Here is a 72089-nt window from a genome sequence, read left to right as displayed (position 1 = left end):
AACATTTCCATCCTCCCATTGTAAGCCGTGATGATGCTGAGTTAACCACAAAGCCTGACGCCTTTCCAACTTTATAAGCACGCTCCATGTGTGTCATGTGGGGCATGCGAAGAAATAGTGCGACAGGATATATCCTCTTCTCAGGATTGCCGCTTCTTTCACAATAAATCGTTTATTTAGGATAAATTCTTGCAGGTCGACAAACGTTGGTGCAGACATGATGTCTTCGATGTGAGTCAGTCGAGAGGTATTACGATACTCTTTAGACATCTCACATTATCTTGATTATGTATCCTCCTCCTCCTCTCTCACACGCGTATTTTTGTAAACATTTTTAGGTCATTTTGCGCACAACGTTGGTCGACGGGTTGTACTGGATCACGCGATCGTGCATGATGAGACAATATGCTGTGGTATTATTAGATATATTCTCATTACACTCAAACTCTAATCTCACATCCACCGTTGCGCTCTTGACCTATTCGTTTTGTCGAGAACAATCGATAATCACAAACGGACCGTAACGTAGAAATAACGAGACGGCGAGGCTCGGCTCGAGATATTCGTATCCGTAATAATTTTTGCAGAAACGTGCATACGTGTCATACAGAATCGACCATCTGTTTTTATCGAAATCCAGATTCATATCGTCGTACGGATAACATTCCGAGTTCAGATAGAGTTTCACGTTGGGTAATTTACAGTTGTTGAATCGACTTATATCCTCGAACATGATGTTTTTCCGCCCTGTCTGCAGAGCAAAAATTACATATCGCGGTTTCTCCAGTTGAGTCGCGGTCTTAATGTGGCTCACGAATGCTTAGTCGTACGCTGCAATAGTGGAAATTCGTATAGATCCCACGAGCGGAAACCCATGCTGAAGTAACGTCCGCTTTCCAGAGCGCGCAGCATCGACAGCTTCTTAATCTTGTTCAACAACACGTGTGGCATTCGCCATTGTATCTTGAATATGTTGATTACAGGCTCCAGTGCAGAATTTCCAAACAGACAATTATTGTCGTTGCGCGCTCGTATTAGGATCAACTCATGACGTGCATTAATAACCACGCGTCTGTAATCCTCGCAAAATCTCAGCAACATGTGCAGCGGCACACAAAAATTAAAGTATCCATTCACAGTAGTCGGGTTATCCCAGCCTGCATTTCGCATAATCACGCTTCTATCGGATAACATTGTTACATAGTTTTTCAGCAGATTTGTTATTCCCACATTTCTGTTGCGATCAATCTCCACACTATCGAGCTCATAGCGAATTTCATCAAACATGAATGCGACGCAATTATTTCCCAGCGCCACATTGGATCCCTCAACTGGATGATTTATCCGCAGTTCTCCCTCGATGTAGAGGAAACTCTCATATGGCAACGTATATAAATCCTGTTGTTGTATGGGTATTCTTATCTCTTTGCTGTGTCCAAATGTTGTGTTGGCAAACGGGTTGTATGTGTGAGTCTCAATCTTGACGATGCGATCGTCAAAGACTGGCTCCTCGATGTTGAGAATCTCAGTCATTGTTCAGATGGCACGCACCGCAAATCAGTAATGTTCCGTATGAAGACCGGCAGGTAAATGATCTGCGCCGGCGTTTCCGATATTTAATATCCTGGTGGTACCCTCGGTGAAAATTCGTGTATTGTGTAAACGAGTTTATCGTTGCTCTGTATGCACCTGCGGTCACGTTACACTCTATGCGGATAATGTTTACGTTGATAATATTAATCGCCATGTCCGATTCGTACCATTTTCGCGGTTGCAATATACGATTCGAGAATCTCAGCAGCGATCCAATGTTGTTGGGCATGCTAAAGTTTACTTTGTAGGCACACTTGATCTCGCTTCTTATCGTATTGTAATTAGCGCGGAGCACGATTGGGTAATCTTCATCGTCGACACCTTTATCACTAACAGCATTATGTTTTCGGGAAAGTGCGCGTTTCAAAAATTTATGTATCGCTTGCAGCTCGTACAATCCCTCGGGAATCGTAATTTTCGCGTCGTCTTTGCCGTAGTAAAATTTATTATTTGAGGAATTCACATTCGATATAGTGTGATAAGTTTCAAAATCTGTCAGACCGAGCTCGTAGTCCGCGTCGCTCAAATCTATGGGCGGAAAGTAGGTTGCCGCGAGGACGCTACTCTTCCCAGTCAATGTTAGTGTTAGCGACATGTTGACAAAACTGAGTTAAATAGCGCAATGTCAGTCTTTAAATTCGCGGCGATAATTCAACCTCTCGGAGAAACTGCAAGCATAATTGTCCACAGATACTCTGATCATACGTTTGATAAAAGGTGTAATTGTATTCCAATTTCGGCACATTTAAATATCGCACCAATTCCTCGGGTGGTCGAAGATTGCCAAAAACTGTCGAAATAGATTGCACGATTTCCCCTTTTTGCATACGCCACCCAATGAATGCCAGGACCGTCTGTGCTGTCCAGATTGACGATACCGCTCTCATTTTCTCGCGCGCCATTTATCGGTAAATTATTGCGCATAAATACACCTCTAAAGTACGGAATGTGCATACGTTTTGCAAGTTGTAGCAATTGCACATTTGTAATTACACCTTTCGGCATTTTAAACGTTTTTTTGACGTTTTTTTCCTCGCTCCTTATCCATATTTGTAAGGGGCGAGATACAGTCCGCGGCCTTCCATGGCGCGATTGTGGCGTAGTATCTCTTGCAATTGACGTTGCGCGGCTTTTCTGTCATCCACCGCTTTTGCTACGCCAGCCGCTCCGCCAACCAGAGATCCGAGCGCGCCCAGCATTGGTAAAATCGGCAAAAATCCGCCTCGTTTCGCTGCCAAAAGTATCCTCTTCTTCGTTTTCTTTTTTGTTCTCGTCTTTAAGCTCATGCCAAGCTTCGTCTTGGCTTTTATCGCTGCCCAGACAACTGCGGCCGCGGCTTTCTCACCGAGATTCGAGTCTTTTGCGACGATGCGAGTTTTCGCTTTCTCGGCGAGTACCTTATTCGCCACGTGTCTCTCGGTGAGTTCGCTGCTCCGAGAGTACGCTATATCGTGTTCACGGCACGCCGCGTCCAATGGGTTGACACCTTGATCACTTCTAGCCAATCGCTTTTTCAAACGAGTTCCCGGATTGCAAAATTGATAGCCGGAGATATGAAGCTCGACCGGAAGTGCGTTTATAGCACGATTTAATAGACCTGTGCCTATTTTCGTTGACATTCGCTGCAATCTCTAGACATTACTGAGCAAAGTGCGAGTCCGCGCAGCTATAAATAGGCGGACGTTGGAGGTCAAATCGGGAGTGAGAAAATGAAATTTGTGCGACAACCTCTGACGATACGAGTGATGAATTACAACGACAGAGTACGCTGCAGCATGAACGAAGGTGTGCGCAAACACGGTACGATGCTACCGACAACTATACGCGCGATCGTTTGCGGCCCCTCAAACTGCGGTAAAACCAACGTGTTGATAAGCCTGCTGGAAAGTCCGCACGGCGTGCAATTCGAGAACGTGTACGTGTACTCGAAATTGCTGCAACAACCGAAATATCGCTATTTGGAGGATTTATTGACACCGATTGACGAAATCGGCTACTTTACATTCTCCAATAACAGTAACGTCATTCCACCAAGCGAGGCATGTCCAAATTCAATTTTTGTCTTTAATGACGTGGCATGTGACAAGCAAGATACGATAAGAGAGTACTTCTCAATGGGGCGCCACTCAAACATCGACTGCTTCTATCTCTGTCAGACATACGCGAGAATATCGAAACATCTTATACGCGACAACGCGAACCTGCTAATCCTGTTTAAACAGGACGCCACCAATTTGAAGCACGTGTACAACAATCACGTGAATATCGACATGTCGTATGAGGATTTCAGTGAGTTATGTCGTACTTGTTGGCAGCAAAAGTATGGATTTCTAGTGATAGACAAGGACAGCTCGCTTACGAACGGGCGATACAGAAAAGGATTTAACGAGTTCGCGATACCGCAGAGCCATTAGTTGTCGCCAACAATCCTCCCGCGGAGGAACGTCGAGAAAGGATGAAAACTCTAGAGAGTGCTATCGACATGGTTGATAATATTTGCGAGCGTAAAAAGGTTGCCATGGATATGTCGAATCGATCCGCAAGAAACATCGCGCTCTGAAGACCGGAAAGATCGATGACAATATTGTTATCAAGACTCACTTTAAACCTATTATCGAGCCGCTACAACAGATTGTCGACAACGCGACAATTTTGGTGAAAAACGAGCCTAACACAGACGACGGCGGTGTGAAGATCGAGACACGGTATGAGGGGGAGACACCGAAAAAGAGAAAACATAAAACCATCAAGCGATATAAAGAGGAGGAGGAGGAGACATTGAAAAAGAGAAAATATGTGCAAGATATTTCGAAGCCATTGGACGCTTTATTGCCGACAACATCTACACCAAAAAGCGCACAACTTGTGATACCCAAAACACTCGTAGACAAAAATGTTTTCGAAACCACGCGTAACCCGCCCAAAATATTCCTTCGACACTGGTTAAGATCGTCGGAAAGTCAACAAATGATGCGAAAGTATTGAGGGCCATTAGAACAAGAGTACATGGACGCTCTCCTCGGTGCTGATGAGAAGAAAGAAATTGATAATGTATACGGAGTCTATTTCGGCGAGAATAAAATGCGCATTGGAAACAAGCGATTCGCGATTGACAAAGATGACAACATAATCATAGGCGACACGCGGTACATTGGAACGCCCGGATTGTACGAGTTGATCTTCAAGAAAAGATCTGATTACCAAGAGGACGATGTTCGGTGAATGGCGAATATATTTATGCGAAATATTCACGAGTCTAATGATTAAGTTTAATTTAATTTTTCCCGTTTGAAACAATGAATATTCGTTATTCTTAATATTTAGTTTATTGAGTTTCGTTTTGTACTAATATACGACGGTCGGTAATTAATGAGCGCATAGATAAAAAGCTCTCTTGACCGCTAGTACGATAGCGCCAATCAAAAATTATCGCGCCACAGCGCAACGGTGTGTGTGTCTTGTGCGTGCAGGATTTATTCGAGAAGTAGCGTCCAGCGTGTGCACACGTGCGAGTCGTTCTTTCTTTTGTGTAGCGATCATTGCGTGATCTGCTATTATACGTTTCTCTTATACCTTTCTTATATATCAGTGCATAATCTGATATTATACGTTTTTTATACGTCTCTTATACGTTTCTTATACAGGGTGTTAAAAAAGTGTCGCATACGCTCAGTACTATTCGATAGAGAATGAAAATCTAAGAATAAATGTCTAATACTATTTTTTGATCTGATGAATAATTTCACCGCAATTAATTATTGTAATCAGTCAATCAGCGCGGAGTTACAAGAGTAAGTCAGGGGCGGGCGCGCGAAGTTAGCTGCGGCGCGACGGCAACCGCGCTCACGTATGGTACGCAGTTTTATTTTTTCATAGCACAAACAATATTCCATTTAATATAAAAAGATTAAATAATTAATTGTCTTATAAAATATAAATGAAATAAACAAAATTAAACAATCATATATAGTAGGCCAACTAAACGAGCAAATAAATAAGATGTAAAAAATTTTTTTATTAATAGTTAAATCATTAAATTAACATTCCGTTACAGAATCGATATAAATTGTAAACGTTTCGACTGCACTACAGTCTTTATCAATACATAAAAATTAAATATTAAAATATAAAGTTAGATGTTAAAAATACAAAGTTAGTTAAATATTAAAATATAAAATTGAATTAATTTAGAATTAATTTATCATAATTTAGAAAAAACATTGGTAATAAATAAATACATCACGCTCTCTATTTTGACATTTGGTATTCAGACTTCGCAACACACACTTGAAATATCGGGGAAAAGGACTTGTTAAAACGATAATGTAAGTTGAAAGATTTTTTAATTTTTTCTGACATTGATTTAATTCGCGTATTATATCCGTAGCATGCTCAAATGTCGCATAACTTGGCATCTCAGACCAATCGCCTTGCATATCTATTGGTCAACAGCGAAGAATCGTTTCAATTTTATATTTTAATATTTAACTAACTTTGTATTTTTAACATCTAACTTTATATTTTAATATTTAATTTTTATGTATTGATAAAGACTGTAGTGCAGTCGAAACGTTTACAATTTATATCGATTCTGTAACGGAATGTTAATTTAATGATTTAACTATTAATAAAAAAATTTTTTACATCTTATTTATTTGCTCGTTTAGTTGGCCTACTATATATGATTGTTTAATTTTGTTTAATTTATACGAGCCTTTCATTAATTAATTTTAAATGAAATAAATTTATGTTGATACATAAAAATAATTCGGTGAATTAAAATTATGTCGAGACATAAAAATAATTCGATGAATTAAAATTATTTCGAAACATAATAAAAATTTTGGATTATTATTATGTGGCGATATAATTCTAACTTAAAGAATTTTCATTATGCGGCAACATAATAATAATTCGATGAATTAAAGTTATATCGCGACATAAAGATATTTCGGTAAAATAAAATTACATCGAAATATAATAAAAGTTCGATAAACTAAAATTATGTTTGGGTAAAAAAGTAATTCTCTATTCTTATTATGTATCGACATAATTTTAATTCATCAAAATTTTATTATGTAGCAACACATAATTCCATGAATTAAAATTATACCGCGACATAAAAATAATTCGGTGAATTAAAATTATGTCCAGACATAATAAGAATTCGGAATTATTATTATGTCGCGATATAATTTTAACTTAATGAATTTTTATTATGTGGCGACATAATAATAATTCCATGAATTAAAATTATGTCGAGAAATAAAAATAATTCGATAAATTAAAATTATTTCAAAACAACAAAAATTCTGGATTATTATTATGTGGCGATAGAATTTTTACTTATCGAATTTTTATTTTGTGGCGTCATAATAATAATTCCATGGTTTAAAATTATATCAAGACACAGATATTTCGGTGAATTAAAATTACATCGAAACATAATAGATATATTTTATATTTATTTTTTTTTTTATATTTTTATATTTTCGGACCTATATTTTTCGCGCCTATTTCTCCATATGTAAGTTTTGAGATTAATTTATATATGGAACTTTGTGATCTCAAACCAAGAGGTACAGTTCCGAATAATTAATTTTTCGTGCTTTGGCTCTGTGTTGGCCGATTTAGAAAAAAAAAAAACATCATATTTATATTCTTTATATTGAGAGCCGATAAAAATATTTATTTTTGATAATATAAATATAATAAATATAATAAATATAATAAATATATTAAATATAATTTATTTACAACAGTATTCGATAATGTCCTCACGGCAAGGTGTCGGTCGAATCAGGTACGACATACCGCTTGTCGTCGTAGGGACTTAGAGCAATTTTTGTCTCGCTGATGGTATACATTTTATGCAATTTCGACCTTATACATGACTGCTGACGCGTCAATTCAATCTCTTCATTAAGACAGCGCGTATAATCATCGAATGTTATACTACGCGCTACAACGTTACTTTTGACGCCTTTTACCTTTTTAGTGTCCTTTTTACCATCCACCCGCAAAGCATACATTTTTGCTCTAAGCCCGACGAATTCGGTTATTATCGCGCCGTTATTCTCATTTTTCATCAGACCCGGTATCTTTTTATTCGCAAGCGGTACACCGTACGCATTATTCGCAGCGTAATCGCTGGTATCGAATCGAGCGATATCGCGTTTCAAATTTTCATAGACATCCTGACATTTAATTTGATATATTAAACTGTCCGTGTCGGTATACATTACTCTATAATTGTCACGATAGAGCGGTGACATGTATTCTGTGGTGGAATTCATAAAGACATACTTTTGATATGTCGAGTATGCACATGCCGACGTAGATTGGTTTGTAGAATTTAACTTCGAGTTTGCGTAATTCTATGGCAACTAATTTTTCAGAAAATATGCTTGTACTATGAAAATTTGGTTTCGCGATCATTGCCTCCGCACCGTACCGTCCGTCCCATTTTGTTAATAATTTTACATCCACATGATTGCGCACATTTTCCATCGTCTTGCCGAATACCGCATTATTCATCAATTTATATAAAATTTTTTCAAAATTGTTTTTCGCTTGTGTTCTAAACTGTGTGTTGAGTTCGATGTATTTTTGAAGCCACGCTGACTGCGTGAATTGTAGTATGCGGTATATTTTTGTTATGCGTAGCCCGTGGCGCGTGCACTGCTGCAGATTACAATAGTGTATTACATAGCGTTTCTTATCGTAAAGCGTTGCGAGGAGTTTATACTCCCGCTTGCCGGGCGGCTTATCGCGCGTCGGGCAAAACGGTAGGTCAATGTGCGCGTCATGAAGATGCTGCGGATATTCTAAATCTATTTCGAGAACATAGCCTATAGGCGAATTGAACGCGATAGATGATATATCAAAATTCGATACATCATCGACCCACCAAAAATCAGCATATGGCAATGGTTGACACATTGCCCATCCGTACAAATAATTTACATCAAAATACATGAGGTAAGATGAGGGTTTCGATGGGTCGTACGATTGCATGTGTGACGACCCGATTAGCCGTCACTAGTCGCCCGCGCTCGTGTAAACGGCCCCTTTCGGGGCCACCACACGAATACGTTGGGAATCCGCCTTTTCGCCCCCACCCGTCACTCGACCCCCTCCAAGCTAGTCTTAGAGTGGGGTGGCCGACGGGTATAAAGAGCGGCGCAGCCGAGACTTCGACACCAGTCCCGTCCTGGTCCCTCGAGCGTACTCAGGGATCACTCCTCAACTCCCACACTCCAAATCACCCCGGCCGACGAGCGTTCTCGTCGTGCAGGCCGAGCGTTCTCGGTCACCGGGTCCTGTCCGTAAATCACCCCGGCCGACGAGCGTTCTCGTTGTGCAGGCCGAGCGTTCTCGGTCACCGGGTCCTGTCCGTAACTCACCCCGGCCGACGAGCGTTCTCGTCGTGCAGGCCGAGCGTTCTCGGTCACCGGGTCCTGTCCGTAACTCACCCCGGCCGACGAGCGTTCTCGTCGTGCAGGCCGAGCGTCCTCGGTCACCGGGTCCTGTCCGTAAATCACCCCGGCCGACGAGCGTTCTCGTCGTGCAGGCCGAGCGTTCTCGGTCACCGGGTCCTGTCCGTAACTCACCCCGGCCGACGAGCGTTCTCGTCGTGCAGGCCGAGCGTTCTCGGTCACCGGGTCCTGTCCGTAACTCACCCCGGCCGACGAGCGTTCTCGTCGTGCAGGCCGAGCGTCCTCGGTCACCGGGTCCTGTCCGTAAATCACCCCGGCCGACGAGCGTTCTCGTCGTGCAGGCCGAGCGTTCTCGGTCACCGGGTCCTGTCCGTAAATCACCCCGGCCGACGAGCGTTCTCGTCGTGCAGGCCGAGCGTCCTCGGTCACCGGGTCCTGTCCGTAAATCACCCCGGCCGACGAGCGTTCTCGTCGTGCAGGCCGAGCGTCCTCGGTCACCGGGTCCTACCTGAAAGTCACCGGCGCCCGACGGAGCTCGCCCTTCTCAGGGCGCCCGTACGCGTGTCCGCGTTGGAAACTCTAGCAATAAGTCGTGTCCGCGTCCGTATAATCTGGTCGCGTCTCGTCCGTAATATTTCTATCCGTCAATCCTAGCAATAAGTCGTGTCCGCGTCCGTATAATCTGGTCGCGTCTCGTCCGTAATATTTCTATCTGTCAATCCTAGCAATAAGTCGTGTACGCGTCTGTATCATCTGGTCGCGTTTCGTCCGATTATACTGTGCTGTGTATAATGGTCTGAATCACGGGAGAACCACAGGAAGGTGGCCCCGAATAAACTCTACTTTTACCAGAGCAACCGTGTGTCATTGTAAATCTGAGTCTCCCCTCTTCCCGAATCCTGGCACCGACGAGCCGATCCGTGGCGTCGGGAAAGGTGCTTCGTTACATGGCGCCCGAACAGGGACCTGACTCGACCGTCTGAGACTCCGGTTTGCAATCCACATGCTTGGGTGGATCTACCGCCTAGATAAAGAGGAAGCCGTCCGATACCTCGCCACCCGCGATCTAGACCCAGAAGGGAGATTAATCGACCTCCGCCGCCGCATAAGAGACCACGTAATGGCCAATCAGTCAAACACCGGAGCGGCCGAAACGCTCCACGCACCGCTTAGCCGCGAAGAACGTTACCGGAGTGCACGCGGAACCCCCGAACCACCAGAAGCCGACCCGGCTAAGGCCCTCAACCAGATACGCAAATGGGGATGCCATTTTGATGGTAAGGACCCCCTCGCTTTCCTCGAGCATCTGGAGGAACTCAGTGTGGCCTATGGTCTGGAAGACCACAATCTTCTCACCGGTCTGTCCGAGCTGTTAAAGGGCGACGCCCTTCTGTGGTGGCGAAACACCAGAGAACAGTGGTCCACATGGGCCGGGTTCCGAAAGGATTTCTTGGCCCAGTATCTATCACCCGGGTACAAACGACAATTACGACGGGAAATACAAGGCCGGCGACAGAAGCCAGGAGAGGCGTTTACGCGATACGCTACCGCCGTACAGACAATGATGCGTCGGGCTGGCGGCTACACTAGCCAGGAACGGCTCGAGCAATTATACGAAAACGCCGACCCGGAACTCCAGCTATACGTTCGATTGGACGAACTGCACTCCGTTTCCGCGCTATGCAGTCGTGCCGCCGAGTGGGAGGAAATCCACCGGCGTCGCCAAGAACAACGCCGCGAAACATTACGGTCCACCGAGGCGAATCTTGCCGCCACTACCTATGACCGTGCAAGTTGCTGTTGGCGATGCAAACAGCGAGGGCACACACGACTCGACTGTCGCCGCCCAGCACGGAAGTTCTGCTCGCAGTGCGGGAAGGATGGCGTCCTAACGCGAGACTGCCACCCTCCGACGGAAAACGACCGGCGGGTCGGAAACGAGGCGGCCATCGTCCGACCCGCGTCCAGATAGAGTACACACCGCGGCCGCATTTACCAGTCCAGATTCACCGATTCAACACCTGGGCACTTCTCGATTCCGGATCCGAAGTGTCGTTTGTGAACGCCGCCATGGCCAAACGCTTGTCTGATCGCGGCCTCCAGATCCAGCCGTCCGAAGAACCGGTCAACTTAGCCGACGGCTCCAAGGCACCCACCTCCGGTTCGATCCGCTTCGCCATCCGAGTCGGTCCTCGCTCTGTCCGCCACCGCTTCCAGGTCCTGGATAACCTCAGCAGCGAGGTACTAATCGGAGTCGACCTATGGGCTCGGTTACGCATTACGCTGCCGCCTCCCCCACCCAACCGACCAGGGAGGACGGCTCCGGTCCAGGTGGCGTCTGTCTACGGCAAACTGTCCGCCGGAATCTCCCCACGCTCACCAGAGGAAGACCAGCGTTTCCGGCAGTTCTTGGATACCGAACTCCGGTTATTTGAGTCCGTGCAGGGGCCCACCGATCGCACCAAACACCAGATCAGATTGCGGCCTGGAGCCCCAATAAAGCAGAGATACCGACCCCGTAATCCGGCCATGCAGGCCGTCATTGATAGCGAGGTGAATAAAATGTTGGAAGCCGGAGTGATCGAACCGTCCAACAGCGCCTGGAGTTCCCCCGTAGTCCTCGTCAAGAAGAAGGATGGAGGACACCGATTTTGTATCGATTTCCGCAAGTTGAATCAAGCCTCCGACAAAGATGCCTACCCACTGCCGCACATCCTCGCTACCCTCGATAAGCTCCGAGGGGCCCAGTACCTTTCAACACTAGACTTAAAGGACGGATATTGGCAGGTGCCACTAGATCCGGTCAGCCGTCCAGCCACCGCCTTTACAATTCCTGGGCGAGGACTCTACCAATTTAAAGTCATGCCTTTTGGGTTACATTCGGCACCGGCCACGTTCCAGCGGTTGCTGGATAGTGTCCTCGGCCCGGAACTCGAGCCACACGTATTGGTCTACCTCGACGACATCATCGTAGTCAGCTCGTCACTGGAGACCCATATGGAACATTTGGCCGAGGTCTTCAGACGGTTGAGACAAGCGCGCCTCCGCCTTAACCCACAGAAGTGCCACTTCTGTTGCAGCCGTCTCAAATATTTGGGGCATATAGTGGACAAAGACGGCATTCGAACTGACCCAGACAAGGTCAGCGCGGTAGCCGCGTGGACGACCCCGACAACCGTACGTCAAGTGCGCCAATTCCTCGGCGTCGCCTCCTGGTACCGCCGTTTTGTACCAGACTTCTCCACCACCGCCGCACCGTTGACACGCTTGACCCAAAAAAGAGCACGTTTTGCGTGGGGACCAGAAGAAGAAAAGGCTTTCGACGAGCTGAAGCGGGCGCTCACCACCGCACCAGTTCTTGCTTGTCCCGATTTCAGCCGACCATTCACCCTCCAGACCGACGCCAGCACGTGTGGCCTAGGTGCCGTGCTCACCCAAGAACTATCCGAAGGCGAACGCGTCATTGCCTACGCCAGCCGTACACTAAATAGCGCAGAAAGGAACTACAGCGCTACAGAGCTAGAATGTCTGGCGGTAGTGTGGGGAATCCGTCGAATGCGCGACTATCTGGAGGGTTATCACTTCACGGTTGTCACCGATCACCAGTCACTTCGATGGCTGCAGAGACTGGAAGCTCCCACCGGTCGCCTAGGGAGATGGGTATTCGAGCTTCAGCAGTACGACTATGACATCCGGTATCGTAAAGGAAAACTGAACATCGTGGCCGACGCTCTCTCTCGTCAACCCGAGGCCTGTGTCATACAAGCCGCTCCAGACTGTCAATGGTACCGCCGCCTTTATCACCAGGTACAACAACACCCGGCCGAACATGCGGACTACCGCATCCAGAACCGACAGTTGCATCGACACATCCTGCATGATCTCAACTTCCACGACTCGCCAAGCGAGGAGCAATGGAAACAGTGCGTCCCGAAGCCCCAGCGCGCGGAAATACTGCACCGACTGCATGACGACCCGACCGCCGGACACTTTGGCATTGCGAAGACCATCGCACGAGTAGCGCGCTTATATTATTGGCCAGGAATGTTCCGCGACGTCACTCGATACGTCCGTGACTGCCGAAACTGCGCCACCCACAAGGCCGCACAAACCTTGCCGGCCGGGAAACTTCGAGCCACCAACGTCACGCACCCGTGGCAACAGGTCTCCATTGATCTGGTCGGACCACTGCCACGATCGACCAGTGGCCATACCTGGCTGCTGACCATGCAGGATCGATTCTCCAAATGGATAGAGATGACGCCGCTCCGCCAAGCCACCGCCGCCAACGTCACACGAGAAGTAGCTGGACGTATTATATATCGTCACGGCTGCCCGGACACCATCGTCTCTGATAACGGGACTCAGTTGAGATCGCACCAGCTCGAGGGATTACTACGATCCTTCGGGATCAAGCATAGAACCGCCCCCGCCTACGCACCGCAGTGCAACCCGGTCGAGCGAGCCAACCGCACCATAAAGACCATGGTGGCGCAATATGTGGAAGGCCGACATCGCCGTTGGGATGAACACATTCCCCAGCTCCAGTTCGCTTTCAATACCGCACGGCAAGAATCCACGGGATACACCCCGGCCTTTCTGATGTACGGCCGGGAGTTACAATCACCGCATCCCGACGACCGCCGCCCGGCAACGACCAGCAACGCTCCTGAAACAGTTCGACGTCGACTCGAAGACGCCTACGAAATTGTCAGAATCAACCTGGCCCGCGCCTTCCAACATCAACAGCGAAACTACGATTTACGACGACGCGACTGGCGTCCACAAGTTGGAGACCGAGTATGGAAAAAGAAGCACCCGTTATCGAACAAAGAGCGCGGCTTTAATGCCAAACTAGCACCAAGATTTGGTGGCCCGTTGACGATCAGACGCATCATCTCCCCCGTCATCGTGGACCTGAAGGACGACCGAGGTCGATGGCATCGGCACGTCCACGTGAGGGACTTGAAATCCGCCTCCGAACCGCGTCCTGCGACCGAACCCTAGTCCGATACCCGAGCAACGCGCGCCGATTCACGCCGCCGGTCAACCGTTAGGCATGTTTGCGGTTTCGAATCAAAATACGTGGAGCGGCACTCTTCATGGTCCGCGTCTTGTCGAAAATCTTTGGCCGAATACCGGGAACGACATTCTTCATGGTCCGCGCTTTGCCACCCGGTCCCGAACCGAGAGCGGCACTCTTCATGGTCCGCGCTTTGCCACCCGGTCCCGCACCGGGAGCGGCACTCTCCATGGTCCGCGTCTTGTCGAAAATCTTTGGCCGAATACCGGGAACGACATTCTTCATGGTCCGCGCTTTGCCACCCGGTCCCGAACCGAGAGCGGCACTCTTCATGGTCCGCGCTTTGCCACCCGGTCCCGAACCGAGAGCGGCACTCTTCATGGTCCGCGCTTTGCCACCCGGTCCCGCACCGGGAGCGGCACTCTTCATGGTCCGCGTCCAGACCACCGAGGGGTATAAAGAACGGGCACCCTTGGGTCGGAACTCATCCCGTCACGATGGAAACACCAAACGACGAAGCAAACCAGCACTCAAAAACAAATCCGTCCGTTTCCGGACGAAATCTGCCCGTTTCCGGGCAAACCACCCGGCCAGTACCGGGAATAGGGACCCGCATCCAGCGGTCCGACGCCGAGCAGCGACGTCGGAACTTGGTGCTTTTGGAGGCACCTCCGCCTCCCCCGGGCAGACGCCGACCTATCCCGGTGAACACCCGGCATCGACGACCACCGGTCCTCTCCGACTCCCCGGCCTCCACCGTCGCCGGCGTCACCAGGCCCACGACGACACCGGCCAGCGCACGCCAGCCCGCTCGACCATCCGCGAACCGATCGGTTCCCTCAACCGGCACCAGCCGACACACGCCATCCGCTGTCGCACCGCCAGCCACCACGCGCCAGTCAGCGACGCCTGACGAAGCGGACCAGCCAGCGCATCGCGCCAACACAGGCCAACAGGTGCGATCCCTTGTCGCGCCACCAGCCAGGGAGCCACCCCAACCGGCACCACGCCGACCTCCAACTGGCCAGGCCCCACCAGTGCCAGCACCACGCCCGGGACCGCCACGACCCATCCAGGTCACTCTGGGGGATGGCCAAACCGTCGACATACCGTACCACGCCGCCACCATCTCACGGCGGTATAAGGTACGCACCCCGACGGGCCGGTGGATCATCAGATTCGACCGACGAGGAAGACCGCGAACGATCCGTCGAATAGCCACCCCCCCCCCTAGAAAAGGAGGGTGATGTGACGACCCGATTAGCCGTCACTAGTCGCCCGCGCTCGTGTAAACGGCCCCTTTCGGGGCCACCACACGAATACGTTGGGAATCCGCCTTTTCGCCCCCACCCGTCACTCGACCCCCTCCAAGCTAGTCTTAGAGTGGGGTGGCCGACGGGTATAAAGAGCGGCGCAGCCGAGACTTCGACACCAGTCCCGTCCTGGTCCCTCGAGCGTACTCAGGGATCACTCCTCAACTCCCACACTCCAAATCACCCCGGCCGACGAGCGTTCTCGTCGTGCAGGCCGAGCGTTCTCGGTCACCGGGTCCTGTCCGTAAATCACCCCGGCCGACGAGCGTTCTCGTTGTGCAGGCCGAGCGTTCTCGGTCACCGGGTCCTGTCCGTAACTCACCCCGGCCGACGAGCGTTCTCGTCGTGCAGGCCGAGCGTTCTCGGTCACCGGGTCCTGTCCGTAACTCACCCCGGCCGACGAGCGTTCTCGTCGTGCAGGCCGAGCGTCCTCGGTCACCGGGTCCTGTCCGTAAATCACCCCGGCCGACGAGCGTTCTCGTCGTGCAGGCCGAGCGTTCTCGGTCACCGGGTCCTGTCCGTAACTCACCCCGGCCGACGAGCGTTCTCGTCGTGCAGGCCGAGCGTTCTCGGTCACCGGGTCCTGTCCGTAACTCACCCCGGCCGACGAGCGTTCTCGTCGTGCAGGCCGAGCGTCCTCGGTCACCGGGTCCTGTCCGTAAATCACCCCGGCCGACGAGCGTTCTCGTCGTGCAGGCCGAGCGTTCTCGGTCACCGGGTCCTGTCCGTAACTCACCCCGGCCGACGAGCGTTCTCGTCGTGCAGGCCGAGCGTCCTCGGTCACCGGGTCCTGTCCGTAAATCACCCCGGCCGACGAGCGTTCTCGTCGTGCAGGCCGAGCGTCCTCGGTCACCGGGTCCTACCTGAAAGTCACCGGCGCCCGACGGAGCTCGCCCTTCTCAGGGCGCCCGTACGCGTGTCCGCGTTGGAAACTCTAGCAATAAGTCGTGTCCGCGTCCGTATAATCTGGTCGCGTCTCGTCCGTAATATTTCTATCCGTCAATCCTAGCAATAAGTCGTGTCCGCGTCCGTATAATCTGGTCGCGTCTCGTCCGTAATATTTCTATCTGTCAATCCTAGCAATAAGTCGTGTACGCGTCTGTATCATCTGGTCGCGTTTCGTCCGATTATACTGTGCTGTGTATAATGGTCTGAATCACGGGAGAACCACAGGAAGGTGGCCCCGAATAAACTCTACTTTTACCAGAGCAACCGTGTGTCATTGTAAATCTGAGTCTCCCCTCTTCCCGAATCCTGGCACCGACGAGCCGATCCGTGGCGTCGGGAAAGGTGCTTCGTTACACATGTACTTGTTATTAGCCTGTGAGTATCGACCTGAACATGGACTAAGGCCGCCGCGTATACTTTGTTCGACAAACATTACCATGTCTGTTAATAATTCAAATTTTATATTTGTATGTGTTAACATGGCGTCCCATGTATATTCGGGGAGAGTATAATAATACGCGGGATTGAGTCCATAACTTTTTATACAACTGTCGCAAAAATTTTCAAATATATCGGCCAATAACAAGACATCAATTTTTAAATATAAATCGCTATATTCGCCTAGCGTTCAAAGGGAGAATCGGCTCCAGACGGTGTGCGCGTAATCACTCTCGGATACAGTGTCGCCGGTCAGGGAGCTGTAAAATGAGTCGCACGGCGGTAAACATGTGTCTTGTAATCTGTCGATGTATTCATATGGAAAGACGCCTTTCCGTGTCAATAAATTGAACGTATCTGTTTCCAAAAATGACGCTAATTTGTCAAGACTAGCACTGAGAAACTTATACGAATCGATAAACCGTAATTTAATATAATTTTTCGAATTATTGTCTTGCGTCAATCTAACAGTTTTCGAGAATAATATATATTTTTCCTTTGTTATCGGTAGTAATTCGATTTCCCCTTCGAACGCTGTGGCTATGTCTTCGATAATGAAATGCGCGTCGTAACCTGATAAATTATGAAAGACTAAGAATACAAAATGATTCTTTGTAATTTAAGTTACAATTTGAGTGCGCGGGACCCCTGTACCGCCCGGTGAAGTGGCAATGATCGCGAACGTGTGTATCGTCTTCGTCAAACGGTTTCTCACAAATGTGACAATGCGTCGCGGTGTGAAATTTTAACCACTCGTCAGGCGTTAAATTTACCTTGGGGACATTGGTTGTTAAATTATTTTTTACGCGGATTGCTAAATTTTTAAGCTGTTCGGCGAACCATGCAACGCAATCGACACTGCGGTGGGAATTATACGCGGACAACGAACTGTCATACAAACACTGTACGTAATACGCGATGCTGAATACTTGATGGTGTTGATAATTTTTGGCATCTTCGGTCTTTGCCAAAACACACTTCAGATCGGCGTACACGATGAACGGAAGCCGCTCCTTTCTTGTGTAGTTGTGGAAGCTGAGCCACTTGTCCTTGTCGCTTGGCAACCGGATAGCCCAGTCGTTTAGTTTTCCGCAATCTTCCGTATGCGCCTGCAATTTATCCGCCGCTCCGAAATAGTATAAACATCTGAAAATATTAAAAATTTAAATTAAAATTATTTTTAATATAATTTACGTGTAATAAATATATACTTACCGATCGCATATATATTTTTGACCATTTTTTTTGCTCAGTTGTGAGCTCACGAGGCGAGACAGATTCTTTATCCACGCGAAATGCCCTACTCCGTGTTCGTGCTCCACATACATCAGATTGACGTGTCTATCTTTCTTTTTTTCCGAAAGACGTAGCGGGACGATGTTCTCGTTCTCGATGATGTACACGTTTACAGAGATGTGTTTACAAGTTCAAATTTATTAATTTGATTCACAGTCATTGGAAACTCAATGTTTTGGACAATCAGCACTGTGGTGTAATGTGGATAGGAAGATTTCCGATCCACATGTATATCAGCGGGGTACAGAGCGGCCACCACTGATCATGCGAAACACGCATTGTCCGTTGATCGCACATTAACAACCGCTTTCTTTACCACAATTTTTCGTGGTAATGTGATACGGTATTCCGCACGCATTGGATTGTACTTGTTGATATTCACTGTCAAATCGATTATCCGCAACAATGCCCAGCCGCTATCGCGTTCCTGGAACTCTTCTAGCGATGCTAGCGTGGGCTCAATTACGCGGTGCTCGTACCACTCGCGTACATCAGACGTGCAAAAAAGTTCAAAGTTTCTTGTGTTGATACTTTTATTGACGCGCTTGTCACCGGACACAAACTCACCGTTGAAAACAGTGTTTACTTTCACACTAATGTGTCTCTGCAGCACATTCTCCACGCTCTCGGCTACAATGTCTGCGGCATTTTCCAAAAATTGACGCCGTTCGATATAGTCTGCGTTAATTATCGCACCGTTAATTATTGCCGCCGCCGCCATTGAATCCAGGCATGGATTCACCGACATACCGTCTCTGCAAGCGCACCTTTGCACCCTCAAGTCGCGCTATTCTCGCCACCAGAGATTGCCTATGTCCAATCGAGATACGCAGACGCTTGGCACGGCTGCGTTCTTCCAGCTCTTCGATAAACTCTTCGCACTCTTGCAGCCATCCGAAATATTCACTCAAGGTGGCGACTTGGTGGAAACGCTCCAACAGGTTGCGCTCAACATTCTCCGCGTTCTCCATTTTTTTGTAAAAAAAAAATTCACTTTTTTACACTGTATTACTACTTATGATCACTAAATTTTTTTTTGTGCATTCCTAATGAGGAGAGCGTGCGCTCGAATAGTCACCGTACTATGACCCGGCAGCGGCATCGGTCCTCATTATATATCCCGATCAACTTTTTGTTCTTCAACGTACGAACGATTGTTAATTCGCAAGAAATATTTGCGATATCTACCCGCTGATAATTCTCCAAAATACATAGATAAAGCCGTCCGTTACCTTTCTGGTGTAAATATCACCCCGTCGCAAGCGGCGAAAACACGTCACAAGCAGTGAAGACATGTCGCGACGCGTACGCCCCCGATGACGCAAACTTTCGCCGCTGATATTTCTTAGAAATATACAGATAACGTATAGATCAGCAGCCACGTATGGAAACGCAACCCCCTTGATTGTCGGCGCTCGCCAAAGAAACAGCGGCAGCCCTTTTGTTCTTAATAATTCTTAGAATTTGATTAACCAGAATTTTTACCTTATCTTGTAATAAATATCTTACAAAGATGTCGCTTATCTTATCTTGTAATAGATATCTTACAAAGGTGCTGTTTATCTTATCTTGTAATAGATATCTTACAAAGATGCCGCTTATCTTATCTTGTAATAGATATCTTACAAAGATGCCGCTTATCTTATCTTGTAATAGACATCGCTGTAATAGATATATGTTTATCTTTTGTTTAAAAACATATCAAGTAACATGAGCTCCTATTTAACCTGAGCTGATAAGATAAGCTTATCTGCTGATAAGACCCCCTCCCCCGCGTGACGTCATCCCCTTCGCCGCCGATTCCCTCCCGCCTCTCACCCCCTCTCATTGCCCTTGGTCTAGAACTCTTTTAGTATATCTACTCCTAATACCTTTTTTCATATAAGGCGCGAAGAAAATATACTCAGTTTCGTCGATATTGGCCCTCAAGTTAAAGAGAAAAATAAAAAAGATGAGGTGTTAACTTCGAAGGAAGCCGTAATACCGTGTGGCGTTTATCGTAATAACATGGAAGAGCTTGTCTCCATGATTAATTTGTCATGCAAAGAAGTCGGTTCTCATTTTCGTTTGGAGCAAGAAAAATTTACAGGCGGTAGTATTTTGTTCCCCTTCGCGTGTCTTGCTGGTTGCAATCTGATTCATTATATGCATTTTTCCGATAGACTTCTCTAAATGCTCGGTTTAGTTGATTTTCTTTATAACGCTCCTAAGGGGAAAAGTCACTTTTGTTCTATGCTCACGACATCTAAACTTAATTCCAAAGAAAAATCTACTTCAATTTTTCTTAAACTCGGTTTTTTGACGAAAATGGAGTACATCGCGAAGAATTCTATAGTTACAAAGCGTGTAGTTTGGCGCGGGGTATTTCCGATAACTGTTCGTTTATTGTGATATTTGCGAGCCTTACATAACAAGCGATGTGCAAACTCCTCTTCTCCGAATAGTGCCTGTCACGGGGTGTGGGCGCGATTACGAATTTGGAACGAATCAAGTGAAACATTTCTCACCTCCGCATTATGGTATATCTTGGTGCGCCAAACAAATTTTCGAAGTATTGAGATCGATATAAAAGACGATGTTGGAAAAAAATACCATTTGAATCCGGCACGTTAACGGTGACTTTACATTTTAAACGTATTGATTAGATTTTTTAAAAATACTCGGTAAATATTTTTTCGATAAGAAAGAAGGGGTTTGTTCATTAATATGGATTATTATGCGGAGTATTATAACGAATTACAAAACGGTGGAACTCACGGCGGTGGAATTCCACGAATTTTTGTCGGTTCACCCTATCAACGCGGTCATAGAATAGGTAGTTTTCTCGGAGGAATGTTCAAACGTGTATTGCCTTATTTAACTAGAGGTCTAGGGGCAGTGGGTAAAAAAGCTTTGCGGGCCGGGGTTAATATAATCGAAGATGTTGAAAATAAAATGCCGTTAAAGGTAGCAGTCAAACATCGTTTTGAACAATCACGTAACAATCTTAAGAGAAAAGCTAGGGAAAAAATAAGTAGTCTAATGAAAGGTACGGGATATAAATCAGATGAAAAAATTCATGTAGCGCAGTTTTCTTTCGGTGGGCTTAAGACTCACGTCGCTAAATTCTCGCTAACCGCGTCGCGTAAACGGCGTAAGACAAGTAAGAAAAAAAGTTTATCGAAAGTCAAGTCGCGTGGGAAAAAAAGAACGAATACAAAAAAAACTAAAAATAATACAAAAAAAAATTGTTTGACTGTAAAAAGACTCAAGTCGTCCGCGAAACGGCGTAAAGCTGGTAGCGGTAAAAAACGCACAGTATACGATATATTTTCATAAGCGCCATTATTCTAAATACGTTTGTCTGTGACAATAACGTTCGTAGAGCGGGCGGAGATAGAAAAAAATGTCATTTCTTCACACACACTCGAGCGAGTGTTTAAAGAGCGAGCTCGATCTCTTCTCTTTACCGCCTACACAAATTAGCATCGAAAGTTCGCAATGGATTCATTACAAATCCGTGACCTCGCTTTCGAACGACTCCCCGCTAGAATTCGTCATCCCGGGTCACGGAGAAGAATATTTAGATCTCACACACACGTTACTAAGTTTTCGGGTACGCGTAGAAACCGAGCCGCTACCCGGTCTCGCCGCATGCCGCCGTCAACGTGGGCCCCGTAAATCATTTTCTTCATTCCATCTTCAATCAAATCGACGTGTATTTCAATCAAAAGCTTGTGTCGCCTCCAAACAACGCTTATGCGTATCGCGCGTACATCGAAGCGTTGTTAAATTATTCATCACCCGCAAAAACTTTACATCTAACCTTGTGCTTATGGGACGCGGATACACCTGGGCACATGGACGATACGGTAGGAGCGGAAGGCAATACCGCTATAACGAGACGAGCTCGTTACATACGCGGAGGGCGAGCGCTAAATCTTATAGGTCACCTCCATTGCGACGTTTTCAATCAGGACAAATTTTTAATTAATAGCGTCGAGGTGCGGTTGAGACTTGTGCGTTCAAAAGATACGTTTTGTTTCATAAAAAGTAATTGCACGTCAAAAATTTATATACTCTATGCAAGCCTATTGGTGAGAAGAGTGAAAATAAGCTCCGGAGTATTACTAGCGCATGCTAGAATGCTGAGCAAAGTTACAGCCAAGTATCCGCTTACGAGAGTTGAAATTAAAACATTCACGATTCACAGCGGGGTTGTGGGTGAATCGTTAAATAATGTAATACTGGGACAATTACACGAATAATAGTAGGTTTCGTCGATAATAAAGCGTTTAACGGTGACAGAAAATTGAATCCGTTTAATTTCCAAAATTACGGAATAAATTTCTTCTCGCTATACGTCGACGGTACACAAATACCCAGTAGACCATTACAACCGGTTTTCTCGTCTCGCGAACCGCTTTACATCGAAACTTATCATACGCTCTTCTCAGGGACGGGTATCCATTTTTTGAACGAGGGAAATTCCATAAGTAATGATGATTATTCTCAGGGATATACGTTATTCGCTTTTGATCTTACACCCGATCTGTCCGCTAATTGCGCCGGTCATTGGAATCTCGTGAGACACGGAAGTCTACGGTTAGAAGTGAGATTCGAGAAGGCATTCACCGAAACAATTAATTGTATCGTTTACGCCAAATTCGATAATGCCATAGAAATCGACACATTGCGTCAAGTTATCGTCGATTTTTCCGGTTAGCTTTTAACGCTCGTTTACTAGCATGTATTCATACACCGTAATGTAATACGCGATTAGAAAATTTTCCCTTTCCTCTTCTTTTGGAAATTTCGATGACGCTTTTCACGAAGTGGAAACTATGTAACGTGCTAGAATGAATTCAGTTTTGTACGAGACACGAACGAACGCTCACGTTTTGCTAAGAGCTTGTACCTCACCAACGAAAATCTCGCAATATGGACATAGTCGTCGACATACAAGGTTTCCGCGATGAAACCAATAAATTTATTGCGAAGGAAGTCGCCGTTGTCGCAATCGATGCTCCGATTGTCGAACATTGGATTATGATGCCACCATACGCGTTTGGAAAATTACCCGCAAAAGCAAGACGAGAAAACAATTAGCTCTCACGAAATTATCACGGTATCGAGTAGTTCGACGGCACAGTTAATCCAAAATATTTTACCTCACATCTCCGCGAAATTGCAAGACATGCACTCTGCATTTACATCAGAGGTAACGAAAAAGCAAACTACTTGAGGAATTTACTTTCCAGAGATATAAGTAATTTGGAGAGTACCTTGCCAGCATTTAAAAATCTACCGGATGAGAAAGATACCGTACAAAATTGCGGCCATTACGGGATTCGAAAATTCGGAACCTTCCATTGCGCGTTATACACTGTTTATAAATTAATGTTGGCTAAGTGCGCAAAATAATTGCGAGAACGTTTCGATCGCTACTGAAGCTACTTGTAGTTCTGACGAAAGTTGGGATATCACCTTCGACGACAACGACGATAAATACGAGGCTACCGTTTCTTGCGATGTAAATGAGAATATAACTAAAATACAAATAGAGGAGAAAAATCAAACGCGTAATCAAATAGAGAAGAAAAATCAGCAAAACAACAAACAGCAAATTGAAAAAGAAGAAGAAGAAGAGAGATTTGTGATTTCTGAATCGTCATCGACGTTGACGGATAGAAACAAGAACGAAACAATTTCCATCTCGACGCAAACTGACATTGAAAACTTCTCAAAACAACTCAAGATAGAAGAAAACACATTATCTAAAGAGGCAAAAGCTGGCATTGTTCAAATAATACTGTACAATCGTTCGTATTTGGGACAAAAAAATGAACTCTCGCGAAATTCTACAAGCATTGCGTCATCTCGATGCCAGACATGTTGGAGTCTATGCAGACGACAGAGTTCCGAGGGTGTAGACGAGGTTGACGGCTATCGTCCCTAACACCAACAATTACGATCGACCTGGAGAACATTGGATCGCCTTCTACCTCGATGAACACGGCACAGCCACTTACTTCGACAGCTACGGATTGCCCCCCTTGTATCCAGGATTTCTCATCCAACTTCGACGAAACTCCATCATCTATTGCTGGAATTTTCAGCAATTACAAGGAATTTTTTCTAAAACTTGCGGACATTACAGCTTTGTATTTTTATATTATATGTGCAACGGTTATAATCTTAATCAGTTTCTTGCTCTTTTTTCCGAAGATTGTGAATATAACGATTGTTTAATCATACACTTAGTTCGTAAAATTTTTGCTCACAAAAAACAAGCGAATCATAACAATATATAATATGAATTTTGGTATCAATAAATGAATTTTGTTCTGTAAAAATATTTGAAATATAAATCATTTGTACTTTTAAAACCATTGTTCGATTTTCTTTCACTTCTTCTTTCCAGAAATTTCCTCAATATGCATGTTCCTGTTCACCTTCATCAAGCCGCGCGTTATTTTTAAATAAAATTTTATTTACCATATTTTCAACCATAAGCATTCTTTCTAATCTACGATGACAATTATTTTTTACCGCGACACGAGTCAGTATGCTCGCCTAAACAAGTATTTGCCTGTTTTTTTTTTATTACCCTACGGCATCGTCAGCCACCACCTGCCACCGACAGTTGATCCCTGTTCGACCGTATGATGCTTTTCTTGGTCAAATTGTTTTTACCCCACCCCGTCCAATATCGGCTATTTGATTCGACGAACTATCCTTGCCAAACGTATACCCGAACCTACATACCGTCCTCTACGCAACTTTAGCTTAAATGGCTCATCTAATCCTTAGACTAGTAAGATCTCGTTTAGCTCAGCATACTAAAACTCTGCTCGGAAACGCGAAGGTCCCGGGTTCAAATCCAGAGAAAATCAGAAAAAATAAAAAAATTCTTATCCCTCTTCTCCCCCGCCTTTCGGGGCCAGTCGCCATTTTTTTCCTCTCAACACCCGTAGTCGGAAAAACCAGACGCTGGTGGTGGGGGAAAGATAAGCCATGCCCACGCCGCCAGAGGGGCCTGTGGTGGGGGTTTGTTTTGACGGGCCATACCTGCCACTATACGAGTACTATTATAGTGGTTCCTTTTAAAAAAATTGGAGTGACCTTGACCTGACCTTAAAAAAGTCAAGGTTAAGTCTACTTATGTGTCCTCTTCAAAATTATATATTAAAATGCATTATTTAAAATGGGACACTCTGTATAGAAAATTGTTCAATATATCTGTTTGAATAAATATATAGTGATTTTTTATCTGATGTACTTTACCGGAAATTGTATCGCTCTGTCTTCAACGAACTTCTCATCAATAAACGTAGCAAATTCTTGCTCTTCTATCTGCTCATCATTATTCGATGATGTAATGGACAAAGCCGGCTTAGCGTAATTACGCTTTATTAATTTCGGAATTACATCTACGGGTTTAACATTCATTCGAATGGCCTTCAAGTCAGAATAAAATTGCTTCAGTTTCTCTTCCGTCCATCTAGTTTCTCGTATACAAATGTCTATCGGTTTAGGCTTGTGTTTCATCACTTTCGGCTCTTTGATGGTTGGTAACCAGTTGAGGGTTGTACCTTTCTTTTCTCCTTTTAAACAATAATTTTGTACAGAATTACCCAGATAATAAGCATACCTCATTTCGACGTTTAATGACGTTAGTTTGCTACTTGGGATATGAGACGTTTTATTTAAAAATTTTGAATTGGAAATCGATGTCAAAGTGACGTCATTTTGACGTTTAATGACGTCAGTTTGTTACCTGGGATACTATACTCGTTTAAAGGACATGAAAGAAGAAATTTTTTGCGTAAACCAACTATTAATACGTTGACCATTCAGAAGTTATATTTAGGGTCAAAAGTTTGAAAAAGACCAATTTCAATAAATTGTTACTACATTTGGAAATTTTCGTTTTTTTAGTCCTTTTCATAAAGGATTCAGATTTGATCTTGTGGTCTTTTTTAAGTTTAAAAAATTCAAGCAACTTGTTAAATTCACGTCTTGGATTGCTTTATCGATAAGTATTTTGTAAACGCATCTTGTATATGAAAATTAGGATCACTACTATAGATGATTATATATACTCACGATCGGTAAAGCTTTCACTTAAAAATCGCTTCTGCAACATTTCGTGTCGTTTTTGAGAATATTCAATTATATCAGGTTTGCAAGATTGATTATCATGATACTTTTTATATAATTTTCGCAGATTTCGTTTAAGATTATGTCTAATAGTACTGACTTGGTCGTCTCGATGTTTCCCCAGTTTGTTATAGAGTCTATTGAAATGATTTTTTATTTTCTTTTTATTTTGCGACTCACGACTTTGCAAAACATTTTTCATCAGATTTAATCGCAAATCCATTATGAATTGGATTTCCTAAAATTATTATATGTGTATTATTACCCAAATAGCAAACTGATGTGATTATAAACATCAAAATGACGTCATTTTAACATCGAATAACGACATTAGACGTTAAAATGACGTACGCTTGCTATACTATGGGTATTTATATCGTTAAAAAGAAAAATAATAACTATAACATTAAGAGGAAGTCATTTTTCTATTTAAATTCTATTTAATTCTATTTAAAATACCTACCGCCTCACGAAATGCCCATTTATCTATTTCTAAAATTGTTATTATCGAATTTCGCAGCTTTATATTAGCCGGCGTATCCATTGGTGGAAGAATACTTTCCCAAGCTTTTTTCATCTGCATTCTATTGATAATATGTATTTCATGGATACCCGCAGGTAATCCATGCTTCCAAGTTAAATGATCCAATGTCAATATTTCAGGATTGTGACCTATTAGATAGAAATTAATTATAATTTTTATTAAAGTTTCCGGAACCATTTCTTCCCTAGCCAGAAACGAATGATCAAATTGACGTCGAATCGATGTCGATTCGACATCGATTTATCTAATCAACGTTGATTCAACGTTAATTCAACGATGAATCGACGTCAATTTGTCGTCGAATTAATGTCGATTTGATATCATTTATGGCTGAGTCGATTTTGTTTCTTTCTTGCATTTTATTTTTGCGCCATGTGTGATTTTGAATTTTTCAATAAATTATTCCACAAATTAAATACGTATAATGTTATATTCCAGAAAACAAGCGTCTTAATGTAGCAAATTGACGTCATTCTGACGTCTAATGACGTTATGTGATGTCAAAATGATGTACGTTTGCTATCTGAGTATAAGTATAGTAAATAACGGTATTATAATAGATATCAAAATGATGTCACTTTATCGACTAATGACATCATCGACGTCAAAATGACATACTTGCTATCTGGAATACGTCAAATGATGTGAATTTGCTAATTGGAATGTTGTTGACCTGAAACAATTTTATATGGTGGTTCCCAGGATTCGGTTTGAGCTTCACTTTCTCTATAAACCGTTTGCGTTCTTGCATTTTTGCGCGCCTCCGATTTAAGTGACACAGTATCACAATGTCGTCTTTGCGAATTTTCTTGTAAAATTCCGCTTAAAACCCTGTATTTCAAATAATGCGGAATGTCCGCAGTATATATCTCAGGTACTATCGGTCTCTGATAATGTTTACACATTCTATCTTCGTTCGTAATTTTTGTCTTACTTCGTATGGCCATGTTTTCTATAAATCCGAAAATTAATAATAAATATATAGAAATCTCTCGATATATGTATAAAATATTATTTTCTGTATATATATACATATACAGACAATAATATTTTGAATTAGAAGTAATATAGAATTATTTGTAAAACAAAAAAAAATATTTACTCAACATCCCAGATATCCCAGAAAAGATAAGGATGCTCAAGCAATGTATAAAAATAAAATGCTAGCAATTGATGTTGGTTATTTGCTAAGAATATAAATTAATGTTTGAATAGTTAAGTATAGTTAGCATAACGTTACCATTTTGTCGTAATCAAATGTTCTGCTAAAGAAGAGACATATTGAATAAGCATATTGTTAACAAAAAGTTAGCATATAATGTTTTCAATTTGCTAACAGATATAAATATGTTGCTATCATTATGTCAGCATTAATTGTCAACATTTATTTAATTCTAATGCCAGCATAATGTTTAAAACATGCAAATGTTTTATTTCCGACATCAAATGCTAGCAAACAACAGCATAATGGACGACGTAGATGCGTAGCAAGATGTTAACATCTTTATTAGCAACATGAAAGCAACTTGTGTTCACACTGGTTATCTGGGATTGAAAGAATAACTATATATATTTAATTTATATATTTAATATTTTATATATTTAATATATATATATATATATATATATATATATGTAATATTTTTTTAAAAAATTGTCGTTATCTTGAAATACCTTTTGTGAAGATTTAGAAGATATCTTCTAAAATAAAATATAAGAACAAATATATAATAATTTAATTTATTAGTTTATTAATATTTATTATATAATATTAATTTATTAATATTTAATAATTCAGAAAAAGAATGATATATGCACATATTATAAATTTATTGAAATTTTAAAATATTAAAAATATATTTTATTAATTTTAAAAACTATTTACCAGTGTAGCACTCTTATGAGCATTTAATAATCTGAAATGATAATTGCTGCAGCATATAATATAAGCATGATTTGCTAATGCATTATAAAAAATAAATTGTCACTTTTTATTAACCACTATGTGATACTATAGACAACACAAGTGCGCGCTACGCGCGCGCCATTAATTTTATATGCTTTGATTTAATATTATTTAGAACAACTGTCAAACTATTAACTTTCGCACAAACTATTAACCTTCGCAATGACAGGTGTTTTTGATATAAATATAACATATTATGCAAACCGGGACAACCAATCAGCAACGCGGAAAAGCGGCAACAATACATGCCAGAATCGACTTTGCATGTCTTTTTTACAAAAGGACTAGACAAGACAAGCGCGCGCCATTGGTTTTATATACTTTGATTTGATATATATTATTTTGAACAACTGTTAAACTATTAACCTTCGCAATGACAGCTGTTTGATTTGAATATAACACACAATGCGAATCGAGGCAGCCAATCAGCAACGCGGAAAAGCGGCAACAATACATGCGAGAATCGACTTTACATGCCTTTTTTACAAAAGGACTAGATAATACAAGCGCGCGCTTCGCGCGCGCCAAACAAATTATTGAATTTTAACGCATAATAGAAATATGCTTTAGAAAATACAGCAGTTTAAACAAAACTGTCAAAGATAAATTTTTTCAAATTTCAAAATTTTGAAATTCTGCTTTGTACATGGATGTAACATTCGCAGGCGAATGTCCCGAACCATAAGAAACGATTCTAAACACGACTGAGCATGTATATTTGACATATCTTAAAGCTTGTCACTTTTTAAATTTTTCACTTCAACATCGAAATCGATCTATCTTCGCTTAAAGACTTTGAACGCACTTGAAAATGTATTTTTAATATATATTAATGTGAATCTGACAGCTGACTATAAAGAATTAATTTTTTTAATACCAAAAATGATAGTACGTCTATCGCTCGCGTCGTCAGTGGAAAAATCAAAAATTCAAGTTTTTCCCCAAATTGAAAATAACGCAAATCCAAATCAGCAGTCTTATTAAGAATCGTTTATAGATGTGAGAAGTGAATTTCGTTTCGCTTGTAGTTGCACACTTTAAAAAATACAGCAGTTTAAACAAAACTGTCAAAGATGAATTTTTTCAAATTTCAAGATTTTAGATAAAACAGTCTAAAAAAATAATTATTTAAATAAACATTACTTTTAAGCAAAATTATCACTTTGACCTACATTCGTTTAAAAAAAAATTAAAAATTATATTGTAAAAATGTATTTACATAACTTATATATGTATATATTTTTTTAATACAATATTACATTTACATTTCTAATTTAAATTAGATTAGATTTCTAATTAAAAATTGCTTTTCTAAATAAATAAAATGTTGCTTCAAACTTTAAACTAAAATTTACCTACTATAAATTTCGTTTTTTAAGTTTAAAATTTATTTTTCTGATTATAAAATGCAGTTTTCTTTGTTAGAGAATAAAAAAATTAATTAAAATTATTCACGAGAGTAATAAATAAATTATATATATATATATACATATATATATATATATATATGCATAATACATATACATAAAAAATTTTTTGAATTATCAAGAGACACGGTAGTGTCTCGCGACCAGTTAAGGGCGTAGCGGAGACACCGTGTATCTTAACGCGAGTCGGACATTTGAGTCTTTATAATATTTCGAATCCTCAATAATGGCTGAAGCAATCGAGTTTATACTAAACTTAATCGATAGATTGAGTTCGAATTATATAATAAAAGTGTCTTTATTTCTGCTCTACGTGATTTGTAAGCAGAGATATATAAATGCAAAGTCGAAATATGAAAAATTTCTATTAAGAAACGTCCCCGTCATCATTATCATCATTATCATCATTATCATCATCATTATCATCATCGACCACGCATACATAGTAGTATCGTGCTACACGTATTCACACGTATACAACACATGCGCACACATATATCACACGTACACAACACATGCAAGATGCATGTAGTGGTAATTTTGTCCATCTCGCACGTTTTACAACAGATGGCGATAGTGGCGCTCCGCCATATCGGCAGCGTGCGGGGTTATGTTGGCTAACTCTCTCTCTCTCTCTCTCTCTCCCTCTCTCTCTCTCTCTCTCTCTCTCTCTCTTTCTTTCTCACACACACACGCACACACACACACACTCTCTCATTCTCACTCACTCACTCACTGTTCGTCTTGTGTACTTATTTAGTACATTCATGATCGGCAGCGTGCGGGGTTATGTTGGCTAATTCTCTTTCTCTCTCTCTCTCTCTCTCTCTCTCTCTCTCTCTCTCTCTTTCTCACACACACACGCACACACACACACACTCTCTCATTCTCACTCACTCACTCACTTTTCGTCTTGTGTACTTATTTAGTACATTCATGATTAAACATCTATATGCATTAATGTGAAATTTACTTACAATTAGTTTACTTGAAATATTCAATCTCTAAAGTGTTTATCTTATAAGATAGACAGAAAAATCTGAGTAAATAATAAGAAATAAAAACAAGGATTATTATTGTCATAATTTTTTATCAATTAAGTACTCTCAACTATCCAATAATTAAATAAATACGTACAAATGTGCGCGCGTGTACACACATACACATATTGATATTAAAGAGATTGAAGGAGAGGAAGGAGAAGATAAAAATTTAAATATTCACATATATTTTCAAATATTATATATGAATTTATAGTTTACATATCTAATTAATAATGAATTTCTAATTATATTAAACATATCAAAATAAAGACATACATGTATTTATCAAATGAATAAAATTATTGAATACAGACTTAAAAAATTTATTAAACATAGACTTAAAAAATTAATTAATTAAACATATTCCAAATTTAGAAAAAATAAACTTTATTTATATATGCAACAGCTTTTTAAACTAAATTTTGAAATTCTATTTTATATTAGACAATTATCTCAATCAACATCTACGTCCACATTAGCTGCACTGCAGACTACCTCTACAGCCACATTATCTGCTCCGCGGATATAGCGTTATGCCAATACGATACATTACATGTACTTACTTACTTGCCTTTACTGTACCAACTCTTGTTCTTTCCACGTAATCATGTTTTTACAGTTATCGTTTGCTGTATATCTTCCAGCAAACTTTATTTCGTGTGAAGTGTATTTAATTAATTAAATCTCTGCGAAAGATTGAGAAGATGAAGGGATAATTCAAACTATGAAGACATGGTTACATGGAAAAGACAAGAGTTGATACAATAATAAAGACATACATGTATTTGTATCCTGCTGGCATAAGGTTATAGAAGTTGATTGAGATTGAAAAATAATAATAAAAATAATAAAAAAAATAAAGACACATGTATTTGTATCGTGCTGGCATAAAGTTATAAAAGTTGATTGAGATTGAAAAATAATAATAAAAATAATTAAAAAAAGGAAATATTCAATCATCATTTAAAAGCATATTTGAAATCTGTAGAATAAACAGTTTTTGCAAAAAATGTGGAGCATTTGAGCTCTAGTAAGTCTAAAAATAAATGTAAACATCAATTAATAATAACTGATGTTATATATATATTATATATATAAACCAATTTGTTGCAATATTCACTATAAAAGGTTGTAAGGGTAAGATGGCTAAAAGTGAATAATTTAAAAGATAGTTAACATAATTTTACATAAACTGAAATATTTCATAAAATAAAATATTTGTAATATTTCGAAGTTTATGTAAGATTATGTAAAAATTATACCTTTACAACTTTTTATAGTAAATATTGCGAGTTAAATCGATTTATATGAGAAAAATTAAGGTAATTCTATTTTGAAAATATAAGTGACCTTTAAATAACCTTGAAAATCGCCGTTTAGGAAAAAGTCTGTGTCAACTTTTTTTTTTCGAAATCCTGCAACTTTTATCTAAATTTAATAGAAAATGTATAAAAAATGCTCGACATTAGTACACACACACACACACATATACATACACACACACACATATACACACACACACACATATGGGTAAATTTATATAAATAGGGTGCTTTAGGAGGAATGATCAGGATTCTAGGATATTATTGTACACATCATTTTAAGCAAAGAAGTTTAGATAAACATGTTTAATAATTGTTCTATTCCGGTCATAAAAATATACAAAAATGAATGATATAATCTCTAAAAACTCACCTTTAAAAAAAGGTAAAAAAAGGCGACCAGTTAAGGGCACGCCATTAACAAAAATTATCCATTGCAAACCCATGTAGAATCCTATCCTATTGCAAACCCATGTAGAATCCTATGAAAAATTAATCATTGCAAACCCATGTAGAATCCTAGGCAAAATTAACCATTGCAAACCCATGTAGAATCGTACCCATTGCAAACCTATGTAGAATCCTATGAAAAATTAACCATTGCAAACTCATGTAGAATCCTATGAAAAATTAACCATTGCAAACCCATGTAGAATTGTATTAAAAATTATCCATTGCAAACTTATGTAGAATCCTACATTGCAAACCCATGTACAATAGAATTGTATGAAAAATTATCGATTATAAACCCATGTACAATCGTAACAAAAGTAATGAAATAAAAAAAAAATTGCGCCAAGTGAAAGTAGAAACTTGTACCAGTGGAAAATTAAAGTTGCAGACATATATAGAGTCGTATAATGAATCAGTAAAAATTTAAATTTGCAAATGTAGAATCGTACCATAAAAAAACTTATCTTTAAAAAAAAAAGATAAACAAGATGCCAAGTCCATGCGCCATGTGAAAAAGAAATAAAAAAATTTTAGTTAATAAAACTGGGAGCGCTGCTAAATAATATTCTAACAATATTAAAATTAAATTGTTACTTTTAAACTCATTACAGTTAAAATATGTTTTGTGTTTAAATTAATTAATGTTACTTTAAGGTGCATTGTAATTTTGAAACTTAGCAGCGCGCCCAGTTTTTTTAACTAAAATTTTTTTATTTCTTTTTCACATGGCGCATGGACTTGGCATCTTGTTTATCTTTTTTTTTAAAAGATAAGTTTTTTTATGGTACGATTCTACATTTGCAAATTTAAATTTTTACTGATTCATTATACGACTTTATATATGTCTGCAACTTTAATTTTCCACTGGTACAAGTTTCTACTTTCACTTGGCGCAATTTTTTTTTTATTTCATTACTTTTGTTACGATTGTACATGGGTTTATAATCGATAATTTTTCATACAATTCTATTGTACATGGGTTTGCAATGTAGGATTCTACATAAGTTTGCAATGGATAATTTTTAATACAATTCTACATGGGTGTGCAATGGTTAATTTTTCATAGGATTCTACATGAGTTTGCAATGGTTAATTTTTCATAGGATTCTACATAGGTTTGCAATGGGTACGATTCTACATGGGTTTGCAATGGTTAATTTTGCCTAGGATTCTACATGGGTTTGCAATGATTAATTTTTCATAGGATTCTACATGGGTTTGCAATAGGATAGGATTCTACATGGGTTTGCAATGGATAATTTTTGTTAATGGCGTGCCCTTAACTGGTTGCCTTTTTTTACCTTTTTTTAAAGGTGAGTTTTTAGAGATTATTATTATGTCTCGACATAATTTTAATTCATCGAATTTTTATTATGTCTTGACTTAATTTTAATTCATCGAATTTTTATTATATCTTGACATAATTTTAATTCATTGTATTTTTATTATGTTTCGAGATAATTGTAATTCATCGAATTTTTATTATGTCGCGACATAATTTTAATTTGTCGAATTTTTATTATGTCTCGACATAATTTTAATTTATCGAATTTTTATTAGGTATGTCTCAACATAATTTTAATTCATTGAATTTTTATTATGTCTCAACATAATAAAAATTCTTTGTTCTTTATATTAGTGATATCTAGACTTCGGATTATATGCAAATAGCATATTTGTTACTTTTTGCACGTTCTACGACAGCTTTTATAATGTGAAAAAATTATAATAGTTGCAACTAATTAATGTTTATTAATTTAAAAAATTATAATTTATTCACATTATTAATGTTCTTGTAGAATATGCAAAATAACAAATATGCAATTTGTATATAATACGAAATCTAGTGATATCCAACTTATTTTCTAAATTCACAAAGTTATCATTTTCTTTATTACTCTTGAAAAAAAGATCGATTTAACATGGTGACTAAATTCCAGAATTGTACTTTCCATTTCTTTCTACAAGTTTCGTTAAATTAGTATCAAGCGTTTTATAAACTTTTTTAGGAATATAACTGACTTCAGTATTAATATTATTGTACATAGCGATTTTGTGTTTGTATCATTCATTATTTCTATATTATATTATTTAAAATTTCAATCATCTCCTTCAAAATATTGTTGTAAATATTACTGTTATCGATTTCTTTTCTTGTTATATTTAACATAGATAATACATCTGTAATATTAGTAAATATTGATTTAAAATTCGGTATTATCTTATAATAAAAATATATATACATAATCTAAATTAACTGAATTTCTATATATACATAATTTTAATTTACCGAATTTCTATTTCCCTTTCTAACTGAGAAACTGTATAGTCGAAACCACTCAATCATAAAATTAATAAACACTTATTTATCAGATTTTAACTATTATATACACCAAATCCTTTAATATACATTACTATCACTACACTAACCCCTCGATACATACAACTGTCAAAATATGCAATGACAGCCGCTCACGAAGAAAACGCTGTGACGGAATCAATCGGCTTAAAGGCAACAATTTTTCGATACATTCGAGAATAAATAACATGTTTTTTTTAGAAAGGGAATCTTGTCTTTCTCTTATATCTCTTTTATTTCTATCTTTTATCTTCTTTATGTTATTCTAAATGATTAACTGCAAACTATTAAACTGTCAAACAATCTTAGTTGTGATTCAAGCCGCGAAACAAATTTCGAGACAACCAATCAGCGTCGCGGAAAAGAGGCTTCAAAACTTCGATACAAATTGAATTCACACAGTTAACATACCTTTTTTAGAAAGGGACTAGAACAAAACAAAGCGCGCGCTTCAATGGCATTCCCCCAAAAAATTAACATTAGTAGATTCTACGTTGAATAAGAAATTATTTTTATTCGAAAAATTTTTTTCTACTATCATTAGTTTTCGAGCTAAAATCATTGAAAATTGTTTAGGGCGCGTTTGAGCGTATGTACACACAACGGTCGGATGTAAACAATTTCACATAAGGTCGATAGGAATGTGGAAAATTGCTCTAGTATTGAAGTGTGAGCACTCAGCAGAAGACATGGCACGGTTTGATACAGAAGTTAATATGCTGTTGGTTCTCGGTGAATGCCAAAACAATTATCGCGAAGCAAGTAATGTCTTCCGACAACGTTATGGCATTGAAAAATGTCATATGGCTTTTCATCGATTAGAGAAGCGAGTCCGAAATACTGGATCCGTAATTACAAGAACGCGTAATAGAGTCAAGTCAGGTGTAAATGAGGACAGTAAAATGAATATTCTTGCTGCTGTTTACGTAAATCCGCACATAAGTCAACGTCAATTAGAAAGGGAGTCTGGCATTTCGCAATTTTGAATGGTTCTAGCTCGGAAACTAATGATAGTAGAAAAAAATTTTCAAATAAAAATGATTTCTTTTTCAACGTAGAATCTACTAATGTTAATTTTTGGGGGGAACGCCATTTAAAAACACAGAGTTTTGCTGTTATACACGACTACACACATTTGAAATCTGACGCCGGACACCATTTCTGCCGGTCGGTACATATACATAATTTTAATTTGCTGAATTTCTATTATAAACATAATTTTAATTCGTCGTATTTGTTTTATATACATAATTTTAATTTTTTATTTTCTATTATGTTTATAATTTTAATTTTTGAATTTCTATTATGCACATAATTTTAATTTGCCGTATTTCTATTATGTAAATAACTGAAACTGTACCTAATAGAAATTCGGCCAGTTAAATTTATGTACACAATAAAAATTTGATGAATTGAAATTATAACGCATAATAGAAATTCAAGAATACTTATGTATTGTACATAGTAAAAATTCTACGAATAAAAATTTAAAACATAATGAAAATTTAAGAATTAAAATTAGGTACACAATGAAAATTCAAGAATAAAATTATGTACATATAAAAATTCAGCAAATTAAAATTATTTACATAAAAGAAGTACAACAAATTAAAATTATAAAAATTTAATAAATTAAAATTATGTACATAATAGAAATTTGGAAATTAAAATTATGTACGTAATAAAAATTCGGAAATAAAAATTATGTACATAATAGAAAGTCGACAAATTAAAATTATAAACATAATAGAAATTTACGAATAAAAATGGTGTACATAATAGAATTAAGAAAATTAAAATTTTGTATATAATAAAAATTCTGTGAATTAAAATTATGTACATTACGGAAATTCGGCGAATTATAATTATGTACATAGTGAAAATAGAATTAAAATTATGTACATAATAAAATTTCGACGAATTAAAATAAAAATAACGCTTCCCGAAGAAATGGCTAAAAGAAGAGTATATCTCTAAAAATGAATTTTTAAATTACGCTCTAGCGATTCTCTCCTACCAAAAGCGTACGGATTACCTAAAATCCATAAAGTAAACTAACCATTCAGAATCATAGTTTCTTCGGTAGACACGGCTTTATACTCGTTAGCTTTTTTTTTTGCAAAATATTCTACGAATGAGCTTCCCTAAAGCTAAAAGTTATATTAATAACAGTTTTGATTTGTACAGCATGTTATCTGGAAAAAAGATTGATGATAACGATACGATGTTCTCTTTAGATGTCGTTTTTTATTCACGAACGTACCTCTAGATCTTGTAGTATTAATGATAAATGAGAACATATTGAAAAAAAATACTAGAATACCAAAAAGTGAGTTTATACTAGGTATAAAATTCATTTTGACATCCACTTATTTTACATTTAATGACACAGTTTATAAACAGACTTTTGGGACTCCGATGGGATCTTCATTATCACCAATCATAGCTGATTTGGTCATGCAGGATCTGGAGGACACGGTTTTTAAGTCGGTAAATTTAAAATGCACGTTTTATTTCCGTTACGTAGACGATATAATACTGACCACTTCTACGACCAATATGAGTCGGATAGTTAGTAACTTTAACAATTATTCTGACAGACTAAAATTTACAGTAAAACAGGAGATTAACCGCAGCTTGAATTTATTAGATTTATCAATAAAAATTATGAACAATACAATATATATAGATTAGTACCAAAAAGAAACCTTCTCAGGAAGAACTCTACCATTTTTTTCTAATCATCCACAATGTCACAAAATTGGAATAATTTATAACTTATTAGATAGATGTTTGCTATTATCACACCCACAATTTTTTAATAAAAACTTAGAGATAGTTATTAACATACTTATAAGCAACAGTTACCCCCTGGATCTTATTTTTAACAAAATCAATCATTGAATAAGATACCTCATTGCTAAAAAAAGCATTACGGAAAGACAAACAAACATAGAAAGAACAGAAAATACAATAAAAGAATTAGAAACTAAAAAATTATTTGTTATTCTATGTATAAATAGGATCTCTGAAATGATTGTCTTCTCGATAAAAAATACAGAATTTTTAGTAGGATATAGATGCCTTAATAAACTTGATAAAATTATTAAAACACAAAAAGATAAAATTAAACATCCTTGTAATTCCAATGTAGTTTACAAGATTAATTGCAATAATTGTAATGCATCTTATGTGGGCCAAACGAAGAGACAATTACAGACGAGATTGAAAGAACACAAAAATAATATTAAGTTGGATTCGATGAGACACTGGGTAATTTCTGAACATATTAAAGAAAAACACCATACATTCAATTGGGATAATATATTGATTATGGACAAGGAAATTAATTATCATAAAAGACTCATCTCAGAGATGTTACACATTAAAGAACAAAAAAATGGATTAAATTTAAATAAAGACACTTGAGCTTCTTAGCGAGTCCTATTATGATATTTTAGACAAATTAGCAAAAATAAAATAATAATAAGACAAATAGGACATCAACAGTTTAGGCACATCTATCCGATCATATATAAACACACATAATTTGCGATTAAATATAGTTCAAAATGAGGTGTCTTGTTAGACTGTTGGTTTTATCTTTTTATAATAATTTTAATTTTTTTAAAAAAACTGTGTTAAAACTGTGAGAAGAAGTGACACAAAGTAAGCATAATAAATTTATGTAAGGACTTTTATCTATTAGTAGACATGCGTTAATCGTTATTTATTTGTTAATCACAGCGCCTATGGATATTAAGAATTTCTCGCTTAAAAACGAAGAAATAATTTACGAGATCCGACTAACATCGTAAGATCACATTACGACGAATACTTTTATAAATTAAATATGACAAATTGTAACACGCATAAATTTTTTATAAATTCTTGACTCGAATTAACGGACTATTAGTAATTTTAAGAATATTATGATCTATTTTTTTGTAAGAATAAATTACGTAACACGTAACACATAAATTATAAATTACGTAACACTGTTATACTGAGGAAGACCGCGTGTGGTTGAAACATTTATGGAAGATTTTTTTGTAACTTCAATATATTGTTTATGGAATAAATTTTAATTGGATACATCTTAAATATTGCTCGATAAGTTGGCCTTTTTTGAATACATTTGTTGTTTTATACAATACACGAGCGAATAGAAATTTTAATTGATAATTAATGTTTATTAATTTAAAAAGTTATAATTTATTCACATTATTAATGTTCTTGTAGAATATGCAAAAATAAAAAATATGCAAGTTGCATATAATACGAAATCTAGTGATATCCAACTTATTTTCTAAATTTACGAAGCTATCATTTTCCTTATTACTCTCGAAAGAAAGATCAATTTGACATGATGACTGAACTCCAGAATTGTACTTTCTATCTCTTTCTACAAGTTTCGTTAAATTAGTATCAAGCGTTTTGTAAACTTAAATTCTTTTGGAATATAACTGTCTTCAGTATTAATATTATTGTTAATTAATCGTACATAGCGATTTTGTGTGTGTATTTGTATCATTTATTATTTTATATTATTATTTAAATTTTCAATCATTTTCTTCAAAATCTTGTTGTCAGTATTATAGTTATAGATTTCCTTTGTTGTTATATTTAACATAGATAATACATCTGTAATATTAGTAAATATTGATTTCAAATTCGGTATTATATCTTATAATGAAAATATGTACATAATTTAAATCTAAAGTAATTGAATTTCTATATATACATAATTTTAATTTACCGCATTTTTATTTCCTTTTCTAAGAAACTGAGAAACTATAATCGAAACCACTCAATCACAGAATTAATAAACACTTATTTATCAGATTTTAACTAACAGATATTAAATACACCAAATTCTTTAATACCTATATATTATATACTGTTACTACACTATAACTCCTCGATACATAAACAACTGTCAAAATATGCAATGACAGCCGCTCACGAAGTAAACGCTGTGACGGAATCAATCAGCATCGCGGACAAGGGGCAACAATACATTTGAGACTTTCGAGAATCGACTTAATATGCCTTTTTTAGAAATGGAACTAGCACGCAGTGCGCGCTAACGCGCGCGCTTTTCTCGATAGACTATTTATATAAAAGTATTTATGTTAATATCTTAGAATTTACAAAAGTTAAAACAACTACAGACTTTTGTCAAGATATTCAAAATTTTATAAAAAAATAAACCTTTTTATCGATTATTGCCAAATTCAAAACCAATCTTATAATATTCTATTCATATAAAAAAATGTATTTCAATATATTAAAATTTATGGAAGTTAGAGTAACAACAAACATTTTTTGAAAAATTAAAATTGCGTTAAAATTTAAAACAAAACCGCGTGCTACGTGCGCGCCAATTCTCAATTTTATATTAACTTTTAATACTTTAGAACTTTAATACTTTAGAACTTGCCAAAAATACATTTTTCCTAATATATTAGTATTATATTTTCTGACATTAATTTTATTTTTCATAACATTTGTTTTGTTTTTCCTAAGATCAGTATTATTTTTCCACAGGTTATAATTATTTTTCCTAATATTAGTATTTAATATAAATTAATTATAAAAAAGAGAAGTCACTGCAGTACTTCTCTGAGAATACGTAATTTAATTTTAATTTACATTTCAATTTTTTAAAATTATTATTTTAATCTTAAATTAAGAGTTTAACAAGGCTCTGTAATATAAATATAAATTTAAAGTGTAAAACAGGCAATAAGAGCCAAATCGCGGTTCGATTCCCGATTCAGCGACTTTCGGATCTATATTTTTTCTCTCGCATTTATTTCCCTAGGGGGGAAGAGAGGATGTATGGAATTAAATCTCTTGTAGAGATTATTCCAATTTTAACAGTGCGTTATCCCAACGAAACTAAAATTTTTTTGTTAGAATTAAATACCTGTGCACAAGGCACCAAATTTTACTTGGTCACGGCCAAGATTTAAAATTGGAGTAATCTTTACAAAAGATTTGATTCCATACATCCCCTCTTCCCCTCTAAATTTAAATTTATATTTATATTACAGAGTCTTGTTAAACTCTTAATTTATATACGCTGGCTTAAAGGCGTTTTTTACCAACACTATTATATATATAGCAAAAAAAAGTATAGAATCGAAAGGATCTGAATAGCTCAGTTGGAAGAGCAATTGCCCGGCAAGCGAAAGGTCTCGGGTTCGATTCTCGATTCAGCGACTTTTGGATGTATATTTTTCTCTCGCATTTATTTCCTTAGGGGGGGGGGGGAAGAGAGAATGTATGGAATTAAATCTCTTGTAGAGATTATTCCAATTTTAAATCTTGGCCGTGACCAAGTAAAATTTGGTGCCTTGTGCACAGGTATTTAATTCTAACGAAAAAATTTTAGTTTTGTTGGGATAACGCACTGTCATCCGCGATTTGGCTCTTATTGCCTGTCTTACACTTTAAATTTACATTTTAATCTTAATTATCGTTTCAAATGAATAAAACTAATTAAAAAATGAAAAAGCGGGCTTTAAAATATGGTTATACGTCCTTTAAATAGTCCTCAGATTCATAATATAAAATAAAAAATATGTCGTATCAATACCTAACATAATGATTCATATACAGTGCTATAATGTGGAAAAATTAATCATCGCTTTAAATAACTAAAATTAATTAAAAAATGAAAGAGCGGGCTTCAGAATATTGGAATACGTCCTTGAAATTGTCCTCACTTTGATAATAAAAAACATTGAGTAATGACGTGTCAATATACCTGACATATTGATTCGTACATATTGAGTCATAAAAGTTGGAAAAAATTAATTATTGCTTTAAATGACTGAAACTAATTAATAAATGAAAGAGCGGGTTTCAAAATATGGGAATACGTCCTTGAAATGGTCCGCAGATTGATAATAAAATATAGAAATATAACGTGTCGATACTTAACATTTTGATTTATACATTGAGTCCTAAAATTTGAAAAAATTAATTATAGATTTAAATGACTGAAACTAATTAAAAAATAAAAGATCGGGTTTCAAAATATTGGAATATGTCGTCAAAGTGGTCCTCAGATTGACAAAAAAATATTGAAAAATGACGTGTCAATACCTAACATAATGATTCGTACATTGTATCCTAAAATTTTATAATTTAAAAAAAATATTGAAAGATGACGTGTCAATACTTAACATAATGATTCGTACATTGTATCCTAAAATTTTATAATTTAATTATTCCTTTAAATGACTGAAACTTATAAAAAATGGCAGAACTGGCTTCAAAATATGGGAATACGTCCTTTAAATAGTACTCAGTTGAATAATAAACAATATTGAAATATGACATGTCAATACCAAACATATAATGATTCGTACATTGGATCCTTTTGGGAAAATTAATTATTGCTTTAAATGACCGAAACTAATTAAAAAATGAAAAAGCTGGCTTCAAAATATGGGAATAGGTCGTTTAAATGGTTCTCAGTTTGATAATAAAAAATACTGCAAAATTAAATGTCAATACCTAACATAATAATATGTGCATTGAATCCTTAAATTAAATAACGCTTGAAATGAACAAATTAAAAAATGAGAGAGAGGGTTTCAAAATATGAGAATATGTTTTTGAAATGGTCCTCAAATTGATAAAAAAAATATTGAAATATGACGTGTCAATACCTAACATGATGATTCGTACATTGTGTCTTAAAATTTATAAAAACTAATTATCACCTTAAATGACTGAAATTAATTAAAAAATGAAAGCGCGTGCTTCAAAATATGAGAATATGTTTTTGAAATGGTCCTCAGTTTGATAATAAAATATATTGCAAAATAACGTGTTAATATTTAACATAATGATTCGTTCATTGGGTCCTAAAATTTGGAAAAATTACAGCTATTATATAAAGCTTCACCTTCCTTTCTCATTTCCTCTTTCTTAATTTCCTTTTTTTCTAATTCTTCGATATCTATAATTTGTAGGTTTCCTTTCTTCCTCTTCTCTCTCTCTCTCTCTCTCTCTCTCTCTTTTTCTCTATTTCTTTCTCTCTGTTATTAATATTATATATAGTATATGTTATTGAATATTATATGTGCATTTTATATATATCATATTTTATGTGTATATTATATATATATATATATATATACTATACTATATATAATATACACATAACATATGATATATATAAAATGCACATATATAATATTCAATAACATATAATATAAATATATATATATATATATATATTACATATATATTACATATATTACCTCTCATTTCTTAACATTTGTCCTATTCATTAATCCCTTTCACGATGTGTCACGAGATGTCATCGAACTATTACCGAACTAACGCGCGCGCTTTCCTCGATAGACTATTTATATAAAAGTATTTGTGTTAATATTTTAGAATTTACAAAAGTTAAAACAACTACAGACTTTTGTCAAGATATTCGAAATTTTATAAAAAGTGAACCTTTTCATCGATTATTGCCAAATTCAAAACCAATCTTATAATAAATAGTCTATTAATAAAAAAATGTATTTCAATATATTAAAATTTATGGAAGTTAGAGTAACAACAAACATTTTTTGAAAAATTAAAATTAAAAACAAAGGCGCGCGCGTAGCGCGCGCCATTCCTATAAGCACATGATATTATTTAATATTCTAGACGTATTCTTAGAATATTAAATATTCTAAAAATACGCCTAGAATATTGCTTAAATATGAAATAATATCATGTGCTTATAGGGATTTCTCAGTTTTATATTAATTTTTAATACTTTAGAACTTGCCAAAATTACATTTTTCCTAATGTTAGTATTATTTTTTCTGATATTAATTTTATTTTTCATAACATTTGTTTTGTTTTTCCTAAGATCAGTATTATGTTTCCTAATATTATAATATTATTTTTCCACAAATTAGATTTATTTTTCCTAATACTAGTATTTAATATTAATTAATTAAAAAAAAGAGAAGTCACTTGCAGTAATTTTCTGGGAATACATAATTTAATTTTAATTATCATTTCAATTTTTTTAAATTATTATTTTAATCTTAAATTATCATTTTAAACGAATAAAACTAATTAAAAAAAAAATGAAAAAACGGGCTTTAAAATATGGTTATACGTCCTTTAAATGGTCCTCAGATTGAATATAAAATATTTAAATATGTTGTATCAATAATGATTCATATACTAGGTTCTATAATTTGGAAAAATTAATCATCACTTTATATGACTAAAATTAATTTAATAAATGAAAGAACGGGCCTCAAAATATGGGAATACGTTTTTTAAATAGGCCTCAGTTCGATAATAAGAAATATTAAAATATGACGTGTCAATACCCAACATAATGATTCTTATAAAGGGTCCTAAAATTTTGAAAAATTTATTATAGATTTAAATGACTGAAACTAATTAAAAAATGAAAGATCGGGTTTCAAAATATTGGAATACGTCATTGAAATTGGTCCTCAGATTGATAAAAAAAATATTGAAATATGACGTGTCAATATCTAACATAATGATTTGTACATTGTATCCTAATATTTTATAATTTAATTATCGCTTTAAATGACTGAAATTTATAAAAATATGAAACAGTTGGCTTCAAAATATGGGAATACGTCCTTTAAATAGTACTCAGGTGAATAATAAACAATATTGTAATATGACATGTCAATACCGAACATATAATGATTCGTACATTGAGTACCGTCCTAAAATTTGGAAAAATTACACCTCTTATACTATAATAAAGCTTCACCTCTCTTTCTAATTTCCTCTTTTTTAATCTCCTTTTTTCCAATTCTTCGATGTCTATAATTTTTAGGTTCCTCTCTTTTTCTTCTCTATTTTTTTCTCTGTGTTATTAATATTATACATATCATATATTATTTAATATTATATATGTGTATATTATATATATCATATTTTAAATGTGTATATTATATTACATATATATACATATATATATATATATATATATATATATATATATATATATATATTACCTTTCTTAACTTTTGTCCTATTCATTAACCCCATTAACGATGTCTCACGGGATGTCATCGAACTGTTACCGAACTTTCAGCAATTGCATTCACACTTTTCTCTCACGAAAGCATCGACCGTCAATCATATACGCGGAAAAGAGGCAACAATAAAAGCGATACACGCTCACTTCACGGGTAAACATGACTTTTTTTTATAGTAGATATATGCATCTTACGATATTTCACGTTTTTATCTGCCATAATTTATTGTTTTGTATTGAATTATATCTTAATATTGTAATTATATGTAATCGTAAAATTAATATTATGATTATTTTATTCTTATAAAACCTATAAGAATCCAAGTAACTGTCATAACACAAGCTAAAGTAAAACTGGTTTTCATCCTAATAATATTGATCAAACAATGTCATAGCAACAAATTAAAACAACTTTGGTTGGGCAGCCTTTATGATAAAATATATATAGTGGAATCCTTTCCATCCATCCATATCTATCCATAATAAAAAATCTACTATAAAAAAAGTCATGTGTACCCGTGAAGTGCGTGTTTGGAGTCGAAAGTCTTGTTGCCGTTTTTCCGCGTATACGTGATTGGTAGTCGATTCGAGGTACGGGGCGAACTTGATCGCGGTTATTATAATAATGACAGTTCGTATCGTGATAATAAAGGTTAAATGTGTAGTGATCTCGGTATGTGTTATATAATATTTCTTAAGAGCTTGTGTCGTGTCACGCAAGATTTAGTAGAAAATAATATATTTATAAAAAAGAAGGCATAAATAAGATGAAGCAGTGATCGACGAATGAAAAAAAGTAAGTATATATATAAATATATATACAGATCTTTTTATTATATTTAATACAAATAAATCTTAATTTTTTTTTTTATTTTTTTTATCACAATTTATAGGATTCTAATTAAATAATTAAGCAAATTTATCTATTTATAAAATAATTAAGAGAAAAAGATATAATATCATTTTACTTCAGTACTCTGTAGCCGAAATTTATGATACATTAAACTAATTATTATGTCGAAATAGGCTATCTTTTTGCTTACTCCTGAGTAAATTAAACATAAAAAACAGAGATCGATAATATTAAAAAGAAAAAGAAGCCTTCGATTTGAAAAATTATTTTTATTTTACATCTGCATAGAAAGTATGAATGATGATTAATAAACGACTAATCCTGTAGTTTGAATTCTGATTTAAATATAATTATTGTACTCGATATCTCGGCCGTATTAAAATTAAATATGAATAATATCTACATTCTTGCAATATATAATAATACAACATATGATATACACAATAATTAAGTACAAAAATATCCTATAAATTGTCGTAATGCAATTTGCTTACGAAAACATTTTACATAAAATTTAATTTTATTTCATAAAATACATTATAATACATAACATCATTTTTGAAAAACCATTACTTATGTAACGAATGGTGACATTTATTTTTAACATCATTGAAATAATTATATTTTACTTAATGTCAAAGTTCGATAAAAAATTGATACTTGATATTATATATAGTTTCTAGAAGAGTATATAAAATAATACTTTCAAAATATTATAACGTTTAAATAACACGAAAGTGAAACTAATTATAACCAAACATTGTGAACGCGTTAAAAAAAAATTTTTTTAAATATTAGAATTATTTTCACATATTATTTAATAAAATGGAAAAGAATCATTATTTTCGAATCATTTTGCGTGGTGGTAATCCTAAATCTTCATTGGATGTTTTTTTTACAATTGGTCTTGTACCCAACAATAATTGTTGAAATGATAACTTTTCCTCTCCTATTTGCTTTATGTCTGTTGAATGATCAATCTCCAAATAAAATATGTCATCTAAATGATAAAATTATAATATTAATGACAGTTATATAGTAATTATATTTTTGGAAATTTTAAAACTTTTTCACATAGCTTACTCATAATTTTTACATATCCTTTCATTTCAATCATTTGCCCCTTGTCAAAGTAGACATCATTATCATAATTTACTATTTGTATCTCCAATTTATACGTCTTATCTGTAATGGATCCGCAGCCAATTGTTTTAAAACTATTTAGAAATTTATTAAAATTCGTTTTAATGTATCCACGTATAACTGAAAAAAATTTTATTAATTTTTAGTTTATCACAAGATTCATCTTTAGTTCATCAGTATCATTTTTAGTTTATCACTGTATTATAACGAATTAACTTATAGAAAATATTTAAATCTCATAATTATAAAAATCAAATAGTATAAAAATAAGAAATTATGTAAAAAATATGTATATAAAAGATTTATAAAAGCATATAGTTACATATTTATACGTACGTTTGCATACAAATGTTTATCGATATATAAGAAATACCGGATTTTAGTATAAAGTATATTATATACATATAAACACTTACTAATGCATGCATTAAGATATTGAGGTACATCACACAATTCCACTAATTGTGGTTGCATCGCTTGAATGTTTTTTTTTAGGTCAAAATTACCCAACGTATTTATTGTCGTGTTGGATCGAATAATTAGTTCGTATTGAAGTGTCCCTTGGTTGAATTCAGGTATTTTTACCTTTTTAGCCTTAGCACCATCAATATGCACAATCTGCAAAATTAACAAATATTATTAAATTAAATATGTATATTAAATTAATATTATTCTAATACTACTGTTTTATATGTACTTTATTGGAATAAACTTTTTTTTTTAAATATTACAACAAAATGATAATAAAAATAATAATTTTAATGTTATAAAAAATAAATTATACAAAAATGTATCGCTTACTCGATTTGGTTGTATATAAAAATTTATACGATCAATTTCTTCGTTCCAGGCAACAACTTGAATGCGATGTTTACTGTTGTTGTTCACCAAAAATTTTAACAATCTATAATGTTGGGATTTACCAACTATCTTCGGACCGTCAATTTCATCGATAAATCCAACAATTTCTCTAAATAAATTTTTTATTAAAATTAGTAATATAATAATATTTTAATTTGTTTTAATTATCAAGCTAAAATATTAAATATTATGTTCTTTTATTTGTTAATTACAACAAAAGATAATTATTTTTTATTTAAGAAAGAATTAAATATATATACATAATGTGATCACAACAATTGTTAATAAATAGTCGAAAAGAAACTTTGAAGGTTATTGTGACATAAAAATTTTGATATTAAATATGTATATGTGTATCAAAACTATATTAATTTACAAATGAGATATTTTAATTAAATTATTCTAATAACATGCTTTAAAAAACAATACATTATTAACGAAAGCATACTAAATATCATTTATTGATAATATTTTTCCAATGGTAGATTTGATAATTACATGTTATATAATTTCTGATAATGTAAATTTTAAAAACAATTCATTATATTGTAGTATATTTCGTTATTAAATTTTTCGTTTAAATTAATCTTAAAAATATTTTATTAACTGATATGATAATACATTTAAGACATAGAGGTAAAAATTTGCATAATAATTATACAATTAAATAAAAAATTATATTATATTAAGTATAAATTAAAAATATAAAGACTCACACAGTAGAATCTTCGAATTGTATCGATTCCAACATTTCATCCGATGCCAAATATATCGTCTCCAAAACATCATTTTGATTGAGAAAAGTAATTTCCTGTCTATTGACTTCCACATCATTACTTCGATTTGGAGTAAAAGTTTTCTTTTTGTTGCAGGTTTCCGAATGACTTTCTTCGTTTAATGTCTCCTGCTGTATGTTAAGTATTCTGTAAATGAGTAGCGTATATCAATATAATATCGTGATTAATAAAATATATTTTATAAAACTTTTATGTCGCAAGTTACAAGCTTTACAATTTTTTAAATATATATTTTAAATTTAAAAAAAAATTTTTTTTTTTAAATTTTGTTCGATATTAATATTGCTCTCTTATAAAACTCTTGCGATTTAATTTCTATTTTTAACATAAAATTACACTTTATGCGATATATTATAGTATACGTTTTTGTTTTAGTTTTAAATAAAGGAACGAGGAAGAAAAAGAGATAGAAAGAAAAAATGGAAAAAGTTAACCAACATCAAAAGGATAAAAAAAAAAATAATGGAAATAAACATTCGTCCCAAATTAATTTAAAGGAATCCTCGCTTAACAAGTAAATTTATTAATATACTTATTTTTATTAATATTTTCATTTTTTATTTATAAATTTTTAAATTATTGTTACAGAGAATAGCTAATTTTGTTAGTTAAAATCGATTGATAGCTTTTTAGTAATAATTTACATTATTTTTATAACTGCTTTCTTATATAAAAGAGATTCTATTTTACCGATTCTTTTTTAAAGTTCGCAATATAATAATCTTTTACATAATTTAAATGGAAGAGCTTGTAACTTGCGACATAAAAGTTTTATAAAATATATTTTATTAATCACGATATTATATTGATATACGCTACTCATTTACAGAATACTTAACATACAGCAGGAGACATTAAACGAAGAAAGTCATTCGGAAACCTGCAACAAAAAGGAAACTTTTACTCCAAATCGAAGTAATGATGTGGAAGTCAATAGACAGGAAATTACTTTTCTCAATCAAAATGATGTTTTGGAGACGATATATTTGGCATCGGATGAAATGTTGGAATCGATACAATTCGAAGATTCTACTGTGTGAGTCTTTATATTTTTAATTTATACTTAATATAATATAATTTTTTATTTAATTGTATAATTATTTATCAAATTTTTACCTCTATGTCTTAAATGTATTATCATATCAGTTAATAAAATATTTATGAGATTAATTTAAACGAAAAATTTAATAACGAAATGTACTACAATATAATGAATTGTTTTTAAAATTTACATTATCAGAAATTATATAACATGTAATTATCAAATCTACCATTGGAAAAATATTATCAGTAAATGATATTTAGTACGCTTTCGTTAATAATGTATTGTTTTTTAAAGCATGTTATTAGAATAATTTAATTAAAATATCTCATTTGTAAATTAATATAGTTTTGATACACAGTATACATATTTAATATCAAAATTTTTATGTCACAATGACCTTCAAAGTTTCTTTTCGATTATTTATTAACAATTGTTGTGTGATCACATTATATATATATATTTAATTCTTTCTTAAATAAAAAATAATTATCTTTTGTTGTAATTAACAAATAAAAGAACATAATATTTAATTTGATAATTAAAACAAATTTAGCTTGATAATTAAAACAAATTAAAATATTATTATATTACTAATTTTAATAAAAAATTTATTTAGAGAAATTGTTGGATTTATCGATGAAATTGACGGTCCGAAGATAGTTGGTAAATCCCAACATTATAGATTATTAAAATTTTTGGTGAACAACAACAGTAAACATCGCATTCAAGTTGTTGCCTGGAACGAAGAAATTGATCGTATAAATTTTTATATACAACCAAATCGAGTAAGCGATACATTTTTGTATAATTTATTTTTTATAACATTAAAATTATTATTTTTATTATCATTTTGTTGTAATATTTAAAAAAAAAGTTTATTCCAATAAAGTACATATAAAACAGTAGTATTAGAATAATATTAATTTAATATACATATTTAATTTAATAATATTTGTTAATTTTGCAGATTGTGCATATTGATGGTGCTAAGGCTAAAAAGGTAAAAATACCTGAATTCAACCAAGGGACACTTCAATACGAACTAATTATTCGATCCAACACGACAATAAATACGTTGGGTAATTTTGACCTAAAAAAAACATTCAAGCGGTGCAACCACAATTAGTGGAATTGTGTGATGTACCTCAACATCTTAATGCATGCATTAGTAAGTGTTTTTATATGTATATAATATACTTTATACTAAAATCCGGTATTTCTTATATATCGATAAACATTTGTATGCAAACGTACGTATAAATATGTAACTATATGCTTTTATAAATCTTTTATATACATATTTTTTACATAATTTCTTATTTTTATACTGTTTGATTTTTATAATTATGAGATTTAAATATTTTCTATAAGTCAATTCGTTATAATACAGTGATAAACTAAAAATGATATTGATGAACTAAAGATGAATCTTGTGATAAACTAAAATTTAATAAAATTTTTTTCAGTTATACGTGGATACATTAAAACGAATTTTAATAAATTTCTAAATAGTTTTAAAACAATTGGCTGCGGATCCATTACAGATAAGATGTATAAATTGGAGATACAAATAGTAAATTATGATAATGATGTCTACTTTGACAAGGGGCAAATGATTGAAATGAAAGGATATGTAAAAATTATGAGTAAGCTATGTGAAAAAGTTTTAAAATTTCCAAAAATATAATTACTATATAACTGTCATTAATATTATAATTTTATCATTTAGATGACGTATTTTATTTGGAGATTGATCATTCAACAGACATAAAGCAAATAGGAGAGGAAAAGTTATCATTTCAACAATTATTGTTGGGTACAAGACCAATTGTAAAAAAAACATCCAATGAAGATTTAGGATTACCACCACGCAAAATGATTCGAAAATAATGATTCTTTTCCATTTTATTAAATAATATGTGAAAATAATTCTAATATTTAAAAAAATTTTTTTTTAACGCGTTCACAATGTTTGGTTATAATTAGTTTCACTTTCGTGTTATTTAAACGTTATAATATTTTGAAAGTATTATTTTATATACTCTTCTAGAAACTATATATAGTATCAAGTATCAATTTTTTATCGAACTTTGACATTAAGTAAAATATAATTATTTCAATGATGTTAAAAATAAATGTCACCATTCGTTACATAAGTAATGGTTTTTCAAAAATGATGTTATGTATTATAATGTATTTTATGAAATAAAATTAAATTTTATGTAAAATGTTTTCGTAAGCAAATTGCATTACGACAATTTATAGGATATTTTTGTACTTAATTATTGTGTATATCATATGTTGTATTATTATATATTGCAAGAATGTAGATATTATTCATATTTAATTTTAATATGGCCGAGATATCGAGTACAATAATTATATTTAAATCAGATTTCAAACTACAGGATTAGTCGTTTATTAATCATCATTCATACTTTCTATGCAGATGTAAAATAAAAAATTAAATTTTGCAAATCGAAGGATTCTTTTTCTTTTTAATATTATCGATCTCTGTTTTTTATGTTTAATTTACTCAGGAATAAGCAAAAAGATAGCCTATTTCGACATAATAATTAGTTTAATGTATCATAAATTTTGGCTAGAGAGTACTGAAGTAAAATGATATTATATCTTTTTCTCTTAATTATTTTATAAATAGATAAATTTGCTTAATTATTTAATTAAAATCCTATCAATTGTGATAATGCAATATGCTTACAAAAACATTCTACATAAAATTTAATTTTATTTCATAAAGTACATTGTATTACATATAACATCATATTTGAAACATCATTATTTATGTAACGAGTGGTGACATCTATTTTCAACATTATTGAAATAATTATATTTTAGTTAATGTCAAAGTTTGGAAAAAATTGATACAGCATACTGTATAGTCTCTAGAAGAATATATGCAATAATGCAATATGTTTACGAAAACATTCTCATAAAATTTAATTTTATTTCATAAAATACATTGTATTACACACTGAAAAAAAGATTATTTAAATTCAACTAATATTTAGTTGAATAAGTTTAAATAAATCATTTATTTGAAACAATGGATCCGCTTTGTTTTAAAACTATCTGAAATATGGCCAATCACAACCATTTCTCTGAAGAATAAAGGATTATGATTGGTGAAATATATTATTAATCGATCTTAGACATAGACATAGGAATATTTCTATATTTATGATCTCAGATTAATTATACCTACTTTATTCGAAAATATGAAAACAATTATCTATTTTAACCAAGAAATTTTGAATTATTATTTATATCTACCAAGTTAACGCATATTTATATAGATGAATAGGCATTACTATACTTTTTCTTTTGTACAATTATTTTTTGAATAATTTTTTTTTTAGAAAATATATACTATTTCCTTTCTATAAATTTATTTGTTCTAAGGTCATCTCGTGTGTCTTGTTCATGACTTACTTCATACATATATCATAATATTTCACAAAAGTTTTCACAATATTATGTCTATAAAGAAAATATAATTAAAGAAAAAAATAAGTATAAAATTTTATTAGAAAAAGTAAGAAGATATTAAAAAACAAGAGAGAAAGAGAAAAATATAGAATATTATATTGAAAAAAAAGAAGAGAAGAAGGACAAATAAAGAATAGAGGTTATATATATATATAACGAAAATATTTAAAATATTTTGTTTACTCTTGGTAATATGAAGAAGAGAGGCTTCCTTATCGATTTCATTGAAATTTCGCAATTTTGTGCATTTTAATTATTTTATAAATAGTGCGTAAAACACGAATCTACAAGTTAAAATTACTGCTTTCAATTAATAAAAAAGTTATTAATTACTTTCAGTGTACCAATTATTCTCTACTCTAAAAAAAAGCATAAATTATTTTTTTTAACCATTAAATTCAATATATTACAATATAGTTCACACACACACACACACACACATAATCACACAATAAAACTGCATATTTATCAAAGAAAAATAATAATGTAAGTTTTTTTAAAGCAAGAGAATAGTTGGTATGTTGAATTGTGTGTCTAAATCTATATTAATATAATAATATTCTAACTACACAACTATTAGCTTTAGTATTTATAATATTTTTTCCAATTGAGAGCGACAATTTTAACTTCAAATTTTCTATATAAATTTGAGCGCGGTGGAAACAGCTTGTGCAAAGTGTTGGCGAGTTCTCTAATGGTTTCTCGAGGATTTTTGTGCACGAGATCTTTAAGAAGCGTTTCATTAATCTCATGAGATCGACCAGAGCAAGCTTGATCTTCTATATTAAAATCACCAACTTCGACTCTTCGATACAAGTTGCGAACTGTCTGAATGACGCAGACATTCTATACATATATAGAAAACATCTCATTCAGGTTCTCTTTATATGGGGTAGAGTGCCTGTGTCATTCACATAATTCGCACTGTTCGAAAGTCGAAATTGGCGATTTTAATTTTAGAAAAACAAGCTTTCTCTGGTCGATCTTTAAGATTATGAACCTTCTTAAAGATCTTGTCCAAAAAACCTCGAGTAATATTTGAGAACCTGGGCCAACTTTGCAAAAATCCCCTTTCCCCCCGGCTCAATTTATAAAAATTTAAACGAAAATTCCGACAACCTAATTTTTTGTATTATGTATTTTTTTGCAGTTTCAAAATAGAAAAAAAACAAAAAACAAAGATAGAAAAGGGAAAAAAATAAAAATTATCAAAAGAGGAAAAGGAGAGAAGACAAAAGGATTTATATATACCAAAATAAATAAAATAATAAAACATATATCTGTTATCTTTGGGAAATTTTGAAAGGAAGAGGTTTTTTTCTCGATTTGTTAATTTCACCCCTTTGGGGTATTTTGTGCGTAAAACAAATCTACAAGTAAAATTGCTGCTTTACTTTAAAAAAAAATTTTTTAATTCATTTCAATGTTCAATTATTCCCCTTTTAAAAAAAAGCATAATTTTTTTATTTTTTTTTAACCATTTATTTAATTCTCTTACAAAAATATTCACACCCATACCCTTATCACAATCATAACTGCATTTTTACAAAGAATAAAAATGTAGATTTTTAAGCAGAGATTTATTTTATTAATTGTGTGTCTAACCTATTTAAGATACAAATATTCTAAACCCCACAACTATTTCTTTAGTATTTATAAAAATTTTTTTTCAATTGAACGACAATTTTAATTTTTAAATTTATGTTTGGGGGGCACCAAAATATACAAATACAAAAACAAATAAAAATACAAATAAAAAAGATACAAAAATTTACAGTCCCTTATTTTCTTTTGTAAATTACTTTATTCTTTTTTTACAATGTTTATATGCTATATATATCTGCTTAAAATTTCCAAAAATAAAAAAAACAAAGATTGAAAAAAAATAATTTTTTTAATTGAAAGTGCGATAAGCTCTAAAAAAAAAAAAAAAGAAACAATATAAAATTAAAAAGAAAAAAGAAGAAAAAAAAGAAAATATAAAAATAAGGTTTTTATTTAATTAATAAACATTTAATTTATATTATAATACAAATTTTTAGGCCCATTAGGAGTCCTAATATAAATATAACTCGTAATTAAAGCTATGGACCGTCCCGGATGTTGGTGCGCCCGTTCCCAAACGAAAAGTCCACATCCGGTTACGGCTCCATACCCTTTTTTAATTTCCGAGTTTATTTATATGTTTAATAAATTTACTTTTTTGTATATTTTTTTATATTTATATATATTTTATGCTTAAAGTTTCAAATTAAAGAAGACAAAGAAAAAGAGAAAGAAAAAAATTTTATTCAATACAAGTAAAGCGACAAAAAATAATAAAAAGCAAAAAAGATATAAAAAAAAGAAAAAAAAAAGAAAAAAAAAATAATAGAAAAAAGGGTATCATATTACAAAAATATTTATTAATATTAATTTTAAATTTTTATAAAAGATTTTCTAAATTTTTTTCCCTAAAAAAATTTTAAAGGGGCTTTAATTTCTGAATTTAAACAATAAAATTACTATAACATAATTATATTTAATTTTTTAATATTTTCTTTTTTAGCAATTAAACGGGATCATAAACAATGGAAATAAGCTAGACATAAATTAAATTAAATTTTTATTATTTTTATTCAATTTTTTAATTATTTAATTATTTAATTAAAAATTAAACCCTTTAAATTTGAATAAAAAAATTGATTTTTACTTGATTGAAATTGATTTTTATTTTATTTTTTTAAAATTTGGGACCTTGACTTGTATTGAAATTAATCTTGACTTTGGATTGAAATTGGCTTTGATTGGATTAAAATTGTTGACTTGGATTAAAATTGGCATTAATTTGGATTAAAATTTTACTTCATCATCTTGGATTAAAATTGACTTTGAATTGGATTGAAATTGGCTTTGACTTAATTGAAATTGGTTTTTAAATTTGGGATTGAAATTTGTTTTGAATTGGATTAAAATTGACCTTTGACTTAATTTGAAATTGGCTTGACTTAGATTAAAATTGGCTTTGACTTTGATTGAAATTGGGACTTTGCTTGAATTGAAATTTGCATTGACTTGAATTGAAATTGGGCTTTGACTTGAATTGAATTAGCATTAACTTTGTTTAAAAATTGACTTTGACTTATATTGAAATTGACTTAAACTTGAATTTTTATATTTTAGCATTGAATTAAAATTGACTTTGATCTAAATTATTGAATTAAAATTATTTTTTAATTAATTGTTGAATTAAAATATTTCAATTGAATTATTAAATTATTAAATTTAAAAAATATTAAATAAAAAAATAAAAAAAAATTTATTTTTAAATTTTTATTATTTTTAATTAAAATTATTTAAATAATAATTATGCCTAAAAGAAAAATTGTTCGTCAAGCAATTGAAGAAGAAGAAGAATATCAACGTAAATAAACGAGAAAAAAGGGAGAACAGCAAGCTCAAAGACGAGAAGGAAAGCAATATCTAAAAAAAAAGTAATAATTATTCATTAAAATGAAATAATATCACTCAAAACAAGTACCTCTCAAAACAAATCCTCAACTATTACAAATTTTATTAATTAATAAACATATAATGAAGTAAATGCAATAAATGATGGTCTAGAATTATTTAATATTAAAAAAAAGTATTAAAATAACTAGAAAAAAAAAATAAATGAATTTATTAAATAGAACTTTTTATTAACTTAAATTAGAAACTCCATTTAAATAGAATGCTAGTTTTTCAATACCTAGCACATCAAATTTTTAATAAATGATAATAGGATTGAAAAATTTTTTTAATTTCCCAAAGTACCATTCAAAATAATTAAATAGATAATAAGTAGAAAAAAACAAAAGCAATTTCTACTAAATATAATTAATATAAGTAAACAACACATTGGAATGAAAAAAATTTGGGGCTTTAAAAAAAAAAGGATCACGAACATTCATAGCCTCATATTATTCAATTAGAAATATTGTAAAAACATTATATAGGAGAAATGAAATATTTTTGCGATCATTGCGGTGCAAAACATTTTAATTCTGAAAAAATGGGTAATAAAGGAATTCATTTAACCCATTGGGTTTCAGCCATGGGACTGTTGAATTAAATTTTTTTACCCCCCAACCTCCCCTATGAACTTTAGAATTATTTAACTGGAAATATCCAAATCAAACCATTTTTATAATCGTATTCGGGTTACATAAAACATTTTCATTTCCCCATCGTTTAATGCAAACCTTCGTTTCAGTGCGCAAAGACGTGGACCTTATTGTTTTAAAATTCAAGGACAAAATTTTTATCAAATTTAAAACTGCATTGTATCCTTTTTTCCTACGAAATGCCAAATTATGGTCAACTTTTATCGTAATAAAAATGGCGACAGAATTTTTCGTTTTAAAAAATCGAATTTAAATTTGATAAAAAATTTTACAAAACAATGATAATATAAAAGCTAAAAAATAATATTTTTTTCACAATCGTATCGAATATGCTGAAAAAAATTTAAAGCAACCAGCACATCTGATAAAAAATATCCCTGAATTACAATTAAAAAATTTTTAAATAAAAGGGCTCGATCGTGGCCGATACAAGTAAAAGAAAAAATGAAGTTTTTTTTTTACTACAGCAGATGGGAAAATTTCCCAAACCTTTTGTCCCAAATTTTTTAAAAAAATACTAAACCTTAAAACAAGTTTTGTAAATGGATCCAAAAGAGAACCTGGATTTTCCTTGATTACCCATACGGTGTCAAGTTGGGAAAAATAATTTACAACGTAAAAAATGTAATACGAGAAGTAGAGCTGCAAGTAAAAATCGAATAGCTACGTGATAATTTTAAAATTTTTCATAGGGGAAGACGGTTATTTCAGCAAGGCGGGGAGATATTTTTAAAAAAATTGAAAAAAACCGAATTAATTATTTAAACAAAATAAAACCCAATTGGGGGCCTGAAATTATCAAGATTAATTGATTTTTTTAGAAAATACCCCATAATAACGATCTCACTGGAAAAATGTTTAAATACTTCCATGGGACATTTGTGGGTTCACCGCTAATATTTTTGCAACATTTCAAAATCATGGCTATTGTTGGGAATAGGAAAACCGATACTTTATTACTATACTTGAAAAACCCAAAATTTGGCCGAATTAAAGAAAATTTACTCCAAATCACACCTGCAATAGGCCAATATATTTTGCTGGGGTATTTAATAAAAAAAAATTTTTTAAAAATCGATTTTATCGTTAGAAAAATTTTTTGGTGAATTTAGCATAGGGTTAAAATGTAATAAAATTTCCCAAAACGTGTTTACCCATATACGTATGATTCATTAAACAAAATTGTAAGATATCAAATTCTAAAATAGTTGAAAATTTAAATTTCGGGCAGAAATTCCTGTCCAATGAAATAAAATTTACAAATGTTGTAATGAAACAAATGATTCAGGGCCCAAATGTGGAAATTGGTGTTTGATAATGATATGTCAAACTTTCCAACCTTTTTGGGACCTAAAACCCATTTGGGAAAGATGGTTATCCACAATATCTTCCAAGAAATAATATTGCTGTAAAAAAACTAGACATATGTTGTGTAATCGATACGTTTTTCCTTTTAACCAAAACGCTCTTTTTATTTAATATTCATTTTAATTTTTGAAATAGTATCAAGTTTTACATCTGTGAAATATTTTTAAATATATTTAAAAAGGGCCCAAATGAGGGCTGCTCTGTAGTTTTTGAGAAAATTAGATAAAACAAAACCTGATGAAATCCAAGATTTTATCGAATTTTCGATTGTGGGGGGGCCCGTGGAAGCATGTGGCGTATCTTAACAAACCTTGAAAGAAAAAAGTCACCTATATTTCGTTTACGGTTCTTTTACCAATGAACATAATTTTTATATAGATGATAATATTAAAAATGATGCGATAGATTTGCTGTAAAACGAGTACAATTTTATTAGTTTTTTCAGTAAATGCTCCGAGATGAGGAGCAACAATTTTTTATATAGTGATATTCCACTCTTTAAATGTATAAAAAAGTTATAATTACGCAGAATTTTAATCTTTGGGGTTAAACGTCCAAATATTCAATTGTTTGGTCGTATGTATTCCGTTAGCCATCTCAAATAGAATTGTTTATTTAAAGTTACTTTTTTCTACTGTTAAAAGGGGCTACAAGTTTTTCAGAATTTAAAAAATTAATAAAGAGATACTCAACTTTTTTTAGCTGCATTTTAGCATTAGGACTCATAGAAGATGATGAAGAATGGTATCGTGCAATGAATGAAGCAAAGTTTTGGGTGATGCCAGACGATTCGAATTTTATTCGTACGATTTTGATTCAAATTTTCAACCAGTTCATCCAAAAAATTTGGGATGAGTTTAAAAAAGATATTCGGAAGATTAACAAGACAAATTTTGGGCCTACAATAGGGAAAAAAGAAAGTTTATTAATTATTATTTTTTTTACTTCAAAAGGAAGGCAAAAATTTTCAATTTTCCCTGAATTGAACAAGAAATAGAAGAAAGAACTAAACGACGAAAACAAATTGAAGAAAATACATCGAAGTAAGCGACAAAATGGGAAAATAATACAAAAAAAAAGAATTTTTTGTGCATTTTATAGCAACAAGTAAAAATAATGATAACTGTTTTTATATTGATGGTCCCGGTGGATCTGGTAAAAATTTCATTATACACCTTGATTATCTACTTAAAAGTAGAGGAAAAATAATTTTACGAGGCGGTACCGTTTTGCTGCAAAAATTACTTCAATTGGAAAACAAAAACACAAATTTTTGGATTACCTTCCTTTTCGCTGATTTTTTTACATCAAACATTAAAGTTCAATCTAAAGAGGGCTGAAAAATTTAAAACGTAGATGTTTTTATTTATACAAAGCTCTATGGCACCACGCTATGTTTGAAAATGGGCGAACATTACGCCCACATAATGCAAAATGATTTACATTTTAGTGGTAAAATCCCTTCTTCTTGTTTGGGGATTTTAGACCATTATTACCTGTAAAAAAAGAGCTACGCGTTGTAAATTAAAAAAATTTATATAAATGAGTATTTATGGAAGTATTTTAAAAATTTTCTTTACAAAAATATGAGAAAATTTACCAAGGAAAAAGAATTTGCACAATTTTTACAAAATTTAGGTAATGGTTCTTTAATGATCATTTAGATAATATTCTATTCCAAAAAAATGTATAGCAACGCAAATTCGGATATGGTTAAAGACATGTCGAGACATTAAAAAATTTAAAAAAATAAAACTATGGCTATTACTTTAATTATCCCCCAAGAAATGTCGATGTTATGAAAAAAATGAAAAAGAGAAATTTTTATGGATGAACGACGAAAGATTTTTATACAAGTATAGTACTTTTGAAAGGAGTATCAAGAAAATATATGAAACTTCCGAAGATATCTAAACTCTTTAAATCCACGTGTCTTCCACCTCTTTAATTCGCTTAAAAAATCCTATTTTCAGGGTTTATAGAAACTTAGCATGAGCGATTTTTATGCAATGGTACCAATTCTGTTTCCCTAGTTTTAAATAATAACTTATCGGCTTTAAAATTTTTAAAACAGATTAAAACGGGAGAAAAGTTTTTCCCTTATCGTATTACTTTTTTGTAAAAATATATATCCGTTCTTTCAAAGAAGACATTTCCGTAAAATTGGCATTCGCTAGACATAAAAATCACAAGGGCAAACTTTCGATAAGATTGCAATGATCTGAAAAGAATTTTTAATCACGGACAACATATTCGCTTTTTTCCACGATTTCGTTCTTGGGATTCGTTGAAAGTTCAAAGGGATGATAATCTACCCAAAAAAAAAAAAAACCTTATGTGTACAAATAATACTTGATTAATAAATAACAAACGAATTTGATACTGATTATATATAATGATCTCAAAAAGAAATTAAAAATAAAAATTGATTAAATTAAATTAATAAAATTTATTTTTATATATAATTATTTTTTTAATCGTTTTATTATATTATTTAGTATATAAAAATAGATTGAAATTTCCCTTTAGTTAATAAATTAAATATTTAGTTAATTATTAATTATTATTAAGATTGGCGCGGGGTTAGCGCGCGCTGCGTCTAGTCTACTATAAAAAAAGCCCATGTGTACCAAAGTCTCGAAATCGATATGTATCCACGTATTATTGCCGCTTTCCGTGTACGTAAAATTGGCGGTCGTGGGAAGCGATATTACGTTTAAATGTCGACTTTTTTGGTATTGGTCTTTTAAACAGTCGTTTATCCTTTTTAAAAAAAAGGCATGTTGGGCCGATTCTCAATGTATCGAAGGCCTCTCGATCCTCGAGTGTATTTTTTCCTCTTTTCCGTCGCTCTGTTTGGTTTTTACGGTGTTACCTGCTTCGTGTTATTTAAGTACTATTTTTCATTTGACATCGCGAAGGTTTATTGACAGTGCTGCAAAAAAAATAAGAGAAAATATTCAAGAAAATTTTTAAGATGAAAAACTTCAAAAGATACGGGGTAAGTAAAATATACTTTTATAAAAACTTAATTAATTTTATATTATAATTGTTCGAATTTTCCAACCAATCAAAAAATCACATTAAAAATTTATCTAGTGATTAGTTGTATAATGTATATATGCCCCTCCCCGACTCACTTTTCCAAAAATTTACTTTCAAATTGGGTTTGAGCTACGGCCCACTCCATTTTGGCAACATGTAAATAGTACAAACTTTTTTATTTTTACCATTTTTTTTTAAAAAATTTATATATTTTTTAAAATTTTTAAAGCAAATTTTTAAATTTTTTGTAAATGTTTGTGATTGTTCAACTTCTATATTTTGACCTATCGGGTAATTTTTTTTTTCTTGAATAGAGTATCATTAAAGAATAAGAATGGTTGCTTTAATTTATGAAGATCGTGATCATTTTTTTAAATTTTGAATTTTTTTTTTAAAAATTTTAAATTTTTTGAAATTTTTTTCGAAAAAACATAAAAAAAGGAACTAAAAAAAAAAATACATATACATATATATATATATATATATATATATATACTTTTGTTATTTTTTTAGAAATTTTTTAAATTTAATTTTATTCAAAAAGTTATTATTTGTATATTTTTATTAATTAAAATTTAATTATAATATTCATTTAACGGGGTGGGAAAACTCGTACTCCCAAATTTCACGATATAATAACGGGAATGTGCCCCCGAGCTACAGATCCAGAGTAATCAACAATCTTCAATTGGGAAATATAATATGGAACCCACCTTTAATCGAACGGGGGCTGTGAGGGTTTTTGATTAATGAAAACATCTCAAAATCGGGAATTACAATTTTATCTTAAAGCCTTCTCATTTCATAATTGTTTATTATTATTCTTTTATTTTTTATTTATTCTCATAATACTATTTTATTTCGAAAATTGAAAAAACAAAAAAATTTTTTTTTTCCAAAGTTTTAATAACTTTCAAGGGAACGAAAATGGTATCTTAAATTTGATTTGGATATTTTTGAAGGGCACATGAAACAAATCTATTTTTTAAAAGGAAGCTCTTATTTTTGAATCTTATTCTTGTGCTTATCCGAAGCTTCCAAAACAATAAAAATAAAAATATTTTTTTCTTAATATTTCTTATTACATAAAATACAAATATCTTGTGAACATTCGATTTCAGCATTTTACTTTAATACTTTTGCAAGAATAATGAAACCAAACAAATTTGTGTAAAAAATATAGTTGGGATTAAAAAAAGTGTGCAGCCCGCAAATGGGAAATTACTTACAATTTTTAAAATCTTATTTGTTTTCTTTAATCATTTAATTGGTCTCATTATTCCGTGATAAAAATATTAAGTAAGATACGGAAAACTGATATTTTCAGATTATTTTTTGTTTTATGTTAAAAATTGTAAACTTTAACTTTATTCTCAAAAGTACTTAAGAGGGAAATATTTATTATATGTTGGGGGAGCTCTCGAAAAAACAACTAAAAAAAAGAAAATTCATAAAAAATAAGGGGTTTCCATTTAAAAATTTAAAATAACCTTTTGTAAGATTCAAAAAAAGATTATTCCAATCAATCAATGAAAATCCTGTCTGTCCCCTCAAATTTAAAAATTTTGGTTCCCCCAAAATTTTTTTTTTGTTTTTCTATATTTTTCGAAATATTGGTGTAGATCGATAATCCAAAATCCTGATATTACATATACAGGATAATCTGATAAAAAATTTCCCTCACGTTTTTTTTCAAAAACGATTAGAGATAAGGGGAAGATATTTAAAATATCTTTTTCAAAATAGGGTTAAAATCGATTTACAATCTTATCACTTGTCTTGGATGACGTTGCCAGGTAAGTAAAAACATCTTGAATTTTAAAAAGATCCTCATATATTTTTAAATATTTTATAAATTGATTCCCTTTTGTTATTCTGTATAAAGTTTTAAAAGAGTGGATGATAAAAAGTGAATATATAGATATAAAATATTTATATTTTAATTTCATTCTTACATGAACTGTAAAAATTTCTCTTAAATATTCTTTTTTGATAATTTTATCTTATATTTTTAGAATAAAATAATGAAAAAATCGATTAGCTAAAAAAACATAATTGTTTTTAAGAAAAAATTTTAAATTTTTTGAACTAAAAAAGCCTTTTGTCAAAAAAGAAATTAGAACAGATTATTGAAAAATGAATATTTTACAGATATTATATATTTCAAAATTTATGAAAGATTAGTCAAATTAAATATGAAATATCTCGTAAATTTTCCCCAAATTTTGATTTTTTTTCTCTATAACTTTTTTATACAGATTTATAGAATTGATTGTATAAAAAAAGTAGGGTGATCTTTTTAAAAAAATTAAAAGTTTTTGTCTTGACTTGGCAACCCATTTAAAGGGTCCATTTAAAGATTTTGTAAATAATTTTTTTAAAAACCTAATTGATAATTATATTATTCTTTATACTCCTTTATCTTTAACCTTTTTTTTTTTGAGAAGACTTAATGAATTTTCTATTAGACTCACTCGGTTATTTTTAATTTTTTATAGTTTAAAAATTTATATGTTTATAATTTAATTTTATATATTATATATTTAATATGTTTTATAATTTTTTCTTTTTAGCATAGAGGGCATATAAGCCAATTTTGGGCCATTATAAAACTAATTTAAATAAAAAATGGATTGGATCCATCACTGATGGGTACTTTAAAATTTTAGAATCTTTACAAATTTGAAGAAAACGATTTTTAACTTATGAAGAGATAAATTAAAAGTAATTGCGAGATGCAATATGCAAGTAGAATTTTAAATATTTATATTAATTATAATTTCATTTAAATTATTTTAAACTTTTCCGCTTTGATATTTGATTTGTAATCTGCCCCCACCCCCATTTACGTAAAATTTCAAATAATTTGGATGTCCGAAGCGGCACAGGACTCCGATGACGTCCCGGGTACACCGTGATGTATTAAGGATGTCCTATTTCCCCCAACAAATCCATAGCTATAATGGGGGCGTCGCGGATATCCTAGTGCTTCTACGGACATCCAAAGTATTAATTATGTGGATATAAGCTGCTTAACGAAAAAGCACAAAGGCCTATTCATAGTCGATCTTATATTTAAGATCGTTTTAAAAAAACCCTTCAACCAACAAATGACGTTATACGGCTATTTGATTGGTTAAACGAGATCTTAAGACGATCTTAAATATAAAACTTACTAGAATACCGGCCAATGAGTGCTTATTAAAATTCTTTAATGTGATTAGTTTCTATGTTTAGATCCCGAAAACTAAAGGGAAAAAATACATTAAAGAATCAACAGTCGCCGCATGACTGCTTTTTCTGCTGAACGCACAAATGTTTCAATAATGCTCATTGAAAAAATTTTAAAACCAATTATATATTTTTTATAGTTTTTAATTATTTAAAACAAAAAAAAACATTATATAATTTTTTTCAATATTATTAAGTATACTACTTCAGCATTATAAAACCGTAGCTCATCAAAAATTTTCAATATGTTTATTTATAAAATTTATGTTTTTGGAAAAAAACCAAAAAAAAATATTATGCGTGCTATTTTTTATATGTTCCCCATTTCTTTGTAAAAAAAAAATTAAAATAAAAATCCAATTTAAAATGTTCAAAGTTAACGTATACAATTATGTTAAATTTTTTTAAAATTTCATGTTTTTTTTTTCAATTTAAAATTTTTTATCATTTCTAGAGTAGTAAAATATGAAATAACCCTGCATTTGTTTCAAATTCTAGAGTACGTTATATAGTTCAATTTTAAAATCTGTGAAAATTTTATCATAGAAATTTTTAATCAACACAAACTGTAAAAATTTAGGTTATGATTGTTGTCTTTTTGTAGTATTTTGGGGGGTGCGTCACTGACTTACAAAAGAACCGGTTTATTGATATTTTCTAAGACTTTTTCTATATTTCTCTCAAAAATATTCTTTTTCAAAAACACGAGATTGAGAGATACACGGACACGAGAGCACAGCCAAACTGTTGTGACACGTAAAAACCCGGCCGCCGGGACATGCGCAGCGCTTGCGCACTAGCGCCTAAAATTATGGGGTTTTAAAATCACTCTAAAAAAATTGTAAAAAAAAAAAATTATTGTAAAAAAAATTTTAATTAATAAAAAAATAGAATTAGAATTCCTCAGACGCCTCACAGAATAAACGGGGGATGTCTAGGGGGCATAAAAAAAACGTCTTTTTTTTGGTAAAAAAAGACAAAACCCAAAAATTTATATTTTTAAAAAGAATTTTTCGATAAAAATTAAGTTTTAAACTACATATACTTACTCGTAATTGTAATGTCCGGAAAATGTTTTTTTAAAAAGGGCCTACAACGTCCATCGCTTTTTGAAATTTTAACAGGCGTCCGACTAACGTACTTTGGACGCCCCACAAATGGGGACATGTGAGGACTATACCCCGGGCGTCCGAAAAAAGTCTTTGGACTCCCACAAAGGGGGGGACATGTGGGGACTATATTGGACGTCCAAAGGACTACATTGTTGTGGGGGGTGGTGTTTCAAAAAAAAATAATAAAAAATTTAAGGGCTTCTTAAAATTTTTTTTTAAAAAAAATGTCAATAATTTTATATCTTCGATTATCAACAAAATTAAAAAATTTCGATAATTCATTTTTTTTTTTTAACTTAAAAATTTTCAAAAACATTAAATTAACAATTTTAATTCAATAACATTATTAATTTTTAAAAAATTGTTTAAAATGATTTCCTTTTTCCCTTTCCTTCGTAACACACACATTTCACCAATTTTTTTTGATTATATGTTAAAACCTTTATTCTTTTTCTAAATTATAATAATTTTATTTTTATATATAACTGTGTAAAAATTATTACAGTTGATCCCCGTATTTTTCATAAAAAGTCAAAAAGACAAAAAGAAATTAAAGAGAAAAATGTCTTTGACTACTATAATAAAGTTAATCGCACTTTAAAAAGAAAAAGAAATTTGAAGAAAATTCATCACAAAAAGAAAAAATTATATCACTTAAAAAAGTGTGTATGTGTAAAGGTGAGTCAAAAATTTTTTTAAAAAATTTGTGTATTCTTGCAAAAAAAAGGGAACAAATCACAAATTTTAAAAACAAATTTTTGTTCACCTTATATCTGCGTAGAGAGAAACAGAGAGGAAACTTCTCTCCATTTTTTTACATAAACGCTTCTAAGAAACCCACACAAGTAACAAATAATGTATAAAAATTTTTTAAAATCATTTAAAAGCTTTTTTAAAAATTTTAAAAAAAAGGTTAAGTCCTTTTTTATTAAAATTTAAAAAAAGTTTACTTTATATGTTAAGTATTATAAATTTAAATTTTAGGGGTTTTTTTAAATATTTTTATTTTTTTTTAATTTTTTAAAAATATTATAAATTTTTATTTTTTTTAAAATATTAATAAAAAATATGAAAATAAACGTTAAAAAAAATTTTTTTTATTATATTTTTAAAAAATATTAAATTTTAGATTCTCTTAAAAATAAGGTTTTTTGGTTCGATTCCCCGATCAGGGCCCCTTTCCGATCTATTTTTTCCCCGCATTTTGTCTTTAAGGGGGGGCGAGGGGATCAATAGAATTAATCTCAAATGAGATTTTCCATATATTTAAAATCTTGGCATTTACCAGTAAAATTTGTGCCTGTTTCATTAATTATTTAAATTTTCCCTGGAAAAAATTTAATTTCGTCGGGAAAACACGACAACATCCGCGTTTTGCTCTTTCAGCCTTTCTACATTGTATTATATTTAATTGAGAGCCTGAAGAATGGGCTTAAAATTAAAAAAAATTTTTAAATGTAAATAAATATTTTTATTGAATTAAAATTAAAATAACTTTTTTTAAATGTGCTTATATAAAAAGGGACTTAACCATTTTTTTAACATTTAAAAAAATTTGAAATAAGTTTTAACATTTTTTTTATTTGTTTCTTACTTAGGTAGCTTACCCTAGAATCAATTGACCATTAATTTTGATATGTATATTATAGTCCCAAAACTCTTTAAATTTTAAAAAAAAAAAGAGAATGGGTTTTTGGTGAACATCCTATATACTATACAAATGTTTTTAAGGATGATCAAAATTTTTATGGTAAATTTTTAAAACATATTGTATATTATGTTAAGCAAAAATTTATACAAACATTTTTTTTGGGGGCGGTTTTAAGATCAATGTTTAATTTTTTTGTTCTGGTGTAATTAACATGTTTTAATGTTTACACTCCTGCCAATTTATTGTTCATTATTTAAATTAGTGTTTACTAATTATATTAATAAATAATTAATTCATTTTAAAAATTTGTAACCTAAAATTTAATGTCATTGTTTCATAAAATTTGCTTAATATAGTTCAAAAATGTATTTGTTCTTAGAAAACGCACACGTGTAGTTTATAACCCGTCACAAATGAACCACCGTTTATATAAACTTTATTGCTTAAATAAGTTACAATCTCATATTTCTATAACATTAGAAATGCCGATCATTCTTTCTGAAACACTTTTATATAAATATATAATATCACTATATAATATACTATATATAAAATTGCATATATATTATACAATAATTACATTTTATAGTGCATATATGTGATATCTGTTTATTTATTTATTTATTAGAATCTCTTTTAGTGTCAGATCAAGAAAAAACATACAAGATAAAGAGAGAAGAATTTCAAAATGTTATATTAATTTAATTCCAAATTATAAAATTTTTAAAATTGTTTTATATGTATATATAACTGTAAACATAAATTTGCTATTTTTTAAATAAATTCATTCTTCTAAAACTGATCACGTTTTTATTTTATATAACCGCGGTCCAGAACAAAATACATGCGTATATAAACTAAAATAATCTGTATTTATTATGTTCTAGAATGTTAATTATTCTTCCTGAAAAACCCGGTATTTAAATGTACTTGTCTCTGCATTTCCATATTTTTTTATCTTCGCTCGAGACTTTTCAAAACACTCATAACAAAATATTTTTTTCATTCATATAGAAAAGAATATATGGCCAATTAACTTACTTTTTTAAAATTAACTTCTGTGTTTTTTTCTTAATCAATTAATTGGTCTCATTGTTCTGTACATAAAAATATTAAAGTAATTACCGCCAACTGAATGTTTTATTAGATATTGTGTATTTTAATTTAAATTCTATAAACTTCAGATCTAAGAACTAAAAAAAATACTTTATTATTGTGTTTGAAAAATTCTAAAACTGAACTATAAGAATAAATGTAATAAAAAGTTGGAGGTTTCCAGTAAAAAATTTAAAGTGATCTTTACGGTGATCTTGACGACGCTGTTCAAGGTCATACTGATATTGTTACATAATGCTTTATTTAAAATCCTGCAACTTTTGTTTAAAAACCAATTTTTTTTATCTTGCTCTTTTTTGTGATAAGTCAGGTGCTTCTATACTTTTTGAACATCCTGTATAATGTGTGGTACATATATATATATATATATATATATACCGATTATATATATTCATATATCGTCTAAGCATGCATACATATATTTATATACATATAAATTACACACACAATCATGCATACATACATACATGCGTGTGTGTGTGGTGTGTGTGTGCGGCGGCGCGCGTGTCCGTGTCGTGCGTGTGTGTGTGTGTCATGCTGAGAACAAAGAATCCCTGGAAATCTAGAAAATCATTAAGTTATACAGAAAAGTATTTTGATAAAGTTTGGCAGAGTTATGAAGATCTCATACAGAGCTTAGTTATTTTTGACATTTGATTGACGTTGGCATAGTCTAGGACAGATCATCTGACTTTTTTGACCATTTACTAGAATGTATATGTTTTATTTATATAATATATAATTATTGTATAGTTTTCTATAACATATTGGTATACTTGAATATCATCAAACTATTCCTTTACTGCCTTTTGCAAAATGTTATTTCTTTCCCTCGTCACACTTACTTCGATTGTTGCTTTTTTCATTTTATCAGCTGTAATCAAGAAGTTAAGTATGTTCATAAAGTAAGTATAATGCATTAACAAACATATATAATTAACAGACTACATGGCGCGCGCGAAGCGCGCGCTTTGTTTTGTCTAGGGGAGGGTTTTCTAGTTTTCTCTCTACAGTAAAATTTCTGTGATACAGAAGTTTGCCGACATCGCGATCCATTGTTGGCCGCTTTATTCCGATCGTGATTGTCGTGGTGACGCGATCGATCTCGCGACGCAAAGTTGACTGTGGAAAGTGCGCGACGATGAGCGATGCAATGTTCGTTTGAACACTTGCAATTTTTGAACTTAAAATAATTACCTATAACTATAATTATTCTATAATCTTAACTACAAATAAATATTAATATAATTTACTAACAATAAGAACGTAAAACAATGTAAAATGATAATTTTAGTAATTTAAAAATATTTAAAATATTTACTCTTTTTTTTATAATTTTTTATTATAATTCATAACAATTTTATGACTTTAGCATAATTTAATCAAATAATTTTAGCAATAATTTATAACTTAAAATTTGAGTCAGTATATAGATATTTTAATTTTATCTGTGCTTGTGTGCGTGTGTACGTACATGTGTACTGTGGCATGTTTGTGCATGTGGTTCATGTGTGTTTGTGTGTATATGTGTTTGTGTGTGTTTGTGGTGCGCGTGCGGAAGTAAGCGCGTGTGATAAATAATCTATTTAATTAAAAATTAATTATATATTTTTGGAATTTTAATCAAATATTTGTAGCATTTTATCAATAAATACGTTATATTTTACACACATAATTGTTCACATTTATTACTAGTTTATTTAATTTGATTATACGTAATTACAACTAAATACTACTAGAATTATTATATATGTATATATTTTAACTACAACTTTAGAATGTAAAATACCAAAACTACGTCTTTTAAATCTTACAAGTATTGATAGTTTTTTTATAATTTTATATTTAATAGTAAATGTATATTTTAGCAATACTTAATAATTTTAAATTTTATTAATGTTATTTTTAATTTTTATTTATTAAACATTTCTTTATTTTAATAAAATATTTTTTTAATTATAGCGAAATAACATATTTATGTCATTATTCAAGTAAAGAAAGAAATTACATTTTTATAACGTATTATTGATACTCTGAAAAATATGGTATAATATAATATAATGAATAACTTTTTATAGTCACTTTAGTTAAAAAAAAATTCGAATTGGAATAAGATAAAATTATGGAGATAATTATTTAATTGAAGATCATTTATTTATTCTTTTTCTGAATTTTTATTTGTAACATTTATCAATATATATATAACATATATATATATATCTATATATATATATATTATTTGCAAATGAGAATCGAGAAAGTAATAACATAGTATATTAATATTAAATATTACATACATCTAATACTACTTAAAAATGCTAAATATTTAAAATATAAATGTTACTTATTGTGAATATTTACAGTATTTAAATATGTTATTTATTACTTTTAAATATGTAAATATTTGATTTTAAAATCAATTGTCCTCTCTTCGTAAAGAAAATTTTTTGTTTTAAAATTTATGGAATAGGATGATATCCTTTTAAGGTTGCAATAATGACATGTTTTTTTTTTTCGCCGTCAATTAATGCACATTTTCACTTAACGAAACTGAAAGATATGGAGGTTTATCTTTAGGTACTTGCATTGTTAATAGCTTCTGACATAGACCTTAACAAATAAGCTTGATTTCTACCAAACCATCAAGCCAAGCGAGTTTCAGCAAGGGCTACAGTACGATCGACTATCTACAGATAATTAACACATTTATAAAGAATGCACTGAGTATAACATCCCCGCCTCCACCCTTGTCTTGTGGATTCTCACAAATCATTCCGATTCAATCAAAACCTGGGCGGTACTGGTAACTATAGACGCGCAAGGATAGACTCTTAGATACTCGAACC

The 72089-nt window shown here is 32.9% G+C and overlaps 2 protein-coding genes and 1 pseudogene across 2 annotated transcripts; 1 reads left to right on the top strand and 2 right to left on the bottom strand.

The window, feature by feature from the left end:
* Positions 1-25298: 25298 nt before the first annotated feature.
* LOC114928912 (cilia- and flagella-associated protein 91-like) lies at positions 25299-45455 on the bottom strand. The gene is made up of 5 exons (XM_085484129.1): positions 45344-45455; positions 27410-27688; positions 26656-26864; positions 26139-26430; positions 25299-25636 (listed from the first exon to the last, which is right to left on the bottom strand). Exons 1-5 carry the CDS (start codon positions 45399-45401, stop codon positions 25299-25301), a joined length of 1176 nt encoding a protein of 391 aa, XP_085340255.1. The 5' UTR covers positions 45402-45455.
* Positions 45456-46771: 1316 nt separating this feature from the next.
* Positions 46772-49166, bottom strand: LOC114941337 (uncharacterized; the record flags this gene model as incomplete). Its single annotated transcript, XM_029316298.2, has 5 exons — positions 46772-47219; positions 47303-47482; positions 47779-47980; positions 48164-48332; positions 48940-49166. Coding segments are annotated over 5 exons (939 nt in total), but the record flags the coding sequence as incomplete, so codon positions are not given.
* Positions 49167-49377: 211 nt separating this feature from the next.
* Positions 49378-52261, top strand: LOC114941340 (uncharacterized; annotated as a pseudogene).
* The last annotated feature ends 19828 nt before the right edge of the window (positions 52262-72089 follow it).

Source organism: Nylanderia fulva, unplaced genomic scaffold (genome assembly GCF_048542155.1).
Source record: "Nylanderia fulva isolate GAGA-0341 unplaced genomic scaffold, ASM4854215v1 Scaffold292, whole genome shotgun sequence".
NCBI lineage: Eukaryota > Metazoa > Arthropoda > Insecta > Hymenoptera > Formicidae > Nylanderia > Nylanderia fulva.
The sequence above is the reverse complement of the archived record's forward strand: the minus strand, read 5'-3'. Positions and strand labels throughout refer to the sequence as shown.

Bases quoted from the DNA above. Each gene is read 5' to 3' on its own strand.
- LOC114928912 (XM_085484129.1), bottom strand. From the start codon at position 45,401: ATGACATCCCGTGAGACATCGTTAATGGGGTTAATGAATAGGACAAAA. The intron at 26,431-26,655 runs GTAGGTATTTTA...TAATAATTTTAG, and splicing joins AATGGGCATTTCGTGAGGCG to GAAATCCAATTCATAATGGA. The intron at 25,637-26,138 runs GTGAGTATATAT...ATTGTTTAAAAG, and splicing joins AAGTGAAAGCTTTACCGATC to GAGAAAAGAAAGGTACAACC.